The following is a 72,089-nucleotide window of genomic DNA, read 5'->3' as shown; positions in this document are numbered from 1 at the left end:
AAGGAATATACAGGTTGTGAGACTGAAGGCAGCTGAAGGTAATGGCATAGGCTGAACATCCAGAACAGACTCACTCATTGGAACTTAATGGATGCTCTGAGGAAACCAAGACAGACCTCATTCAACTCCACCCATTTGGATTGCCCAGACTCCGGAGCTATGTTTGTGAAGTTCTTTGGGAGCCTTTGGAATGAACAGTGCTACGTAACTATAAAGCCATTATCAGAGGAAGGACAGACTGAAACACTTTCTGCTGTAGTGAAAGGCACTGGAATTCTCAGGCTGGAAAATAAAATTTTTGTCCCATAGCATGGGGCACGTTGGTGCAAGCTTGCCCAGCGATAAGCCGCAATCTGGAATTTACCAATCTTTTAGAATTCTTTGAGGGTGTCAACAAGCATGTGGACAAGGGTGATCCAGTGGATATAGCATACTTGGACTTTCAGAAAGCCTTTGACAAGGTCCCTCACCAAAGGCTCTTAAGCCAAGTAAGCAGTCATGGGATAAGAGGGAAGATCCTCTCATGGATCAGTAACTGGTTAAAAGACAGGAAACAAAGGGTAAGAATAAATGGTCAGTTTTCACAACGGAGAGATGTAAATAGTGGAGTTCCCCAAGGATCTATACCAGCACCTGCGCTGTTCAACATAGTCATAAATGATCTGGAAAAGGGGGAGGGGAGAGGTGGAACAGTGAGGTGGCAAAATTTGCAAATGATACAAAATAACAAGATAGTTAAGGTAAAAAATGACTGTGGAGAGTTACAAAGGGATCTCACAAAACTGGGTGACTGGGCAACGAAATGGCAGATGAAATTCAATGTTGATAAATGAAAAGTCATACACATTAGAAAATATAGTCCCCACTATATATACAAAATGATGGAATGTAAAGTAGCTGTTACCACTCACTAAAAAGATCTTGGAAACATTGTGGATACATCTCAGAGAACATCTGCTCAATATAGCGTGGCAGTCATAAAAACTAACAGAATGTTAGGAACCATTAGGAAAAGGATAGCTAGCAAGACAGAAAATATAATGCCACTATATATATCTCCATGGTACACCCACCTCTTGAATACTGAGTGCAGTTCTGGTGGCATCAACTAAAAAAAAATTATATATATATATATACATATATATATATATATATATATATATATATATTAGAGTTGGAAAAGGAACAGAAAATTATTAGGGGTATGAATTCTGCATGAGGAAAGATTAAAAAGACTGGATCCGTTCAGCTTAGAAAAGAGCTAACTAAGGGGGGACATGATAGAGGTCTATAAAATCATGAGTGGTGTGGAGGAAGTGAATAAGGAAGTGTTATTTACTCCTTTACATAATACAAGAACCAGAGGTCACCCCATGAAATTAATAGGCATCAGGTGTAAAACACACACACTAGGAAGTACACCTCTTCAAACAACACACAGTCCACATGTGGAATTCATTGACAGAGAGTGCTGTGAAGGCCAAAAATATAACTCGGTTCAAAAAAGAATTGGGTAAGTTCATGGAGGACAGGTCCATCAACAGCTATTAGCCAAGGTGGTCATGAATGCAACCCCATGCTCTGGGTGTTCCTAAACCTCTGACTGCCAGAAGCTGGTACTGGATAAGAGGGGATGGATCACTCAATAAATTACCCTGTTCATTCCCTCTGAAGCATCTGGCACTGGCCACTGTCAGAAGACAGGACACGGGGCTAGATGAACCATTGATCTGACCCAGTATGGCCATTCTTAGATAGAGAGAGCATATCTAGGGATCTGAGGGTAGTTTGCTGTCCAGCCCCATTCGGTCCCACCATGAAGCCTAGTGAGAGTTCTGTGAAGTCCCTGATAACGTCTCATGAACACAGATGTTCAGTTCATCAGTATGAAAAGCTTCTGTAGAAAACAGTCATGAGATGGAAGTCAAGATGCCTCTGAAGCAATCAGATATAGGCAGGTGTATGAAGAGCTAAGCAGACAGATTTAAAAGTTATCTATTGCTTCTCCCATGGTTCACATTAACAAAGGGATGGTACTCATTTAGGTAACATGTTAGAGACCAGTACCTTACCATTGTCTGACAGTAGAGATTCCTTTAAAAGTAGGGTTGTTGCTACTTTGTCACTGGAAACTAATTACAGGTCCTTCTGTGCGGCACCTGATCATTACCAGCACATCAGCAGCTGCAAGCCCTAGGTTCATAACACAGACAAATCCTTATAGAACCATTGGCCTGGTGTCATATGTGACAGCAGGCAGCACTGGATGCTGCAGATACCCAAGGAAGGTGAAAAAAATCCATAATGTACATGCCTAACGGTAAATAATTCCTTCCTGAACCCCCCATCGTCTTTCACCCAGAAGCATGAGAGCTGATCACTAGATTTTGCTACATCACTTGCGACAGATGGTATAAATGGTCAAAGTTCTCCAGCCCTCAAACCAAGAGTTAAACACTTAAGTTACTCAAGAACACAAACCCAAGAAGTCTGCATTCTTGACACGAAACAGAAACCTGTTGGGAGCCAGGTATTCTATATCACTGTCATGCAAGGATAATAATAAAAGGTGATTAAAAAGGAGTTAAATGGAGAAGGGAACAAGACACAGTGACCAATCAGCAGGAGTCTAGTAATGGAAAGCCATATGGGCACTAAGTAAACTTATGAAAGGTTTTAATGGTGTCAATTACTGAGGACTCCGTCTAGAATTAGTATCACATTAGTTACAGTTCCCGCATTCTTTGCTTCCCCTGAAATGAAATTAAGGTAAACAAATAGTGATTTACTGGATAAATATCAGATTTATGTTATAGCTGCTCAGAGTTCAGTGAATCAATGTCAATTATACTGTAGTCTAAAGCTACCTCTGATAATCAATTTGTGCTTTGTCTCCACCAGCACAGAAATGCATTATATAAATACAGATGTTACAGCTTATCCTTTTTTTTTTTTTTTAAGAACCAGCCAGAACTCTGCTTGTCAAACTTCACTTCAGGAATTTTATAACTTTCAGCAAGTGGTTTTGAAACTAAGGTACTTTCTGACTAGGTGACCCGAGCACATTTAATCTTGTAAGGGTTCGTATTGTTTTTATTAAAGGAATACCTCAAATGTATTATTTGAGTTGGTTGATGCATTAAAAAGCAAGAAAACAGCCTCTTTTAGAAGTTTGACAATAAGAAGGTGAGCAGACCACCAAATTGGTATCATGAGTTAAAAATGAACTGCAAAAGGAAAAGAACATGGGGTTTGTGCCCTTTTTTTGGTTTGTTAGGAAGTATAGATAATATAGATAAGGTCTAGCAAGTTTTGTTTTACTATTTGTTTATTACCTTAGAAATACCAAGTCTTCTTATGGATTTATTTTTTGTTATTAAAGTAACCCCGACCGAGATCAGGACTGCAATCAGCACTGTACATACAAAGGGAGAGACGGACCTTACCCCAAAGGGCTAAAAATGTAAACAGATGAATTACAGAGTATCACTATTATTATTTTTCCTGATTTTGCTTGAGGGCCACAGAAGTGAAATGGGAGCTTTCTCTGTCTGTCCTTGTTGTAAGGCCTTGTCTAGCCAGGACAGTTTTACCAGCTATACCAGTATAGTTATACCGGTATAACCATGTCTGCATATGTGATTATTTCAGTATATGAGTGTCCAGAGGAGGGTTATACCTGTGTCACAGGTCGCTCTACTCACCACTAGGACAGCGCTGCCTCCTGACGGTTCTGGGGATTAGCTGGGTCAGGCCGACGCCCCTTGCAGCAGTTACACCCTGACAGTTTCTCCTCTGCAGCCCCTCTCTCGCTCTCAGGAGCTGCAGCTGTTCTCTTCATGACACAGCCTTCCGTCTATGCTGTTTAGCGTTTCCTCCCTTCTGGGGTTCAGTCCTTCAATTCTCTGACTCCCATAGTGACCCAGGCAGTCTACGGGTTCACTGCTCCGTCAGTTTATGCCACGCCCTTGGTGCTGGTAAGGGAATCTGGGCCCGCCCTCTACTCCAAGTTCCAATCCAGGGACCTCAACCCAGCAGTACTGGTCTTTACTCTCTCCGGACTCACTGCTCCTTCCCTGGCCTGCTTCCTCCCCTTTCTCTGGATATATCTGCTCCAACTCCTTCTTCCCAGGGAGTGACTGCAACCTTTCCTAGCAGCCTCTTCTATTGTAAGCATCCTGGTTTATATAGGCCCCTCTGTTCCTGCACAGGTGAGCTTCCCTCTAATTAGCTGCCTCCTAAGGCTCCCTTGTTTGCAGCCTAATTAGTTGATTGGGCCCACCTGGCCCAATTCAGCTCTTGCAGGGCCAGTGTGGGGAGCACACCCCATCACAACCTGTATTACTATCAGTTTAACTTCACATCTTAGTTTACATTGAAAAAATGTCCCTACGTGGACAAGACCTAAAAGGGGTGCTGGTGACAATCTTTAACAATGTTTGTCAGGTATCTGAGTTAAATAGGTGTTACTTAAATAACAAACCTACCAAAAAAACAGAAAACAAAAAACAAAAAAACAGTTTTGAACAGTCTGACTAAAAATCCTCTCTCTTCTCAGTTATTCAGATTTCACTTCTGTGCCACCTGTGATGTCATAATGCTACTAGTTCAGTCAGCCAGTCACAGTGTTCCAGCAAAAACAAGACGTCTATTCCAAGTGTAAAACAAGCAGACTAAGAAACTTCCATGAAAAACAAAACAAAACCCCAAACCTAGACAATATCAACATTTTCTCAGCCATCATAAATAATAATAAAAAAATAATTAAAACCTCCCAGGCCAATATCCATTCACAGATTGTTTTAAGGTCATGGGTGGCGCTTTTCTGCCACCTTGATTCTTTCCTCCTCCATTATTTCTGCAGTTGGTCCTTGTCAGAAAGTTGAAACACTACCAAAAGCTCAGAAATGAGTTGGAAACTCCCATTGACTTCATTATAGCCAGGATTTCACCCCAAGAATCTAAGCCAGCTTCACTTCTGGGGATAGGACTTTAGACCTGCAATTGGATCTGTGTGGGCAGAGCCTAGGACTCTGTGTGCAGGCCGCAAGGTCCGCAGGCATGGATCAGATTACAGAATCAGGCCCTTTTTTGGCATATATTGTCTGTCAGCTCACTGCTTTACTAAGTTGAAATAGAATTTAACAAGCAGGGTTCGTCACCTGGCTGATTTTTAACTGGCCTGGCTGGTTTTTCTACTGCCTGGCCAGTGAAAAGATTTAATATGCTGGGTTTTTTTCATTTGGGACCAACATTCCTCATAAGCTGCGTGCACACGCAGCCACACAGTGATCTTGTAACTACTGCGTGGCTCCTGCCAACACTGGGAAGCAGGACAGTTCTAAGGCTCATCAGGAGGGAGGGGACGATAGAAAAAACCCCTTACCTCAGCCCTCGAGGGAGCCCCTCCTGAGTCTTGGAGGTGCCAACCCTATTAAAAAGGCAAGGGAACAGGAAGGGTGTCTCAGAAGACAAAAAGATGAAAGTTAGAAAAGTTTCTCATCCTTTTACAGGAAGCTTACGGGGAAACTGAAGCTATGAAAACAAATACAATATTGATGGACATTCCTGCTAACAGTGAAAATGAAAGTCTTTGAAAACCCCAGGAAGTAAAAATTCATGACCTAGAAAATAAACTCAAATTAAGAAATACAAACTTGACAGGGGCTTCCTATGGATACGGAGATGAGGGAGGTAGCAATGGGTTTTCTCAAGAAAACGATAATGAAGTTTCAGGAGTTGGGTTATTTGTTTCTCTCCTGTAACGCATCACAGCATGAAGGACGTCTTGGCAAGGCTAATCAGGCAATAACCCACCCCGCTATCTGTGGAGGGTGCAACTTTTGGAATGAGGTTATTACTCACATGGCTCTCATCTACGGGACTAGAACATGCTTTACTCAGATTACAGAGAACTGTTTGGTTTACAAGAGATTTTTCAAGCAGAAGAATCCAGGCCACGCATTCTGGCAGAACCAATTTAAGTTATTCGGGAACCCATAATTAGCTTGGAATCTTGAGATGTAAGATTGGTTTAGTTCATTTCCCTGCCAATGCAGGCTGGATTTCTGTTGTACATTTAATAGTGCTTTGTCCAGTCTGATTTTAAAATATGTCAAGTGTTCGGATTTCTACCACTCTACTTGGGAGATTGTTCCACTAACACACCTCACTGTCAGGAAGTTTTCACTGATACTGAGTCTCAATTTTCATTAATGTCATCCCATTACTCTTTGTTAAATTCCTTTAAATTATGCTAGACAATTCTATTTTTGGTGTTTAACCCTTCAAATATTTGAAGATTTATATGCACCATGCACTGTAGTCATCATTTAGCCCGGTTAAATATATTTAACCCATCCTCTCCAATCAATCAATCAATCAATCCGGCCTCCTATTTTTTGTTGCTCTTCTCAGCCCTGTTCTATTTTGGCATAGACATTTATGAATTATCACGTATAAGGAAGACCTGAATGTTGTGCAGTTTCATTCTGGTGAACAGGGGATTGAGATACTGTAGGCTGCTGGCATCCACCCATATGAAACACTCCGATACAACACTCCATCTCTTCCTCACCCCCCAGAGATTTCCTGGAGTTTGCCTTTAATTATTAATGTAACAAATTTCTAAGTCTGTACTTACAAATATAAGCCTTAACTCCAAAGTGGGCTGATTTGGGGCTCTCTGAAGGACCTTCTTCCCTTTCTTCTAACTCTTTTATTCCTCAGAGCTGTTTAATGGTAATGAGATCCATCTCATCTGGCTACCAGGGTGAGTCAGCAGATTAGCTCTGTATTTTTCTACAGGGTCCTACAACCTGACACACTGTTACACAGTACTTTGTTAGGGGCCACAACTTGTTGTTTCCAGGAGTTCTAATATTTTTCACTTTGAAAGTGTATTACACCAGGGAAAAAAACCCCATATTTAATTATGATGCCATGGAGCAGAAAGGCAGAAGCAGCAAGATGAGACCACATGTTAACCAAGTTATGAGCCATTAAAAATACCCAATGTCAGAATTGTTGTTCTATAGCAGTATATTGAATTTTATACAGCCAGCAGCATTTCTTGTAAATAATGAACAACAATTCCATGAAACACAGCTCAAAAAAAAAGCATCAGTCACATAACACAAAAACCATCCTGCCAAGGGCAGTGGGAATGGGCCCTGCCACTTGGATAGATGGCAAGCTGTAAGATTTCAGTTAGCTGCACCTTTGTATCCTTACAGATCTCGGACTCCAAAGGCAGGGCCAGCCATCTGTCCAAACTTGTAACATTCAGCTTTTCACACTTTCCTTCCTTTTGAGACGCCCCAGACGCTTAGGACACCTGAAGGTTCTAATCCACCATATGCTTCACTTGAATTCTGAATTGCACTTCAGCTTTCCTGTTCCAAGTAGTCATCCTTCAAACAAAAAAGCTTCAGCAGAAAAAAGATTCATCAGCAGCACATGGTTCTAGCCCAAAGGACACATACAAATTATGTCAGACTCAGTGCTCTGAACTTTAATCTACCTTAACCCACTTGCTTCACATTTCAAATCAGCAAAACTCCTTGAGGCTTTGACACCACTAGCGCCGAATGTGTTAAAAGCTTAACAAATCCAATAGGTCCTGCATTAACTATACCTGCACTGAGTTTTCTTTCAGATTCCATGAAACAGGCTAATATCATTATAGTAGAGGCCGCACTTGGGTGGGCTACTGTGACTTAAATAAATAAATAAATAAATAAAAAAGAGTATGCAAAGTCTTGAAGCAGAAGACTAGTTCATAGTTTATCAAAACTAGAAAGCCTCAATACATCAGTTTAACACTGAAATGCAGGATTGCAATGGAATGTTTTGAGGATGTCAAAGCAACAGCCAATCATGGGAAAGAACTGAGGTTTAAGAAGACAGTTAGAAAAAGTTCCTAACTGTCAGGGTGGTTAAACACTGGAATAAGTTGCCTAGGGAGGTTGTGGAATCTCCATCTCTGGAGATATTTAAGAGTAGGTTAGATAAATGTCTATCAGGGATGGTGTAGACAGTATTTGGTCCTGCCATGAGGGCAGGGGACTGGACTCGATGACCTCTCGAGGTCCCTTCCAGTCCTAGAGTCTATGAATCTATGAAAGAGTGTTCTGAAGGAATTTCCTCATTGCTAGAGAAACCAACCATCCCTAAATCGTAAAATCTTTGAATGCCTCATGCACACAGAGAAATTGACAAACCTTCGGCACCTAGGATAAAAAGCCTGAGACTTCACGAGTCCATAAAGAGCTCTATCAAGATACTTCTATGGCAGGTGACGCAAGCATTGCCATCTAACCGCTAACCCTGTGAGCATTTACTATTTGTTTTACTGTCGTTCCAGGAGTCCTAGTCATGGAACAGGATCCCATTGTGCTAGGTACTGTACAAACACGGAACAAAGGCATTTCTCCATCTTGATTGAATAAAAAATAAAGATGGACCTCAAGAAATAAAAGATGTTTTACTAAGCTAATGAAAACTGCAATGCAACTAAAATTGAAAGAGTTTTCAAGGGAAAGTATCTGACAAAGAAATTAAAGCAAAGCAAGAGCCTCTTTCAAACACTGAATGCCACATACATGAGCGTGGAGATGTGTACCACAAACCAACTCGGGTTGTGATTTTGTTAGATCTGAGAAGCTAAACCTGGCCAGACAAGGTTAACAGCACAGTATTCAAGGCTAGAAGGGACCATCACATTATCTAGTTTGGCCTCCTGTATATTACAGCCATTAAACTCCACCCAGTTACCCCTGTATTGAGCCAGCAAATTGCATTATATTAAAGTATTACAGCCCTCAGGAGACCAAACTCTTGTGTGCCACAGGCCGAGAATAGAAGGGACTGAGGTGGACCAATGTTGGAGAAGACAAAATGGCAGGGAATTTATTTGGTGAGCTATACCCAGATGATCCTAGCAGGTGCCACGTGCCCCATACTGCAGAGGAAAGTGAAAAAAAACAAGGTCTCTGCCAAGATGCCCTAGGGAAAAATTCCTTCTTGACCCCCAAAATGCCAATCATTTTTACCGCTCTTGAGAACATCTTTCATTCTACCCACCAGCCAGGCATCTGAGAAAGATTACTATTCTCTGTACCACTTCAGAACATAAGCCCACCCCATTTGGTATCTCTTCTCCAGCCATAGCCTTCACTGAAACTTCAGAGGAAGGAAAAAACAAACACACCCCAGCATACATCGGGGAAGCCCGGAATCATAAGATTCAGGAAGTAATGGCAGTGATTCACGTAGGTGACATTTTTGTTTCAGAGTCAATAAACCTGTATTGTGATAGAGAGCATTGTACTCTTGGGGTGGCATGAGACCAGGGTCCAGACCACTTGCAATCTTTAAAGTTCCTAGTGGACTTTTCTCAAGGGTAGAGGGCACTAGCTTGTGTTCTGAGTGATTACATTTTGTCTTCTTATTTTACCTCCAGTTTGAGTGGGAGCGAGACTACTGCTTCACTTTGTATCCTAAACAGTAGTGTACTCTGTTCAACATCCAACGTGTTCTACCCCAGATGTGACTGCAGTGATTATTATATAGTTTGTAGCATGCTTGAAAATCCTTCAGGATGAAAGACAAGCAAGATCATCATCATCACTTCAATGATTTTGTGCCATTTTCTTCCTCTAAACACACATACAGAACTTATTTAGAATTCTGAAAAAATAAGTCACTTAATTTAAATTAATTTATTTTTAGAATATCCCTTTTAATCCTGCATGCATTTTTAGCACAAAAATTGAATTTTATCAGAGCCTCCTTTGTAAAAGTTAGTACTTTACGTATAGAAATGTGGCTGTTTCAACAGTTCCTTTGTTGCATATCCCATGTCTGCTAAACCTTGGCAACACTGTCAGTCAGTGACCGACATAAAGTTCAATAAAAAAAGTTTACTGAATATCCTCTGTTTAATGTAAACAAGGCAGGAGGCAAAATAAAAAGTGTATATATAGAGAGTAATTATTTTACAGGGCACAGAAAATATTATTAGTGATCATGGTTGGAAAGCCCTGTAGGATATGCATTATATATGTCTGGATTTATCATACAACCCAAAGTACCATGCAATCTGTAGATTTTACATAGTACTTAATTGTAACATTTCTCTAAGACAAATAATGATGTACTTCATAATTGAATGGTAACTGTGTATTCATACAGCAATGCATGGTAGGAAATTACCATGTATTTACAAAGCAATTCCATGATTACTTGTGCCCTGTAAAATCAAGTGTAACAATCTTTACACTAGCAATAGTGTAAGCAAGCTCAGGATTTCAGTCCTTATAGATACATAGGTGATGTACAACCAGACTGAAGCTGAGTATCAAATCACAGCTCCCATATTGCACTAATGAATACATTATACGAACATTACATAGACAAGATTTGAATACTAGGAAGATTACAATCATAATGGAAACAGACTAAGGACAGATGTAGCAGATGTAGCATGTTGCTTATTACAAAAGTTTCTACATCAGAATCTAAATCAAATACATACAATAAATGGCAGAAAAATAAAAACGTGTCCTTATTTACAAAAATGTGCATCAGGGTAAAAATGCAGTTCGAATTTGCTTACTTAACCAAAATTATCCCAGTATTTTCCCCTCAAATATTTCAAAATAATACTCTTAGCCATATTTTTCCAAAGGTGATCAACACCTGCAGTTCCCATTGACACTGGAAAGATTTGCGGGTACTCTGAACTTCTGAGTATCAGGCCATGTTTCTCAGGTGTCCACTTGTGGGTAATAAATAACCGCACACACACATACACACACACACACACAATGGTCAACTCAATGACATGCATAGATTCAATGAGTAAAAATATGGAGTTGAACTAATTTTTACTTTTAAAAATAAAAGTGCATAAAAACCAAGAAACAAAATTAAACTATTTCCATCTCTTAATTAAGAGTCAATCGCTTTTACAAAAATAAAAGTCACTGTCACAATTTATGGTAATTATTGTAAGCAGCACCTATACAAACCAGAAGGACTCAAGCTTTTCCTAGCCTTGCTTCACTTGCTATCAAGACGGATCAGCTTTTTATAATTTGTGGCCTGAATAATATTTGGTTTGTGAAATAATATCACCATGGCTACTAAACACACTGAAGACTGAATGCTAGACAATTACATCTTGAATTTAAGAATATTTATAGTGATATCTTATTGTTCAACTGCAAGCATTAAACAATTGGGCTTCTAGCTAGGTAAATCATTTTGCATTTAAAAACTACAGACTCAGCAGTTATCCTTGCATAAACTAACTGATGCAATCCCTTACTGTGTAATTAGCTCCAATAGCAGCAACGGATTAAAAAAAATTAAATGATGTTCATGTCTCCATCTGAGATCCTGCACCTCTGACATGGATTTATAACTATCATATTGTTTGGAATGCTCTAATGTGGATTTTGTTTTTTCTCACTCTCATTTTTCATAGCATTATGTCTGCTACAGTTTACATTGCAGATGGGACTTTAGGAGTATTCTAAATATCAGAGTTATTTTTTTAATAAATAATGAAAACAGGATTAAATTTTGCAGCAAGTGTAATTAAACTCAAGCTAAAACCTAAAACAACAAAGGCCTGATTCAGCAAAGCGTTTAAGAACATGCATAACTCCACTGTTGTTCAGCACAACACTTAAACACTAGCTTAACTTCAAGAGTTTTCCTAACTCATATTCATTTTAAATGGGTCTTAAGTAAATGCTTAACTTTAAGCTCATGCTTAAGTGCTTTGCAGAACCGGGGCCTAAATTATCAAAAATGTATGCATTACACATAAATCTACACACATACATACTTTTTTATACTGTGTGTACAGGCAGGTACATTATATTAATGAAGCTTCTCAAAATGGATCATTTGTAGGACACATTACACTGGGGGGGGGGGAAAAAATCACTTGCTACTTTCCAAATACCCATGTAAAGAATGGGAATGAAGAGAAAGTACCCTTTCTTAAATTCTATTTTACTAAGCTATTTTGGTATGAAAACATTGGGCCACATTCAGCAAAGCTGGTACATATGGCTGCTAAGTCCCAGGTTCCTGCTGCTACCCGCTCTTGAGAACATCTTTCATTCTAGCTGAAGTGCCAGAGTTCCGTTGATGGGAGGACCTGCAGGGAGCTACTGAACCATCTTCCTCCCTGGTCACAGCCACTTTTGGGCAATGCTTTTTCTCTTTTGGAGTGGTACTCCACATTTCTATCTGCCTGTAACCCTGTCATGTTCACCAGCAGGACCCTCAACTGGAGTTTATGCTGTGAATAAGTGGGGAATTTAGCCCATTAACTGTGAGAATGTTCAATTTTGTTGGACAAGCCACCTGGTAACTTCAGGAGTTGTTCAAAATCCAGATTCCATAAATGTAAAAAACAAACAGACATCAAAATCATGGAGGGCCAGATTCTGATCCCAGTTACGCTCATGGAAATCAGGAGGAATGCTACTGACTGATTAAATTAGTCCAGATTTACACTGAAATGAGATCAGAAACTGTCACTCACTGTCCAACCGGATATTAAAAAAGACAAAGAAATGGAATATGAACATTAAGGGCTCAATCCTGCTTGGTCTGTCTGTGCTACTGTGTCAATAGGAAGGTATTCTCCTGTGTAACCAGGCAGCCAGGTCTCTCTCCAGAGATCACCAAGAGTGATATGAAAGTTAAGGAGCACATCCTGCCCTTCCAGCCTGCTAGCGCTTCAATGCCGATGTCAGCAGCAAGTGCTAGCTGCAGTCATTCAGGAGGAACAGTAGCAAAGGATGCTAGAGTATCCTTGGCCTGCGATGGAAATTCCTGCTCTGGCCGGTAGAATTCATGTTGCAAAGAATGCACTGGGGAAACATCTTTGCATCCCAGTATTGTGAAAACCAGTGGAGAATTTTGGTCCTAAATATTGTATCATCCCTTTTACTGCTGCCCAAAACGGTATCAGTCACTCTTTCGTCTGGACACTACGGTTACGTTCAGACAAGCAATAAAACATTTTAAAAATAACAGAACATTTACACTGCCAATTTTCAAGGCACAAAATTTTCTTAAACCAATGTTAAATAACATTTTAAAAAATACTGGTTTTAGCAACTACTATTAATGACCTGTATAATAGCATCCTTGTAAAGATGACATGGATCAAACAAACTGGAGCTCACATACAAAAATCTAAGGCAAGTCTAGTTACACAGCTGAACTCAGGAGAAATCATTTGGAAAGACAAAGAGCACAGCACTAGAAACATGCATACTTAGGATATGATCGTTGTCTACATACAGGCCCTGATTCACCACGTATAATTTCATTAATATAAGGAATTACATCAGTCTAAAACTGGAATAACCCAGTGATGAATCAGAATTCACCAGCCCAGAATTCACTACAATATAAGAAGATTCACAAAAGTAGAATTCATCCCACATGGATCATATCATACTACATATGCATTAGCAGAACTTTTCATCCTCTCTCCAATGTTTTAGATGGTATCACTTGTATCTACACATGCTGCTTTACTCTTTTCCTTTCATATTTTCAACTGAAGAGAAAAAACTTATGACATGAAAACATTAGAGAAATAGTTTGATATTCTAAAAAGCAATAGCGATCACAAAAGAAAATTTAAGTATATGAGCCCCAGAGCATATAAAAAATCCTTACCACCTAAAATGTTGTTAAAACAATGGCCTGGTAACCAAAGTTCTGAAGTTTGTGGCTCTTCAGACATTTTTTTCAGCTCTTCAAACAGTGACTGGAAATGTTATGTTTTGTCTGCCCTGAAGTCCCTTTGATTGCATCCTGGGTTCAATGTCCATTTGATTACATCTCCATCAGAGTGCAGCGAGTGCCAAGAAATCATGAACAGTGGCCAAGAACTCACCCTCCACTGCCATCCATAACAACTGTCAAATTATATCAACCCTTTGTTAGGAGACTCTCTCTCTTCTTGTCTGGTCGAGTCAATAGTCTTTTTTAACTGAAACACACTCGATTTTGTAGCCCAGTCACTTCAAGTGGCTGCTTAGGGTGTAGATGAGGCATGGTATTTCACAAATGCAATCGCTGCTAGCTCTTTACAGAACTCTTCCAGTACAATCACGCCCTCCAGCAACGTCATGTGGTCAATACTGGGAAAGGAAAAAACAACAGGAGCTAAGAAGAAGCCGCACACAAAAACAGTTTGTGTGGAGGATTTGCAATTTATTTACTTACATGGGCCCTTCAGGCTCCAATCCAAGCAGACGCTTTCTGACCAGCAGAAGTTTGGGAGTGAAATCCGGTATGCGCTGTATTCTCACCATAAGATCTCCAACAACCTGCAAATCACACAGAGGCAAAGTAGTAGTATATGAAGTGAGAGCCAAATAAAGAGACAGCCAATGAGAGTTCAAATAATGATCAATTTACACGGTTGTTAACTCATCTTCACAATTGCCCAACATGGGTGAGGGATATTCAGAATCTTTCTGCCACTGAATCCTCACACTCAGCCTGATCTAGTTTGCCAGCCATCTACATCTCATGTTATTTTAGAGTGTCATGGCAACAGGGCAGCTTGCCCCTGGGCTGGAGAGCCTGGGGCTAAGCCAGTGCTCATTACAAGATGAGCCTCAGCTGAGAGGAATCAAATGCTTCCAATAAAAAAGGCAGCAGGAAGCTGCAGGCGGTTGTATAGTTCAGACTTCCCAAGGCAGGAAGCTTGGTTAGTAACCCGAGAAAGCTCAGGAAAGAGGAGACTGTGTGGACCTGGGACTGGTGAGGAGGAGGAGCAGCTACAAGGAGCAAGTTTGGCTCCTTCTAGCCAGATGAAGCCTGTGAGTGACAGCAAAGAGAGCTCAAAGGAAGAGCAGAGCTAGAAGGGGACTGCAGAGTGAAGCTGCAGGGAGAGAGGGTCTCCCGAAGTGGTCCCTGAGGAAGGGACAGCCCTTCTGGGAGGAAGGGCTATGCCCAGTTTAAGGGTGGGTGGAGATTTCTTATGTGTTAGTTTTGGGCAACTTTGTTAACTTAATTAAAAACCCAGACCCCAAGAAGGGCTCTGACTTTGTTTAGAGAGCCCTGAATAAGGGGAAAGAGGGGCAGGGCACTGCAGAGTCCATGAGGGAGAACTTGGGTGGCAGCCATCACACTACAGTCATCTTCACATAACACGATGCCTCTGCTGGGTGGAGGAACTGAACTTGGGGATCTCTGAATCTAAAATCATGTGCCTTTGGGTTGTACAGACTCAAACCAATTTGTAACCTAGTCACTAGACAGTGTTAGTGCATAAGAACTAAAAACATTAGTAGGACTTAGAGATGTGTGAACAGTTGATGAACAGAGACTTGAAGTCCCAATAACTGTAGGCCCAATTCACTGCTCTATGAATGGGAGGAACTCGGTTGAATCCACAGTTATATTAGTGGTGAATTTGGCTCCCTAAATATTGGTATAGAAAACTAGCCAATAGCTTATTGGCTTTAGCGACTGCAGAAGGGGTGATGGACACCATCTTGTGCAAAAACCCAGTTCGAGCAGCTTACGTTGGTGTTTGACCATGCAACAGTGGCTTAAATCAAATCAAATAAAAGAAGCCAGAGGCCATAAACGCAACATAAACAAGTCAAAAAGCCCTTGGCTCTCAGGGCTCCTATCTCCATCTACCTCCCTTGTGCTTCCAGGGGGTTCTAAATCTCTCAGCAGTAGCATGATGCTAGCTCCTCTGGCAGAGAGTCGTTGCTCCCTGGACGTCTCAAGCTCTTCTGCCCCAGCTCCTTTTCATCCTCTTCCTCTTTCTTTATATGTGGGCTTGCAGTGATTAGCTACAGCCATTGGGGACCAGGTCTCTTCATAATTGACATTTCTCAGAGGATCCCCGGTGGAGCTGGTTTTGCTGTTTGCAGGCAGGAAGGGTTCTTAACATGTCCCTGCCTGTATTTTGTGTGTGGTTTGCAGACCTCATCATACCCGGTATCAGAGGGAGAGATGAGATCAGAGGGAGATATGGGAGACTTGAGGTAAGTATAGCAATTTTATAGTGGACATGGATTGGCAGTAGGGTTACAGGTAGGACAGGATGAATGAATCAGGCTTGAAGGGGAGATGATGATATGCTGTAGCATTCCATCCAAAAGCACAGCATGTTCAGGAGTGTAATTGACTTGTGCCTCAATAAAACCAGCTCTTTCACAATCCAGTTCTAGTGCAGACATATGCCCGTACTTATGGCATTACAGGACACTGCCATGTCAATGATTCCAACAGGACCCATTCAGAATTAAAACAACTTTATTTCAGGATTAAGGGCAAAACCTTGAAAGAAATCATTTTACATCCACATCTTTGAAACTCAGCAAACATGACAAGTAAAAGAATTTCAGAGACCAATGGAGAGTAAATGGATTTACTGAAAAGTGTATTCTCCAGTGTTATTTGGTATGAAAATCCATATTCAGTGCTTTTTTTTTTTTTAAAAGTATTTTCCTTTCAACAGACCAGACAGTTGCCATACTAAAGCCAAAATTACCCTCCTTTAGCATTCATTACAAAGCTATTAAGTTTATCACCATTGTAGCCACATATAAATGTTAGTTGGTCGTTTACTCACCCTGACAATAACGGAAAAGAGAGATCGACAGCCTGAAGCCAGATTTACATAGGGATCCAAAAGGTATTCGTGGATGTGTGGATGGGGAAACAGGGAGAGTTTGGACAACACTGATGTAACTTGTAAATTTACATCGTATGGCTGCGAACAGACAAGAGGACATTATTTGTTATTTTAATTACGACTCCCTCTTCATCTACCCCATGCTTATGCAGCTACTTTCCTTTAAATCATGGGTATCAAGTCAGACCCAAATCCTCCCATCCTCACAACAGCCTCACAACTGAGGTGTATCAGCCCTGGACTTTCCCGCTCTTGCAAGCTGCATCATTACCTAATGTATCAGATGCAGGAGATGAGGCTGGCTACAGAAGTGTAATGGACTGAAAGTAGCTACGCCCTAGCTGCAGTGTATATATGCTCTCGAGATCTGATCACTAATAAATTGTCATAACAGAAGAAACTGAGCAACAGGTTACATGGTAATGGGAGCCATATAAAGACCTAAGATAGGTAGATAAATGACTAAACTAAAATTTTCCTCACAATAATAAACAAATGATCAGTGTCAAAAAGATTTCTAAATAAAAGAAACAATAGGGTAGGAATGTGACCAGTTAGCAATGGCTACTACTCAGGCTCTTTGCTATTGAACGGGAAGTCTATAATTGCCAACGTTTACACGTGTTTTCATTGTGTGACTTCACACTTGAAAATCCTTTTTTAATTGTTTTTATTTGCTATGGGGATCTTTATAGCTCTGCCAAGGCCTTCGCTGATATCTACGTTTCATATTTGGACAAAGCTCACAACACTTGCCAAGGTAGAATCATGCTGCAGTGGGAAAACCCCCCAGAATGAATGGCTGCGGAGTTACCACTTACAGAAGTACTGTTGGCATTAACTGTGTATCAGACCATCAAAGTGGTTGAGAAACCCACCAGAAAATCTCTGATCACAGCCAGAATGATACGGAGTGAGGGTGTTTGCCAGCTGCCCCCCAGTTAGTGAGAATTCTCCGGAAAGTCAGGAGACAACTAACAATAATCATGTGCTCAGGTAGCAATTACAGAGGGTGTTTATAGAAGCTGTTGCTGTCAAAACTAGAGGGAGTATTGTGATACTTGGGCCTGCAAATGTACCCTAATTGTGAGCTCAACTGTACAAAGTGAGTGACAGTTCATAAAATGCCACAATAACCTATAATAACAAATATTGATGGGAAAAGGTATAAAAACAAGACAAATTCAATTAGACCAAACAAAAAGGCTTTCTGATATAACTCAAGAACTGTATTAAGATCATAACTGGTAAACAAAAACAATGAGAGATCAGAAATCAATGAACCAAAATTGTTGTGTCAGAAATTAGGCCTAATATGTGGACAAAAGAATAAGGGGATGGGCTATTCTACTCTCATCACTCCCCTTCGCTGCTGTTCAAGAGAGAGACTTTAGGGATAAAAACTAGCTACTGGAGCAAGCTTTACCATCATGGCTGCCATCCCCACCATCTCCTGGGAGCATGGACCTTCACCCTAATCCTGACCAAACCCAGTCAGAGAGGGAGCCAGATGACATCACCACCTGCTCCAGCTCAATCCCGAATACTACTTGGGGCATGAGACCTTGTCACGCACCACCCTCCCCAGTGTCTTCTTTTCCTTCCCCACACTTCTCCTTTTGCCTTCTGTCTAATAAGACTGGCTCAGCCAGCCAAGACTGCATATTTTGCAACAGTGTTGTAAGCCTGTGAGCAGAAACAGGCAGCTAAAAGCAATGCCCTACCTAAACAGATCTATGCTGATACAAGTTTGCCTGGTCTCCCGGTGGCTGATAAGACCATGTGCTGGGCCTGTGTTTGTCCAGCAGTGAGACTGCAAGTGAGAGTCAACAGCAGAGACAGAAACTGCATTTTTTTTCTTTGCTGCATCATTAATAAAAGGTTAAAAGGATGTTTAATGGAGTGTTTTCCATGGTTCTAAGCAGGCTGAGGTCTCTGTATACCAAATCTTGTTGCACACCGTTTAATGTTGGACAGTTTTAGATCAGATTAACACCTTTGATTCTCTGGACCCATTTGTTCCATCAAAATGAATACGACTGTATGAAAAACAGGAAGAAGGAACCTAAAGGTGCAAAGAGGAGTTCTGTTACAGCAAAATTAATGGTGGTGTGTGGTTGTAGCTTAATACAAGACAGGACTGTTTAGTGGTGAATTAGGAGGCTTTTCCTAGCTCACTTTTAGGAGCCAACCTTGTTGAAGTATTGAGCACCCTCAGCTTCCACTGAAGCCAATGGCAGGTATGGGCACTTAGCACCTTGCAGAATTGATCTCTAATATTTTGGGTTAATTTACATCTTTAGTAACAGATTTAGATTCTGTTTCAGAGTGTGTGCGCGCGTGCCTACATATTGTGACAAAGCTCTGATCTTGTCTCCGTGGGTCCCGCGTTTCCTGGCGGATTTCGCTGGCCTCAGAGGCTCAGTGTGACCCTCCATGTAGCCCTTCTCTCGCTCTAGAGGCAAGGGTCACAGCCTACTGAGCCATTTTCATCATCAGCCAGCAAGGGAGGTGAGAAGCTATCCTCCCTTGTACAGTCTCTGTTATCTCCCAGTCTCTGTGATTAATTGGGTGGGTGGAGGGGGGAAGGGGGGAGCCCGGGCCCGCCCTCTACCCAGGGACCCTAATAGTATCAGCTATGGTAGCTGACTTTTTAGAAACAGGACACATACAATTCCCTAGGCCACTTCCCCACAGCAGCTTCACCCTTACCTCAGGGCCTCCTTCCTTGTGCCTGATATGGTTTACACTGCTCAGTCTCTCCAACAGCGTGGCCTCCTCCTACAGCTCCTGACACCCCACCCACCCTCGACTAACTGGGAGGCTTTTAACTAGTTTCAGCCAGCCCCCGATTGGCTTCAGGTGTCCCAATCAACCTAGCTGTCCTCCCTGCCTTCTGGAAAGTTCTTAATTGGCCCCAGATGTCTTAATTGACCTGGAGTAGCTGCCATTTGCTTATCTTGGTATCAGGGATTTGTTTAGCCTGTGGCTAATATATCTGTCTCCCACTACTTTACTATAGCCATCTGGCCTTGCCCCATCACAATATATAATTTAAATATCTGGATACCATTCAATGTTCGTGGATTTAAATACTCTTCTCTGGAAGGTGGTGTTTTTGGGTTGTTGTTTTTTTTTAAAACCACACATACGGTTTGAAGTCTCAGAATTCTCTCTAAAACTTGTTTAACGTATAGATGTGCATCTTAGACAGCATCCTCCAACAAATACACGCCATTATCAGCATTTTGCATTCTAGTGGGCATCTTTCAGCCTGAATTTTAGATAAACACTTTAAAATCACTGTCATCTGTTGAAATCACAAGTCAGCTATCATACCTATGGCCCCGTTTCTAATTTAAGGGAGAGATGATTTTATATGCAATGCAAACGATAAATAATAATAAGCGTGCAATGGGAATTATTTTTCTACCTCAGCCTCCATCTGTAAAATGTTGATGATGATACTTGGCCTACTTTGTAAACAGCTCTTGGTGCACAGTGCTATAAAAGAGCTAGGTCTTATGATTAATATTATTTGGAGGATTGCTGCACCTGCATGGAGCGCTGTTAATTTCAATGCCGGATCAGTGCCCAAAATCTTTGTAATTCAAGCTCAGCCTTGGGTTAAATCAGGTTGAGACTTTCAGGATCCCCAGGTGAGAACACAGTTTATGCCCCATTCTTTGTGAATAGCTGTTAAAGTATCTATTAAAGAAATAGCATAGAATCTCTCTAGAATAAGATTAAAGTGCTGTTGACTTTTCCACAATGATTACTAACTACATTGACACACACATTAGAAAGACAGGGACAGGAAAATGTGAAATACAAAACTATGTTTACGGCTTGTACTGTATTTATCTTCCTTCACTTTTATTCTGTAGTAGGAAGAACACCCACAGGTAGCCAGGCCATCTAGTGACAGTACCAAGTACTGCAAGGTGGAGTAGAAAGTTTGGATGTGGGGCTAGGAAACCTCCATGACCAGTCCCACGTGGAGGAAGTATTTTGTGCTGCTTTCTAGTGACCTTTTTACCCCAAACAAACCCTAACCAAATACAAAAGGCAGCACTGTCAAGTACTGAAGGAAGCTCCAGCCTTCCTTGATAAGAAAGATTTTCAGGGAAAAGGATGTAATCAATGGGTAGCTTTAAGAGGATTCCCTCAGCCCACAAAGTGAATCCATTTCCATGAAGCCTGATCTTCATCACAGCTTTTATTTGTTCCTGGTGCTTATTCCTCAGCTAGTGATTATCTCCACACAGGAATCCCATTGGGAGAGAGGTGATATTCTAACTCAGCACAAAATCTCAAAACAGTTGGATGATCTTTCTAAAATGATTGGCAGTGGAATACTTAATGCTGACATTTTAAATGTCATCATTATACTTCAGAGATAATACCCCACTGAAGTGTGAGGGAGCAGTTAACAGCTCTTTTCTATGTTTTTATCACATGCCATTCAAAGGGGGATTGAAGTACCTTACAGATTAGTTGAAATAAATATACAAACTTCTTTGTTCTCTCTCCAACCCTAGCCAGTGGGAATTATATTTGTCTATCAGCCTCCATCTGTACTGGTTGGTACTTGCCTTCCTTTGTAAACAGCTTTAGGAGACGCTGTGTAAGAGCTAGATATTAGGATGATTATAATCTGGAGGTGGTGTTCTTGTGGGACAGACAAGTCCAAGTGTGATTTACATGTCATTCTGAAGGCACAAATGTTCATGCTCTGTGTTCACCCTGATTTCTTGAAGAAGCAAATTCCACAGTGTGAGCCCAGCTACTGTCAAAGCTCACAAGTTTCCAGTGCCAGCATCTCCCTCTTGAGGTTGAGTTCCACTGCTGCAGAGGAATGGAGCTGCTGTGGGAAGTCCTTGGTCATCTGAGCCAATGAATCCCATGGACGGCTCTGAAGAAAAGAGGACTGAAACCTTGAATATAACCCAGTATTCAATGAGGAGACAGTGAAGCACAGGAGTGATGTGCTCTCAGCAGGCTGGGCTGCTCAGACAGAGACAGACGGCTGAGTTTTGAACTAGCTGAAACTCTAAGGGCTGTAGTTTCTGCTCACAGAGCTATTGTTTCTGTCTCCTTGTCAGCAGACTCAGTAAGACTGCTGCATCAAGTAAGAGCCTAAACGGTTTTTTTCACAACCACAAGAGCTACAAATGTAATATTTTAAATGAAATTTTAAGTGTGTCAGGAACAAATGGGCCTACCGGAGAACTGTTTCTATGATATACCTGCCAGAAGCCCCTCAATCCAACCCATTTCTACAGCAAACAAAGCTTTCTAACTGCAGGAAGGGAAGAAAACACAGGCCCAGATAAGCTTTTAAGAAACAAAGAGCCTAGCTTCATGCAAGCATACTGTATATTACTAAGAAGGGGCTGCAGAGTAGTCCAGTGGACAGACCCACTGGACTGGGACTGACGAGATCTGGATTCTGTTCTACTACCGGCTCTGCCACTGGCCTGCTTGGGGAACCTTGGGCAAGTCACTTCTCCTCTCTGTCCCACAACTGCCTCATCTGTTAATGAAGATCATGACACTTGTGACATATTGCAATGCCATGCGGTATCTCTGGGGACCACTGTATTAAATTTATAGATGGTTTACATATGATTGTGTTCTACTCCTTGGGGAAGAGTTACCACAGCTCTTCCAGGAACTAAAACCAGTAAGGGGTAATTACCCTTGGGACTGTTGACTCCAAAAAAGCAGCACCCCTTGGGGTAGTTTGCATATACTGGTTCAGGCTGGGTTTTCCAAGGTGTGTCTACACTGCATCTGGGAGTGAACACCCACGCAAACTTGTGCAAGCAGGGTTTGAGCTAGTGCACTAAAAACAGCAGTGTGGACATGGCAGTCTGAGTTGGAGCTCGGACTCGCAAGTCTAGGGGGTCAGGTGGGCTTGAGAGCCTGAGCTGCTACCCAAGATGCCATGTCCACATTGCTATTTTTAGTGTGCAAGCTCAAGCCTTGCTAGTGGCAAGTCTGTCTACCTGGGCTGGGAGGCTCGGTCCCAGCTGCAGCTTGGAAATACTCTAAGAGACTAGGAAACAACGAAAGGGCTTTTGATAGAAAATGATGATCTTGAACTGACTTGTGGTCTTCCTTTTGATGCAACAAACTCACAGGACCTTGGGGGATCCCAGCGCTTGCTGAAGGGTTGGAGAGACTGACACTTCCCAGAGCCCATTGCTGGAATGGAGGGTGACCGCTGGTAAACTTTTAGTAAGCATACAGGGACTTTTATTGCTTGTATCTTAAAAATAAATGCACTCTGATGAGAAAGAGTTGTGTGGTACACTGTTCATTGCCCTTGGAGAGAAAGCAATGCATAATGGTGCTGGCCATTAGGCAGAACCACTTGCTGGGGATATCAGAGTATAAGGCAGGGACTGTGCAGCCTGAAAAACCAGGGTGAGACGGGAATGGGACCATGGTCCCTGCCCAGAGACAGGTGACGGCTGGAGTTCTGAGACCTGCCAGGGCGCTATTGGAATGGACCATGGAGGGGGTATTCAGGTGCAGTTACTCCTGAAACTGCAACAATATTTACCTCCTTTGTAAAGCAATTTGATATCGACTCATGAAGAGTGCTATATAAAAGCTATGGATTAATTAATTTATTATGATAACAAAGCCTAAAGGAAGACTAACACAATCTGTAAGCAGAACTGAATGTTTTGCTAAACTTGTCATTTGATGTGGACCTTTAAATAACCATACACCATATCAAATCTGTCACTTTCATCTGACTTGATAGAACCAACATTTTATTTTTCTGGGTTACATTAGCACTTCACTATGAATTATCCCCAGGGCAAGTTTCAATTTGGCTTTAAGTGTGGGCTTTTTGGTAGGAAATAGCTTTAGCAATTCACTCTTGCTGGCGGACTGAGGCAGTTTGTTTTAATTCTTTTGGAGTCAAGTATTGTTTTTAACACCACAGACCGTGACATCTTGCCTGACTAACTCAGAAATTGTGCCATGCTGACAGGTACTATATCAAATTGACATTGTGCTTCAATAACAGATGCTATTTTTGTTTTAATAGTAGGTATCTGTTCCTCTGATATCCCTTAGGGGTATATTCTGGTCCCTTTATTCACTACAATTTATGTCTCATCACTGAGACAAGATTTTCATATGTATAAGATTAGCTTTTCCAAAAAGCAGATGACACTCAGATCTGTTATTTAAAACCAGTATTGCTTTAGTTAATAATGCACAGAATACATATTTACTAGAAGCAAGACCCTGGGAGTGCACACAATATTCTTTAACTTAATCCAGATAAAAGAGGTTGGACAGATACAAAATCCACATGCTAGAGGAACATTTCCCTGTTTCCTTCAAAATGTAAAATTTTCTCATAGCCCCCAAATTGCAGTGAGCTAGGTCAAAGGACTGGAATATTAAAGTTCAATAGCTCATGATATGTATATACACAGGTTTACTTGCTTTGAGATTCATACCAATCCTATTTAACATGGAAAACATTCAGTATTAAGTAATGCATTAAGCATCTAACCTGAGCTATAAAAAAACCAAAACAAGGAAAACCAATGTTAAGGCGAAAAACATGTCCTCGGCATGCTGTGCCTGGATAGAGCAGACAGAACTGAAAATGACACAACCCCTAGATAGAGTGGTGTAGCGATGAAAGGGTTTCAGCGTTATTTTTCAATCTCCTGGGTTTTACAAATTATCATCACACCGCATTTTTCTCAAAGCACTCCCATGGCAGATCTGCTGTGCACTGTTGCCCTTCTGCCATGATCCCTGATCTGTCTACTTCTGCCCCTGACCAAAAGTGGTACACTCTCACAGGAGATCTGGTACCAGCAGCATCTAGTTTTACGCTTGGAGCTAGCTGCAGAGGGAAACTGACTAGTATCACATGCTTAGAAGAATATTATCTGTGATATTACCTCACCCACCTTGCGTCTCTAATATCATACGCTTCGCCTGTAAATAGTTTCATTGCATCTACAGCAACACCTCCTGTAAAGCATCCCACATAGCACTACTGAGGGAATAATTTAGATTTCAGGCCTTGTCTTAACTAGGAAACAAAGGTGTGTTCCTAACTTGAGGCAGCTAACTGGAGTTAACTAACTCGTGATAAAATCCTAGTGAAGACAAGACCGCTTATAGTTTTACATGAATCGACCCACTAACTTGTGTGCAAACTATAAATGGCCTAGTTTTGACTAGGATTTTACCTCAAATTAGTTATTGCCAGTGATATGCTACTGCATATCAAGTGATCAACACAACTTGTTTTTTCTAGTGAAGATGCAGCCACAAAGAAGAGAGAAAAAGGCAGAAAGGAGAGGAGATGAATGGGGGGGGGGGGGGGGGGGAGAGAGCGATTGGTAGTGGAGGAAAGGTGTTAAGATAGAAAAAGTGAAATAGGGTTAACCAAAAAGGATTTCTCTTCTATCCAGAATTATATTCCGTAAATTCCACTATACTAATCTGGACCTCATGTATTAGACTCATGTTTTTTCAGCAAGAAGAGCCAGTCAAATACACAGCCAATTTGTTCACCCCTGATAACTACATTTTTAACATTGGTACATAGCGAAATGGTGGAGAGACCTATTTTTAAAGTGATCTGTTGGGGGCTTGGAAAAAGTACCCTCTAGAAATTTCCTTGCACCATTGGTCTGAGGAGAATAATTATTGCAACCCTGAAAAAGCCTGGGGGAAACACTGCGGATGATATAGTAATACAGTTTGGCTTTTAATTTGCTGCACCGTGCTTTGAGAACAATATTATACAGTAAAGTTTATTAAAATATAGGAGATCTAGACTGTAAAATACTCTATGTACTGAAGAATTTACAGGCTACCTGTATAGCCATGTATAAATGCTGGAAAAAATCAAAATAGAACAAATGAGACTGATACTCACAAAGACCATGTACCGTATATACTCGATCATAAGCCGGTTCGTTTATAAGTCGACCCCCCAAGATGGATAAGTAAAAATAGAAATTTTTTATAACCCGTTCATAAGCCGACCCTATAATTCAGGGGTCAGCAAACTTTGGCTCCCAGGCCATCAGGATAAGCCACTGGTGGGCGGAGATGGTTTGTTTACCTCGAGCGTCTGCAGGCACGGAGGTAAACCTAAGTAAACAAAGTGTCCCGGTGCGCCAGCTGCTTACCCTGATGGTCCAGGACAGCAACTGGTGAGGAAATTTTGTGGGGGGGGAGGGGGAAGAGAGAGAGAAGGGAGAAGCTGGGAGTCAGAGGAGTAAGCCCTGTGACTACCCCCCACATGATCCCACCCCTCGCCCGGGACCCCCACACTCTCCCCATCCCATCCCTTCCCACCTTATCTGGGGAGGGCCAGGGGAGGAGGTCTCTGGCCTGGCTGGAGCTGCTCGGGCCAGACCGGGTGGCACAGCCGTAGCATGTTCCAGCGGGCTGGGCCGGGCAGCACAGTGGCAGCCTGCTCCGGCGGGCCGGGCAGCACGGCCAAGCCTGCTCTGGGGGGCAGGGCCGAGCGGCACAGCTGCAGCCTGCCAGCCCCAGAGCTTCAGCTGCTTCAGAGGCTCGGGGGAGAGCAGCGTGGCCAGAAGCGGAGAGACTCTGGCCCCGCCTCTTCCCTTCTGGCTCTACTGGCTGTGCTGCCTCTCCTTGCTCCCTCTGTTGGGGGGAGGGGCTGTGTCCCACCTCTCCCTCTCCCCGTTCATAAGCCGACCCCTTTCTCTGGTGCTTCCCTTTTTTACTAAAAAAAAATTCGGCTTATGAACAAGTATATACGGTAGTTATAAAACAAAAAGGAATATTATAGGTAGTTAAAAAGTTCTTCTCCTATCCTTTACTCCTTCATAACACCCCACCTCCTCCTGGAAGGACAAACATGCAAAAAGGACTTGTGCTTTTGTTAATTTGACAACAGGAGATCCTATGTATCATGTTGCCCTCCTTATACTGTAGTGACATTTCTACTCTACGAATCATCTGTAGCTTTAAACGACATTCAATGTAGGGCATCATTCATGAAACCAGTTAGAACACAAACAGGCAGTTAACACAGATAATTATGGTGTTCAGTGTAAGTGAGAATGTCGTAATCTACACTTGCTATTGATAAAGTGCCAATCACTTCAGTATTTAGTCATCTAGAGAGCCCTAAAGCAAGGATAAGATAGATAATGCTCCCTCAGCATGTTGACAAGATTGCCAATATTAGTAAAAACCAACAACTTTACAGCTACTGGTTAGCGCAGTCAAGCTACACAGATTTTGGTGGGAATGTTGCACAGTAATGGAGATCAGTCATTTATCAGGGATGAAAGCATCAGAAACAAGTCATACAATGTGTTTTGTTACCTGATCGAGAATCCTGCCCATTCTGTCAAACAGAATTTTCAAGAAATGTCCTTCAAAAAACGATGCTTCTAAATTGCACTTTTCCAAAGATTTGGGAGACCCCGGCCATTCCCATCGTAAGCAGATTGCACAATAATCCCGGAACTAGGAAGAAAGAGTCAGCAATACGTACTCAAACAATTGAAGAGGGAAAAAAGCAAGAAGCTACAAACTTCTGTGGAAACCATTTCCTTTTAATAATCTACATTACTTGAGAGTATGAATGGCAGCTATCTGAGAACTCCGATTCTCAGAATATTCCCATTTTGAAAACATCCATGACAAAAATTATCAGCCTTCATTCAGGCACTTTATTTTCCTCTTGATGTGTGCAACATTATGGGGGACTTACACAGGCACACAGAGGGGAGAATGGAGACCTAAACTAGCCACTTGCTTGAGACACAAATTGGGCAGTCACAGTAACTTACCCACACTGGGTGTGATTCGCCTAACCTAAACCATCAGTAACTCCACTGAAGTCAATGGAGTTAAACTGGTACCAGGGAGGGAAGAATCAGACCCAGGAATTCTTCTTCAGTGCACACAGCATAGGTACTTGTGCATCTTCCACTGGTCTTCCAAGCACAGATGCACGGAGACAGAGCAGCTGTTTGTGTGTAACTGCACCAATATGGAGGGTTATGTTTTTGTGGGTGGAATAATTTGAGACCATGCATATCATTGAGAATATGAGGCAGAAACCAATCCTACTTTCAAATGGCTCCCAGAATCCTCCTTTCCCCAAGGCAAGAAAGAAATAAGAGAAGACAGTATGCCCTTTCCTGCATCCAAAATTAGAACATTATAAGAATTTTAGGCAACTGTTCCTGCTATTTTTTCCTTCACATTTTCCTCTTTTCAGGAAATGCTGTGGCTAAAACCATAAAGGAAGCATAGAAAGCAAGGCTTTCTATTTGAATGTGCGCTTATCAAAATTCAGAGTAGGAAATCCTTAGAGTACCACCGCATGTATTTTTGTTCCAGTTACTCTACCCCCACCCCCCATTTACCCTGTATGCCCAATTTTGTTCCATTACAGGAGAGTCACAGGACTTCATGAGGAAGGCTGCAAACGAATACTGATTGTCCTCTGACCAAGGAGACTTTAGATCATGTTTTTAGAAATAAAATCTATGTTTGTTATTTCAAAATATGCAACATTAAAGCTTTCCCTTTCCACCAATATTCTCAACGTCATACCTGCATGCCTTAGGCTGCACATTACTCTCACTGAACCGTTATTTTAAAGCACTGGGTTGTTTAACTCTTCTGCAGCATTTTAACATCCACTAAGTTCTATCAAAGATCTTTCCAGGCAGTTCTCTACTGGAGAAGAATGCAGATAAATGCAAAGGCAATTTATGAACGACTCTGTAGTGCAGGTTTGTTACAGGAATATTAATACATTTAAAGTCATCTATAATTCCCATTAGAGCTGTGTAAGGGGGATTCAGAACTCAATTAAAAATCTCTGAAGGTAAATTCCTGATTAGTCCAAGGCAATTGAATTTTCACCTTTCCCATTACTAGCTTATCTTCAGATATTTTTTAGTAGAACTGTACATGTCCCCAAATAATTTGTAAATTCTCACAAGCAATTTAAAACCCAGAGCATTGGCTAATGAAGGGGGAAAAAAGAAGAAACTAGAAAGAAAAAGACTATAGTTGTGTGACATACTTGTCTGTGGGCATCTCTGAGATAGGTATCATAACCTGTGCCCTCTACATGGTATGATGATTTGGCTTCTTCAGGTACTAGACAGAGAAAGCTAAAAAGGAACAAAAATACATTAATAAATAAATCTAGTCCTACAATGGCAGGACAGTATTTCTTCATTATCAATACATTAGAGGTAGATACAATAATGACCCATCTCTTCCAGTTGACAAAGGGGGTTACCCGTAACATTGTGTGAGGAAGAAGGGCAATGAAACGTACTGAAGCATGTCTATCAATGTAACTACTGTCTGTGCTAATGAATTGGGTGCATAAGAGTTTGCATATCTCGCACTGAATGTGAAGAAGCCAATAGAGGGCTAGTGACTTCTGAAAGCAGGGAGGCAAAAGTGAAGGGGAGAATCATAACCAATTCCAAGCATTTGCTAAAGATCAGACTACATCCATCTCAAAGCAGAGTTAGATGGAAAGTCTATTGGCAAATGAATCAAATAAAAGAAGGGATTTCATATGAAAAGTTATTGCTAATATTTTTTAGTTAATAAATCATTAGTTTGTCAGTTTGCTGTGATGAAAGAAGAGTTAAGAATTTACATGATTATTTGTAATAACGTGTTCCTGTTGCTGACATTTATTGTTATACAAAAACTACTACCTTGGTGGTCACAGAATTATCATGAATGTAGCACAAACAGGAAATGGTGGCTCTCACTACCCAGTTTCTGGACAGTTAGAGGAAAATGTGGCTTACAGATCTTAGAGTAGCAGCCGTGTTAGTCTGTATCCGCAAAAAGAACAGGAGTACTTGTGGCACCTTAGAGACTAACAAATTTATTAGAGCATAAGCTTTCGTGGGCTACAGCCCACTTCTTCGGATGCATATAGAGTGGAACATATATTGAGGAGATATATATACACACATACAGAGAGCATGAACAGGTGGGAGTTGTCTTACCAACTCTGAGAGGCCAATTAAGTAAGAGAAAAAAACTTTTGAAGTGATAATCAAGATAGCTCAGAACAGTTTGATAAGAAGTGTGAGAATACTTACAAGGGGAGATAGATTCAATGTTTGTAATGGCTCAGCCATTCCCAGTCTTTATTCAATCCTGAGTTGATTGTGTCTAGTTTGCATATCAATTCCAGCTCAGCAGTCTCTCGTTGGAGTCTGTTTTTGAAGTTTTTCTGTTGTAAGATAGCCACCCGCAGGTCTGTCATTGAATGGCCAGACAGGTTAAAGTGTTCTCCCACTGGTTTTTGAGTATTACGATTCCTGATGTCAGATTTGTGTCCATTAATTCTTTTGCGTAGAGACTGTCCGGTTTGGCCAATGTACATGACATCAGGAATCATAATACTCAAAAACCAGTGGGAGAACACTTTAACCTGTCTGGCCATTCAATGACAGACCTGCGGGTGGCTATCTTACAACAGAAAAACTTCAAAAACAGACTCCAACGAGAGACTGCTGAGCTGGAATTGATATGCAAACTAGACACAATCAACTCAGGATTGAATAAGGACTGGGAATGGCTGAGCCATTACAAACATTGAATCTATCTCCCCTTGTAAGTATTCTCACACTTCTTATCAAACTGTCTGTACTGAGCTATCTTGATTATCACTTCAAAAAAATTTTTCTCTTACTTAATTGGCCTCTCAGAGTTGGTAAGACAACTCCCACCTGTTCATGCTCTCTGTATGTGTGTATATATATCTCCTCAATATATGTTTCACTCTATATGCATCCGAAGAAGTGGGCTGTAGCCCACAAAGCTTATGCTCTAATAAATTTGTTAGTCTCTAAGGTGCCACAAGTACTCCTGTTCTTCTTACAGATCTTGTATCCAATGTTCAGCTTTCCCTACATGCATGGAACTACCACTGCCACCAATGGGAGTTCTGTATACCGAGGGAGAGAGGAATACCGGAGTCTGAAATCTGCCATGTGGACCTTATTATGTATGAAAAAAAAGTTCACTCTTCCATCGAAGCACTGCAAATACCTCGAACATTTCCATTCCACTGATGGAAATAAAAATGGGCAGTTTAGCAGATTGTTTTTTGTCTGTGCTCCAAACCATGTCCACCATAAGCTGGATGCAACAGTATATGGGGGAAAAAAGCAAGTATTCAATTCCATATCCACTGGCCTCAGTCTGTTTCTTGCCTCTCACATGACTGATTATTTTTGGGTACGTAGGTAGGTCAGCACCAAAATACCAGTGCTGCCTCGCTAACATGTATTAACTGACCAAATACCATCTAACTCCAATTTTCATCTTAATGGCTGAAAAAATTACAATCGCTAAATAGTTTAGATCAGAGAGTCTGTCCTCTTGGACACGTTGCTGTCCAGTGTGCACAGCCAAATGTTACAGGGGACAGAGGTGTGACATAGTCCCCAGTGAGCAATGGGTTAACTATAGCTCAGCTTCTCCCTCCCCTTCCCTCAGGGAAGGACTATGGTCAAGCCCTGTCAGAGAGGTTGCTTGAGAGATGATTTAGTTGGGGATTGGTCCCGCTTTGAGCAGGGGATTGGACTAGATGACCTCCTGAGTCCAACCCTAATATTCTATGATTCTATGAAGCCAAACAGAATGAATATCAATGAGAAGGGATAGCTTTACATCCAGATTCATAGATTCCAAGGCCAGAAGGGACCATTGTGATAATTTAGTTTGGCCTCCTGTATAACACAGGCCGTAGATCTTCCCCAAAGTAATTTCTTTTAAACTACTGCATATCTTTTTAAAAATGCAATTTTGATTTAAAAATTGGCAGTCACGAAGAATCCACCACCAACCTCGGTAAATTATTGCAATGGTTAATAATCCTTATTGTAATACATTTACATCTTATTTCCAGTCTGAATTTGTTTAGCTTCAACTTCCAGCCATCGGATCTTGTTATTCCTTTGTTTACTAGGCTGAAGAGCCAATTATTAAATAAAGTCAAGTCACCCCGTAACCTTTTCTTTGTTAAGCGACATAGATAGAGATCCTTAAATCTATCACTATAAGGCATGATTTCTAATCCTTTAATCATTCTTGCAGCTCTTCTCTGAACCCTCTCCAGAGACCAAAGACCTAGGATGGACCTCAGGCTGGAAAGATTTTCTGTTCTCTTTTGGTTGATGTTGAACTATTTTCTTTTCTTTCTATAAACACTAACCGTTACGGAATAGCCTACTGAATGAAACAGTTTATTTCTGGTGCATCATTCCTCCAAGTTACACAGAACATCAGCACTATGCTAACTACATCCCTGATTTAAATTACACACACAAAACAGCTTTTTAAAATTATTTTTTCAACTCACCTATTTACAATTTTATGAACTTCAGTCTTCCCATCGTTTTTTGGATGTTCTGGGCTGATGGGAGGAGAAGCACTTAGCCACTCTTGATTCGACAATGTGTTATCCGGAGAAAGATCAGCAAACAACGGATCTTCTTCCAGGTCTCTGTAAGTTTACATTAGACAGAGACACAAGATAATTCACAGAATGTTATGGAGGCAGGAAGCCTTCTGAATCAAAGGCACATTCTCTATTTTTCTTCTCTGACCAGCCAGCACACATTCTAGACTATCACAATTTACATACCACTTCACTGAATTATTATTATGCAATATCAACATTTATAAATTGATGACTAACTTAAAAAAAGAGAGAGAGGCATAGTCTAGTGGTATGAGTTGGAGCCAGGAATTTCTGGTTCTGACTCTGACACTGAATACCTCTGCATATCAAATCACTTAGTCCCAGATCCTCAAAAGGTATTTAGTTCTAATTTCCATTGATTTCAATGAAAGTTAGGAGCCTAAATACCTTTGAGGATCTGGGTCTTAATCTCTTTGACCCGATTTCCTGCCCCCTCGTCCCACCTGTAAAAAGAGGCTAATGCTTATATACCAAGCACAAAAGGGTGTTTGTAAGGATTACATATGAAACACTATGAAGTTTAAAGATACTGTGGCCCTGATTCAGCAAGATACTTAAGCATATGACTAACCTTAAGTATGTTAGCAACCCCACTGAAGTCAATGGAATTGACTATGTGCTTAAAGTTAAGCCTATGCAAATAGCTAAATCAGAACCTGTGCGTGTTATTATGTAAGAAAGACACTTTTGCTGTTCATCTATCACTGTTCTAATCACATACATAAGCTGTTCATGGAGTAAACTGTGCAACAACTAATCTTTACAATGCTGTTAACACCGAGGGCAAATGATGAAAACTAAACGTCATCCGGGTTCAATTTTATTTCAACTAGATAAAGAAAGAAAAACTGGTCTTAAAGCTTTTTTTTATTTATTTATTTTAAATAAAAAGTGAAAGGTGTACCCAGCCATCGTGAAGTCCCTCATCTATACAATAAAAACACTTACACTGCTCCTGCTATCTGTCCATTCTCTACCACATCTTTATCTTCCTGACAGGGTGGTTTATATTCTGTGTAGTTTCTTTCTTCTAAATTTCTTAGAACCAAGTTGTAAAGAATGTGCTCATTGGGTTTTTGTAAAAGATGCTCAAACATTCTTAAAGTCATTATGCTGATCTGCAACATAAAAAAAACAATAAAGGATTCAAATAAATGTAAGCAGTGTTTCCTTAAACCACTGTTCTTAGCTTACTAAGAGTAGCTGTGTTAATGCATGATGGGAGATTGTTCATATTAGTCTTTAATATTACAGCCAAATATCCATCAAGACTGGATCATCATCATATTGGGTGATCTATTAATGTAGATGAAGAGACCACACAAGAGTCAGAAAGAATATACACATTTATCCATGACAAACTTTATCTTTTATAAAGCATCAGATAGACACAGCCCTGTAAAAGGGGAGAACTGTGTCAAACTAACAGTAACCCTTCCCAAAGAACTTACAATCTAAGGCTTTAATTCTACAACCAGACCAACATGGGAAGGCCCCTGCACCTGTGTAGACCCAAATATAGGATCAAGGCCTAAAAACACTAGTGCATACAATACAGAACTGACAGAGAGTGCCATGGGGATTTTATGGCTGGAATGATAGGCTGAAAATTTCAAACCAGCATGCCTGAAGTTAGACACCTAAATAAAAGTGGCCTGATTTTCAGCAATACTGTGCACCTGTACCTCCCACTGACTTCAGTAGGATCTGAGTGGTGTTCAGTATGTCTGATATTCAGTTCATTCATTTAGATGCCTAAATACAAATTTAAGCACCTAACTTTTGGTGCCCTGATTTGTAAGCATTGGCTGCTGCATTTAAGTAGGTAGGTGAAATAGACATATAAAGGCACAAATTCTTAGCTCAGGCAGGTTTGGGAGGACTTTCTGAAGCAGAGGGCAGGGGCTTGGAGTATTTAAATTGAGAGACTGCTCTAAGCATAAGGGGTGGTGTAAAACAGAAAGCACAAAGCCAGGACTTTAACAAACACAAGCATTTGTGATGTGTGGCACTATTCTGAAAAGGCTGACTCATCAAGCTGTTCCAAGAGGGAGCCTCGCTGCAGTCAAGTGATTTCAAAATGGCTCTGCATGGAACAGCTTAAGGATCAGGGCGTAAAAAGAACGACAGCACCTTCTTAGTCAGCACATCTGCACTGTGTATAGTCTCGGTCCTATCTGCTGACTTTAGTGACAAGAATACATTTTTACTCCTTTTTATCTGACCACATTCCAGAACCAGCACAACTAAGGGAGAGAGGGGATGATGCATCATCAGTAGAACTATAAACTCAACTCCCCATGCAGGGCCAGAATCTATCCTCAGTAACACGTATACAAGCAACCCCAAATGGACATACACAGGTACAAATGATGGCAGAATATGGCTCAGAGAATCTGATGTGCTAGTCAGAGACAACACCGAGTTTCACCTCCCAAGGGAAGTTCTGTAGGGCTGGCAATTAGAATCCTCCCACCCACCATCTTTTTACCTGTAAAACTCAGCTAGAAGTGCCTGACACACAATAAACATGGGACCTCACAATGCCATTTTTGCAGTCACTTTTCACAGCAGAACAGCATTTTAGACACACTGACATGACGATTTCTCACCTCATCAGAAATATGATCACAGTGCTCGATTAACCTGTGTCGCAATGGATGTCTGTTGATGTCTGTCAGGGTTTCTGGCTCTCTGTGTCCTCCAAGTATAAAGCCAACCATTTCTTGCAGCAACACATCTGAAGTGACTTGACGGACAATACGATGCAACAGTGCAGTTGATGTAAGGATCCCAATCTCTGAACTGAACAAGAAGTTTAATGTTAGAAAGCTACTGGATTCCAACTGAAAATATCAACTTGACTTGTTTTCTATCCCGCTGTTCCACATGCGAAGAGACCACTCACGTTTGCATCAGCTGGGGTTCCATGACACCAACAAAAAATCGTTCCCGTACAGATCTTGCCATAGCAACAGCAGTAGTCTAAAACACAGGCCACAAAATGTTATCCTTACAAACTCAAGAGATGTGGAACAATATATTTGCCAAACTAGTTTTGGATTACTCATATTTATGCCAGCAAACATTTCAAACCTTTTGTGCTTCTTTAATGAGTTGATCACAGTAGTCAAACCAGGAGAGAAATGAAATCAAGGCTCTTTTCCCTGGAAAAGCAGATGCATCTTCTTTGTGGCTATATGAATCCAAACTGGAGGACACAAGAGAAAATATATATATTTAGTTTAGATTCCTTTAAAGAACACTGGTCCCAATACTACTCCCACTGAATTCAATGGCAACATTCTCCATCTGCTTTAATGGGAGCAGGAGTGCATTTAGAGAGAAAAGAAGGAATATTAATAGTTTTCCTGCTGGTCTTCCACAAATCCTGCAGTGCTACCATTACCAGTCTATTGATTTCAATGGCATGCTAAAGTATACTCGGTATGGCCAGCAGAAGAATTCTGCATGGATGGACCTAGAATGTTTTAACAGGTTTTTAAATCAGAAGGGTCACCTAATCTCACCTGCCACGTAACAGAGGCCATAGAAATTGACCTAGTCATTCCTGAGGTAGAGGGATTATTCTTCCCTACTACATAAGTGAACACTACCAAGCCCACTCCATAGTTTGGGGCTGAACTAGAGCATATCTTTTTGAAAAACAGTCAATCTCAATCTGAAGTCTCCAAGGGATGATGGATTCACCACATCTCTCGGTACGCTGTTCTAACAGTGGACTACCCTATTAAAAAATCGCATCTTATTTTCAATTTGATTTTTAGTTACTTCTATTTCCAGCCACTGGATCTTATATCACCTTTGGCTGCTAAAGAACTTTTTCAAATCAGATATATCATCCCTGTGTAGAAACTTACAGACCATGATCAAGTACTGAGGCCAAGACAGAGTACGGTGGGGCAGGGTGCAGGGAAGTGAATTCCAAAGTATTTTTAGAGTCTAACATACAAGTAGTTAGGACAACAGGCTTACTATCTTTTGCCCCATGTTGATGAGTTATACAATAATTGTATTTGCCCTCTTGACTTTTACTATCAAAATGTTACAACAGTCCTTCATCAAACAGATACTTCCTGCTTCTCTTGGATCCGTGTGCTCACTGTACACACCAAAAAGTCTGTATACTAATTTCCTATGTCCTTGACATTCAAACAGGAAAATAATCCAAGGCCTGATTCTGCAGTTATACCACAGACAGATCTCTAATCTAATTCAATGGGAGAGCTGCTCTCAAATGATTGACTGTGCATGGACTGGCAGCTGAATCTGCCCATAACTCAATAATCAGTGCAATGTATGTCTCAGGTCTTAAGAGTACTACTATATTGTATCTGGATTCTGTTAATGAAACTGCTTGCATGGTGTCTTATCTAATGGCAGAAATTTAGTTTCAGTATGTGGTACAAAGTTATCTAAAATATTAAAAAGAGAAACAATATTCTTACCCCCAGTTAATTGCCTCAACCGATTCAATATCTAATGGATCCACGGATGGAGGCAGGGCTTTGTAGAGTGTGGTGAGCCTGTCCGTCAGCAATTCACATAAGCAAGTGCTCTGAGTCAAGCACTTGGCTGCTGCTGGCTCTGGCAAACTTACTAAGAGCATGAGGCCTTCACATGCCTTTACTGCTACTCGACCATCCTGTCAAATAGACATGGAAGAGTTAAATAAATCAGGAATGATGTTCACTTGAAATCAAACACCAGAAACCAAAGGCTCTTCAAAACAGAATCAAAAAGGGACTGAATGGATTTCTTGATGTTCCGTGTTCAGAAATTAGAACAGTTATTTCTACTAAATTTGTTTTAGAATCTTTCTTTTGAAAAGGGTTATTGACATGGTAAGCATAACACTCAAGTTTATATAACCAGTGCTAAGGAGTATACACTGGCTTGGACCTAATCAAATGTAAAACATCACTTTACAACTATGGGGTATGTAAAGTTTTCTGCTCTCGACACTATTACAGTAAACACGGCCTTACTTATCCAGTTCCCCTTGAAGTTAATTCTAAATGATCCCTTTGAATTCAGCGGGACTTGAATCAGACCCATAGTGGTTGTTTTGACAAGAAATCAAGTTCACAGACAGAATCAGGTCTACTGAAGCTTTTACAAAAAGTGTGTTTGGTTTATTACTTTGATTTAATTGATGCTATATAAACTAGCCCTTTCTTCCATGTTACATATTCCTTTGTGATATAATTAACCCACTCAACTTGCTTTGGAAGCATACAACATCCTTAAACTTTTTGATCCCAATGAATATCAGATTGCGGTCAATTCACTTTCTAGAATTTTTTTGTTTTGTTTTCACCTGGAAATTTGCACAAGAAATGGTCTACCAAAAAAGCTACCTGATTTCTTAAGAATTAAATTTTTATATATAGAAATATATATATATATAGAAATATATATATATATATATATAGAAATATATATGTTGTTAATGACTCCCTTCCAGCAACATCCGAAACACTTTACTCATTTTACCACATTGAGTAGAATTGAAAATGACTCACTGGGCTTTTTGTGAGATTTAGCAAAGAATTCACTAAATTATAGTCTTGGTTTAGACGAACAGCTGAGGCCTCAGGTGATGAAGTGACATTTAGTTCATCTAGACTCGTGGATAGATCATCTTCCTTCTCTATGTGCTCCGCTCCAGCAGCATTAGATATTTCTTCAGGTTGAATGGACTGTCCTGTGTCTGTCATCAACGAATCTTGGCCTTTTAGCATGTCTTCTGTGATTACACTTGCTGATCCTTTGGAAGCCAATACTTTTAACTTGTTCTGAAAAGCATCACATTAGGACAGGAGATTATACTGATCAAAATGCTGTTTGACCTAAAGCGGAAATTTACTAAAATAAAGGTTTATGTAACACACACATCAAGTACAGTAGAACCTCAGAGTTACGAACACCTCGGGAATGGAGCCTGTTCATAATTCTGAAATGTTCATAACTGAACAAAACTTTACGATTGTTCTTTCAAAAGTTTACAGCTTTGAAACTTTACTGTTCAGAAGAAAATGCTGCTTTGAACCATCTTAATTTAAATGAAACAAGCACAGGAACAGTTTCCTTACCTCGTCAAATCTTTTTTTTTTAATCTTTCCCTTTATTGTTTTAGTACTTTACATTTAACTTAGTGCTGTACTTTATTTGGGTTTTTTTCTTTTTGTCTCTGCTGCTGCCTGATTGCATACTTCCAGTTCCAAATGAGTTGTGTGGTTGAGCAATCAGTTTGTAACTCTGGGGTTCGTAACTCTGAGGTTCTACTGTAGCTCTTTACAAGGTTGGATGTATTAATCGTGTACTATAGTATGGGTGCAGAACCATCTTAATATTTAAATTTAACACATTTTGTACTTTATCAAAATTGTCCCAAACTCTATACCAATCCGTTCTAAGGCTGCTTCTGTGCTAGTTTGTCCAAGACAAATGAAAAGAGATGGCCTTGTTCTTTATATCAAACAACTGAAATGGATACTATTTGATTTGTCCAATCTCTAATATGAATTTCATATTTACTTTATGCAGGTACCTTTTGACACTAGCACATGGCTTTTTAGGTCAAGACCTCAATACATTTTATTTCTGTGACTATGGAAACACCATTTCCGAATCCAATCATAAAATGAAATTGATTCTTCACTTCTAGAGATTTTGCCTTCAAAGTGAAAAAAAGCCTCTCTAAGACTTGTGAGCTACTCTCAAGTGATGTATTTTTTCTGTTTGTATTTTTTAAAAAAAATCTAGTACATTTCATAGAGGGGAAGGAGTGGGTGCCAAGTTATCACTGGACACCTAGTACTCATACAAAACTTTCTTGAGAGTTGTAGGACATAGAATCATCATAGAATCATCGAATATCAGGGTTGGAAGGGACCTCAGGAGGTCATCTAGTCCAACCCCCTGCTCAGAGCAGGACCAATCCCCAACTAAAGCATCCCAGCCAGGACTTTGTCAAGCCTGATCTTAAAAACCTCTAAGGAAGGAGATTCCACCACCTCCCTAGGTAACCCATTCCAGTGCTTCACCACCCTCCCAGTGAAAAAGCTTTTCCTAATATCCAACCTAAACCTCCCCCACTGCAACTTGAGACCATTACTCCTTGTTCTGTCATCCGGTACCACTGAGAACAGTCTAGATTCATCCTCTTTGGAACCCCCTTTCAGGTAGTTGAAAGCAGCTATCAAATCCCCCTCATTCTCTTCTGCAGACTAAATAATCTCAGTTCCCTCAGCCTCTCCTCATAAGTCATGTGCTCCAGCCCCCTAATCATTTTTGTTGCCCTCCGCTGGACTCTTTCCAATTTTTCCACATCCTTCTTGTAGTGTGGGGCCCAAAACTGGACACAGTACTCCAGATGAGGCCTCACCAATGTCGAATAGAGGGGAATGATCATGTCCCTCGATCTGCTGGCAGTGCTCCTACTTATGCAGCCCAAAATGCTGTTAGCCTTCTTGGCAACAAGGGCACACTGTTGACTCATATCCAGCTTCTCGTCCACTGTAAGCCCTAGGTCCTTTTCTGCAGAACTGCTGCCTAGCCACTCGGTCCCTAGTCTGTAGCAGTGCATGGGATTCGTCCATCCTAAGTGCAGGACTCTGCACTTTTCCTTGTTGAACCTCATCAGATTTCTTTTGGCCCAATCCTCTAATTTGTCTAGGTCCCTCTGTATCCTATTCCTACCCTTCAGCGTATCTACCATTCCTCCAACATCTGCTTTGTTACCTTGAAAGAATGTGACCAAGACTTCTTTCTATAAATCTGTTTTGTGCAAATAAAAGATATATTTACATTAGTGTTCTACAAGACCGAGTGAGAGATTGGTTGTGGGGTAAGGATTCTCTGTTTTTCTGGCACAGACATAGATGAGTAAATGTTGTATTAGACTCCTACACTAGACTTCATCTTAAGACCAATTTTTCAAGTGGTCACAATATAAGACTATAAATCCTATGACATCTATGATAAGGCCACAGTTATTTCAAATACTGCACAAACATTCAACATTTAAAAGAGTCACCAGTTGGGTTACCAGCTTTTAGTACATACAAACCAGGAGGGAATAAATACACGACAGTCAGACAGCAAACTACAATAATTCTCTGAACACTTGCCTAGCTGATGTGCATTCTTTGTGGAGACACTGTTCTGCATTGCTACTGTGCACTAATATACTGAAGTCCTAGGGGAGGTAACCCAGGGAACACAATTTATAGTCTACTCCATGGTACAACAGAAGTATGATTTTTGGGTATGTTGGAAAGATTATGGTTTCAAAGAACACAAAATTGCCTTTTCTACAGGTAGGTCTTTTTTTCTACACTGCGAAAGGCCTAAGGATGCAAAGCAATCACTATGTTACTGTTCATTATCCTTAAAACTAAAATTACTGAACCTCCTAGAGTCTATTTCTTGTTGTCTATAAATGGGAAGTGCCTGTATCAAGAACAATAACCCCTGTATGAGAAGGCTTGAATTCCACAGGTGAACCCTTAGAGTGATGTGCTAGGTTCAAACTCAGTTATTTCTGATAGGTGCAGGTAATGTCAGCCTCTGTACATCAGAACACATGTATTCAGAGTTTCTGTGTATATTTAAGTTTGCATGTGTCTAGTCATGCAATTCTGCAGTCTAGCTGCTTACCTGCCTCCTGCAAGAGTGCAGGACAGGATCCTGAATCACATAATACAAAAGGTTACATAAAATACATATTCAATGCTTTCTAGCAAAGCTCTCCTCTGAGTGACCATCTGATCAAAAAACCCAATAGAGAGTAGGCAATATAAAAATACATTGGTATATTTTCATGACATAGATAAACACTGGGGGGTCAAATGTTGCTGAGAGTGGTGCAACTTCACCTTATCATTAAGTGACTTCACAGCTTGTTAGGTTGCAGTAACCAAAGGGATAGGGAATACTGAAAATATAACGACACTCAGTTAATTGAAAGCAGCCAGTGCAGCACCAATCTGCTCCCACCATTTCCCAGGAAGTTTTTGTCTGTAATATACCAGTTTTGAAATGTACTTGTAAACATACCTCAAGAAAGAAGTTGACCAGGTATGGATCCTGTTTCAGCTTTGCACATACTATGCAGAGAAACTGAATTTCTTCATTTTCTGTTGGTGCTGTTAGAACTTCACCACAAAGTCTGATTAATTTCTGTGGGTGGGGAAAAAAAAAGAAAAGTAATTAAAAGTGGACAATTAAAAGTGGAAGAAACCCAATAGCCTATTGGTAGGCACTCTAGGCTGAATTCTCTTTTCAAAGCGGTTCTCTGATGACATAAGATACACTGACTTCAACAGAGTTACGCCAGATTTACACCGGTGTAAACAAGATATGATTATTTACTAGTTGCACTGCAGTAACACTCAGAGGTCCCAATCGGTAATTTGTTATTGCACAGGGGGATCAAAAACAAAACAAAAAACCCCAAACAGAAACCCCACACAAGAGAGAAACCATTACATTTGACATCCAAAAAGCCTGTCATACATAAATAAATGTTTATTTAAAACTTGAACCGTACCTGCACTGGTTTATATACATTTATATGTGGGAGAAGAGGTTGTCGTATTCTTCCTAGAAGTTTGGTATAGAAAGCCAAAACTTGCTGTTTCATTCCTGGAGGACACTAGACCACAACAGAAATATAACAAAGATTAAATAAACAACATACAAACTGATCAGCCAAAACATCTGAGATTAAATTGAAATAAGATTAACATCCTTTTGAACAGCTTTATCATAAACAAACAGATCAATTTAAATAGTTGATCCAAAACAACTGAAAATATTAGGTCTTGCTAACTATACTTTTTTTTTTTTTTTTTTTTAATAAAAAACCCACTCTCTTTAAATTTATTAATTGAATGCATGCTTTAAATTGTATTTATTTTCATAAAACTTGATACTTTTAACATCCCAGAGCATATGCCTAGCCAACTCAGTTAGATAACAGAACACAGAGAGTGGGTTGTGGGAAAGTTTATGCCACTACAGAAGCCCAACTTCATAATCAACAACTTAGGTACAGCTCTACCGCAAGTAAAACTATCACACTTAACACCCCACTAAGGGTTTGTCTACATTAGAGGGGTTCTTTTAAATTTGAGTTAACTGACTGCCAGTTAACTTGAACTACCTAGCACTCTTGTACATGCTAATCTGGACACTCCACAAATGTTTGTAATCTACCCAAGGGCTCAGCCTAAAGTAAATCACTACTATTTGAGGTGTATTCAGAGTAGCATGTCCAAACATGTTAACTTTAGTTAGTTAACGGACAATCAATTAGCTTGAGTTAAAAAAGTCTAGTGGAGACATACGGTGATGGTAGAATAATGTAACAAGCCTAAGGGTATGTCTATATAGCAGCTGGGAGGTGTGATTTGCAGCTTGGGTTTAGACATATATGCACTAGCTTTACTCAAGCTAGCGCCTAAAAACAGCAGTGTGGCCCCGGAGCTTAGATTAGCCGCCCCAGTACGTACACAGGAGGTCAGGTGGGTATTCAGATGGCTACTCTGAGCTGCCCTGGCCACACTGTTATTTGTAGGTGCTAGCTCAAACAGAGCTAGCATGTGTATGTCTACCTAAGCTGGGAATTACTCCTCCCAGCTGCTGTGTAGACATACCCGTAATCAGAACAAAGTGAGAGTATTCCCTAACTGCAGTTAACTGCAACACCCTGCACACATTGAACCACGTATTTATTTCAGGTGTACTGAATCACAGAATTGTAGGGGCTGGAAGAGACCTCAGAAGGTCAACTAGTCCACACATGGTAAAGCACGAATGGTAATTCACAAATGGTAAAGTATAAATGACATGCTGTCCAAGAATCACTTGTGCAGACATATTATTGTAAATGTAATGACTTCTCTTGACTCTTAGAAGCACTTCGCCAGTTTTGCATTTCACACAGCTCAAATGCATCATGTTTTCCTCACAGAATTTGTAGTTGTATCAAACCAACTATATTTCTAATAAATAAATTGCTAATGAAATACCCCAGCCATATTATGTATTATGGCACCTCAGTAACCAGGCTGCAAGACAGCTGCCACAATGATAGGAATATTGGGAGAAAGGTGGTCCCAGAAGGAAGAGATTGCTGTCCCCCAGGCTCAGAGAAACATAAGAACCAACCAGACAAGACAAGAAACATCAAGCGAATGCGTGAAAGGTGCAAGACTGACAACCCTGGAGAATGAAGTGTTCTGTTTATCCTCAGAACGGGCAGCAGGAGTGAAAGTTCTCTTACACTGCCCAACTGATGGACTTTCACCATAACATGAAAGTACTACCATGAGGGATGAAAGAGTAATTGAGTCTCCATGGTCCAGCCAATCCTTGGCCTTTCAGTAGATAAGGCTGCCAAGAAGGGCACTAGCAGTGACGGTGGCAGTTTTTGAGGACATTTCCTGTTACTGGGAAATGGACTGAGATCCCAAAACACACTTCACACCAGCCAAGAATAGCCATGAAAATTTAACACCAACTGGTCACTACTGACCTGGGCTAGATTTGTACCAGGGACATAGATGTGAAAGGCTCTAAAGTGACTAGTTTAATTAATACTTGTACAGTTTCATCTTTTGCATAAAGTACTAATTATGTGCTAACTATCCCCATCTAACTGCTAGTCCTGAGCCATTCAGTTCTCTACAGTTAAAAAAAAAATGTGGCCCCATGCTATTCAGAACTTTAGGAAGTTGAAAAGGCTTTTTAATACATAGGGCCAAGCTGCCAATTGCAGTATAGCATAACTCCGAATGGGGCATAGGGCACAGGTGACTTTACACACCTTTCGGCCCCCCCACGCCCTCCCAGTTGTGGAGGCTGTCAGCCATAAAACTAGCCTGGCACAAATCAGAGTAGACTCAGGGCTGGTTTATCTCATGCTACCTCCCCAAAGGGGCTGTTCCACCAGCCAGGACTGCTAGAGCTCCTTGCGCTCCGGTCCCACGCCCTGTGCCGGGGAGGAGACCGCAGAGGTGGGAATACAGTTTGGGAAATCCTGAGCTGGTGCCTTAAGGCAGTTTTAAATTCCCTTTGCACCACCGGAGCAGAGCAAAGAGGACTTGAGATGCCATACGGCAGTGGTTCTCAAAGCCAGTCCGCCGCTTGTTCAGGAAAAGCCCCTGGCGGGCCGGGCCGGTTTGTTTACCTGCCACGTCCGCAAGTTTGGCGGATCGCGGCTCCCACTGACCGCGGTTCACCGCTCCAGGCCAATGGGGGCGGCAGGAAGCAGTGGCCAGCACATCCCTCAGCCCGCGCTGCTTCCCGCAGCCCCCATTGGCCTGGAGCGGTGAACCGCGGCCAGTGGGAGCCGCGATCGGCCGAACCTGCGGATGTGGCAGGCAAACAAACTGGCCTGGCCCGCCAGGGGCTTTCCCTGAACAAGCGGCGGACCGGCTTTGAGAACCACTGCCGTATGGAATCTCACCCACTCTGCTTTATTAAGTTATCTAAAGAGCACAGTGCCTGAGAGACTGTTTATGGAGGGTAATTTGAATTTTTTTTGCAGCTCAGAGCACTAAATCAGGGACAGCATGCTTCTGTAATCTGCACAACTGTTTTCAGAAAAACAAACAAAACTTAATAAAACATCTGTCACCCAAGGATCTCAAAATGCTGTACAAAGGAAAGCGAGTATTATTATCCCCATATACAGGTGGGAAAACTCAGGCAGAGAGCCAAAGTGCCTTCTTGCTCAAGGTCACATAGTCAACAGCAGAGCCCAGGTTTCCCAACTCCCAGATCCTGTGCTCTAACCAATGGACCATACTATTTCACTTTGGCCGACTTGAATGACCACTCATTTGCTCATGTTACTTTGGAACTCCAGCAACATTCTTGGATAGTGTGAAACAAATGATCATCAGCAAGATGTCATAGAACTAATGGGTCCTATCCTGCCAGGTGCTGACCATCCTCAATCCCATTAGAATTATGTCAGTTGAAGGTCCTAAGTACCTCAAAGGATGAGGCTCTTGCCCACCGCCTGAGATGTACTTACATCAGCTTTCCCTAGTGTGTACAATGTCTCCAAGATCTTGTGATGAAGCAAATATTCCATACAAGGCCCTGTCTCTCCCGATTCCCTCTCATTTTCTTCTTGAACTAGAATATCCAACATCTGCTCCAGGTGAGAAGGAATGTTGGTATCAGTCACAGGAGCTTTGTCATCTAAATAAAAAATATTCAGTTAAAATGATAAAAATAAAAACCACAATTTTCATTTTCCTTCGAGTTCAATTATAAACTTTTGGTTTAAAACATGGCCATTATGTTTATTATTCAAAATAACTATTAAAAGATCCCTCTGAAAAAATTGTTACAACATAGTCAGTGAGCTGTAAACAGAGTATTAAATGGATTTTTCACATCTACATAAATATGCTGGCCCAAATTTTCAGAAGGGAAACAGAAATTTTGGATGCCTAACCTAAGACACCTTAAAGGGGCCTGATTTTTCCAGAGGGTTGAGCACATACCTTAAAGAGACCTGGTTTTCAGAGGCATCTCAAAATAGATACAAAGAATTACTGGTCACTTTTGAAAATGTGGACTACTACACACATTATGGAGAAGTTTTACCTTAATGTGAAAAATAAAAGTGTGGAATACTAAATTTCTGACACTGTACTAGTCAGATGGCCCAAAAACAATCCAAGACTGGAATCTGTGGACAGCATCCAGAATCTATTTCATTTCCACCTGATCAATTCCTTCAAGAGTGAGAAAGAAAGAGAAGCCGATTTTTTTGTTTTAATCTCACAAATAATTTATATCCAAACTTCAGGCTCAATTCAATTTAAAAAAAAAATTCTTAAGTATGACTATTACATCATCTTTGTTAAGACTGTGTCTTGTTTTATTCAAATTTCAGAGTACAATTCAGCTCATAGATCTCTATAAAGGAAAAGAGCCAGATTTTGATCTCAGTTACACTGAAGGCCATGGAGTTACTTTGAATTTGCACCAGTGTAACTGAGAACAGGCATTAATCCAAGGTGTTGTATGGCACTGGTGTGTTTCTAGGAATTTAGAAACAAATTTTTATTTTGCCATATTTTAATTGGACAACTAACCCAGTGTGGAATTAGTCATTACTTCTTATGCAACAACCTAAAAATAATGGCCATCTGAATGCAAAAGGAAACAAGGTCACAGAAGAGAATTGCCACCTCAGAGCAATTTCAGTTCTCTCTCTGTCACCAGTTAGCTTAGACTGACTTGTTGAAGTGAGGCTTCTAAGACCTAATCCCTGCTCCCACTGAAGTCAAAGGTAAAATTTCCATTGATTTCAAAGGTAGCATATCCAAATGCATAGTTTTCAAGATCTTTTTGCAGATTTTCATTTGGGGGAAGGTGGTGGTGAGGGAGAGGTAGCAGCAAGAATGGAAGCTTGGGTTTTTTGCAAATAAATATTTAGTACAGAAGCCAAAGCTGAATTTATTTTTATTTTGCACCACACATGCTTATATGTCAGTTTCCACATATCATCTCGTCAGTTTCATCCTAGGAAGCACTACAAAGCATGTCCAAGGCAGGCAGTCTCAAGTTTCAGCTCTTAAGAGTACATATTGATTTAAACAAGAAATCAGAAGTCCTGAGGATGTGAACACAACATTCAATAGCCACTCTAATAGGCATGCAGAGATAAGAGTACATAGGGCATGGTGATATTTGTTTTTAAAGACAACAGATTAGAACAAGTGATTAGGAGGACAATTATTTATGTATTTGTTGGAATGGTGGAAATGAGATTTACATTAAGCAAATACAGCCATAATTCAGCTGAACAGCCAGCTTTTAAATTAAATGAAGAAGAGCAGAAGGCAGACGCTACAGCTTTAATTAACTTTGGTTTGATTCTGTCACACATGGATGAAATCTGTAAGAACTTTCACAGTTGCAGTCTCAAAATACCTTAAGGAGAGAGACAATCTGAGAAAAAAATTAAAAAAGATAAAATACAGAAAGATGCCCAGTACTGAGCATTGTATGAAAGTCTGACTGGCTTCAGAAATGATTGCTCAAGTGTACATGACTGAAAAGTTATTTTGTGAAGACTTGTGTTAAACCTTGGAAAGAAAAGAAAAATAGGCAATGCAACAGAAATGAGAAGGGTTATCAGAAGGATTACATTTCTGCAGATGTCTGTTTAGAGTGAACTGAACAGGTGAAGCCAGAAATTAGGTCTGACCTTAAAAGGTACAATTCTCAACATGGTGCACAGGGAATGCGGTATTACATCCGCTGTTGTTCACCCTCTATCAAGGTGCTTTGTCAAGGGTAAATCAAAGATAAAGGATATTTTAAAACAAATGTTTTTTGTTACTTTGGAAAAAGAAAGAGGAACTTGCTTAATGAAAACAGTTTCGCTATTTCCCAAACTTCACTTTTAAACAGCACTGAGGTAGTTCCAGTTTGCTTCTTTCCATAGTGAAGATGCAGGAAAAAAAAAAAAAAAAAGAAAAAGAAAAAGGTTCTCTTACCGGAGGTCTCTATGTAATAATGAGTAATTGCTTTCCAGTGGTAAACAAAATCTTCTTGTAACGGAAGGGATGGCGCAAGCTATGGAAACAAAATGAAACAAATAACCTAAGTGGTTAGAAATGATCAAAATGTTATCAAATTCAAAATTTTATCAAAATCAGTATTTCCTGTAGGACTGAAGCCTAAGCAGTGGCTCTAAAATTGTTCATACATGGACCACATTTTAATAATGAGATTGCCTCATGGACACCTGTACACCCATTTGTGATTATACAATGTACTTTGGCAACTAAAGGAATTGCTCACATAGGAAAGGAATATTAGGAAAGTACTTTCAAACTGTTTATATTGAAGTATTTTGTCCTTTAAGAAGAAAGTTAATCACACTCCTTTGCTTCTGCTCTTCATGTCATCTCCTCTTCCCACTTGCTTCCTCTACTCCCCTGCCTACGCTGGCCAGCTGCTTCCCTCGTTTCTCCTCAGGACATTCCTCTCTCATTGGCTGCTAGGAGCTCCAGTCCCTGAAAGAGGTCCCCCTTTCATTTAGAGGTTGACTCCTCTTTCTGGTTTCCAGCTGTTTTTATAGCCTTCCTGGCTCTTCTTTGCAATTAAGAGACTGGGCACTTCAAAGAGCAGCTGGAGACAAGGGGAGCCAGTATCATGGCCACCCAGCTCTCCATAGATTGCCAATAATTGCTCCATGGCGCACAGCTGGTGGGCCCAAACATAAGACATGGCATTCACAGCCATTCACAACCGGAATAGAACCTCCTATAACAAAAATCTCAAGACCTTCAACCTATCAACCTTAGGCTCTATTTCATTATATTATATTTCATTATACAGATTTTTTCTTAGGAAGGAGCCCTAAACTGCTAAAATGAAATGCAGCTACTCCAGAGGAAAGGATGCAGCAGCCAGGTGGATAATCACTGGGTAGAATGCTGCACCATAATGGGAGGGAAGGTCATCCTTACTTGAAAGAACTAAACTGCATGGAGCTCATTATATTCCCCTTAGAAGACTCAATGGGATTTGGAATCTGTGATTCTTCACGTCTAGATATTTCAAATTTGAGGCTTCTAACCATAAATCATTTCTTCCAATTTCCCCTTTTAGGGGCTATTTCCATGAAGTGCTGAGTTGCCTCAAATCCCAAGAAGCCAATGGAAATGGAGGGCTCTCAGACCTTTGCATACCCTTGAAAATTTTATACAGCCAATGTTTTTCTCTAGTTAATGAAGTTTACATTTATCTTGGCTAAAAACGCAAAATCTAATATATGAACAGCACATCATGTGCTGAAGGAAAGAGGAGTTCTTAATATTACTGACCTTTTGTACACAGGACTTTGAAATGAAAGACATTCAAAAGTAACTGTGCATAGTGGCTAAATATGCCCATATCAGCGTTAGGACACTCACTCCCAAATGTCAACTAAGCAATCAAATTTACACACTGTTTATCCATTCCCTGCTATCTGACTGCTCTTCTGTTCCCCCAAGGCTATCCTGGGCACTGACATTACATTTTACCTCATAACATTTTAGTGCACCAAATGTCATGAGGTAAAAAAAAAAAAAAAAGGCATCTGAAAGTCTTTCATTGAGCAGAATATTTATTTTACTATACATCTTGTTTAGTTACTGAAGAACAGAGAAGTAACTAAAAATACAGGACAGATCTTTACATATCAGGTTTTGTTTTCCTTGATGGGTGGCTGAAGCCATTATTACCATAATTTGTACTGGTTTCTATAATAAAATATAGTCAGAACTAAATTTTGCTTCATAAATGGCTGCAGAGAGCACTTCTTAGGATAAAGGGCTTTTCCCCGTGGCTTCTCAGCGAATATTATTTTCAAAAGTAACGCTAAAATAGATTCTATTAAAAATTCACCCTTGACTGATGCGATTTTCCTCTCCGCTTCTATTCTAGCCTCATCTGTTTCTAGGTGAATTCAGTGTTTCTGAAAGCCAGTGCCAGACTGAGGATTTCAATTTCCATCACTTACAATTTATCCACAGAGAGAGCAGCAGCAGCCACAAGCTTCCCAGACATTGTCCCTCCCCCAACAAATTGCCTCAACACAGCCCTCAAGGGACTGCTCTTAAAGGTGAAAAGGTAATTCAGGGCTAGATCCTGCTGTTCTTACTCAATTAAAATTCTTATTGGCCTCACTGAGTTTTGCTGATTGAGGATTGCAGGATTGGTCCCTCAGCCTACATGCTCCTGAAATCCCTACCTTTTGCTTGAGGTGCTCAGCACTTTGTTTTCAGACACTCTCCTGTCTCTTCTTATTTAAGATGTTTTCTTTGCTTTCACAAATGGTTTAATCTTATAAAATATAAGAGACGGAGGAAGAAAAATAACAGGCTGAGTAGGAAGGGAGGGCGTTTGACGGAGTGAAACTCCTCTACTAACTAATCACTCCTTCAGAGGGAGACAGCAAACTGAAGGAAAAAAATTTTTTTTTAAGTTTTAGATTTTTCTTTTCTTAGGCTAGAAAGGATTTAGTGCTGGTGAAAGCCATGGACAGCCCTAGACTAAGGGCTCGTCTACATAATTTTTTTTTATCCCTGGTATAACCTAGGGCCTGGTATACACATACATTTTGTATTGGTATAAAGTAACTCCTCACTTAACAATGTAGTTATGTTCCTGAAAAATGCAACTTTAAGTGAAACAATGTTAAACGAATCCAATTTTCCCATAAGATTTAATATAAATGCGGGGTTAGGGTCCAAGGAAATTTTTGGGGGGCAGACAAAAGACATTATATACTGTACAGTACTGTACTGTGGTTGGGAAGTGCCCCTGGCTTACCCCACACAGGCACAGCCCGCTGCAGGCAAGGACGCTAGGAAGCACCTTTCCCAGAGAAGAACAGGCTTGGGCTTTGCCAGGAATGCTCCAGGCCCGCCTCTTCCTGTCCCCGCTCCACTCCAGGCCCACCTCTTCCCATCCCCACTCCACCTCCTCTCTGGAGCATGCCACATCCCTCCCCCCCAGAGTCCTAAGCGCTGGGAGGGAGGGGGAGGAGTGGAGTCGCGGCGCTTCTCCGCTCTGCCCCCTCCCTCCCAGCACTTCGCGCTTAGGACTTTCTGGGAGGGAGGGGCAGGAGCAGGGAAGCGCTGCATCTCCGCTCCTCCCCCTCCCTCCCAGAAAGTCCTAAGCGCCGCCAAACAGCTGGAGGGAGGGGGAGGAGGCGGAGAAGCGGAACTTGTGCAATGCTCCCTTGTAAAGTCGCTGCTCTTCCACAGAATCTTACAAGCAGGCAGCCAAACGACGTTATAAGGGAGCATTGCACAACTTTAAACAAGCATGTTCCCTAATTGAGCAGGGACGTAACATTGAAACAATATTAATCGGGACGACATTAAATGAGGAGTTACTGTATTGATTTTATTAAAAACAAACAAACAAACAAACAAACAGACACACACACCTGAAATAGTTACACTGGTATAAATTGTGTTCATCTACAGAACAAGTACAGAACCAGCAGAAGTGCTTTAACCCTGATAGGGAGGGATCACCCATAAGGGTGAAAAGATAGTTCAATCTCCACAGCCAATGATCATCTACCCACTGAAACTAACAGGGCATTACTATTGACAATTTGAATAATGATTTCTTTTCTATAAGCATGGATACTTGTCTTCTAGGATCTGGACCAAGACCAAACACAATTCAAAGTTTACTAATGAACTACCGCATAGGAAAGAGCCACCTTAAAGTTATAGGCGAAAAAGGGATATATGCATTTACTCATCTGTTATATTTAACCCACGGAAATAATCTTATTGTAAGTTTACTATATTCAGCCATTTAATTAAAGTTTAATTAAGTTTCCATGAGTCATGACCAATTCTCAGTCCTCAATTACACAAAGAAAAGCTTTTGGCCTTTGGGGGGAAATTTTAAATCCCAATTATTTAAAAAATGATGTGCGTGTTCCTAGTTCAGATGGCCGGAACACAATAAGCAGAACCGCAAAAGCCGCCCACTATAGTCGGCAGTGATTGGCTATTGCCTCTGGTCACCCGCACCAGTAGCCAATGCTTCGCTGAACGAGGGTGTGCTCTAGTTTGCTCTATGAGCTTTGAAACACACCACCGACCAGCTCCTTTCTGGATACTTGTCATGACCCAATCCCACCCAGATATCCCCCCAAAACTAGTACTTTCGATCTAATGGGAATTAAAGATCCTTGGGGCGACTGCTAACTATAAAATTTGCCCAACTGTAGCGGGGTGGTCACCACGCTCCTGCCTGGAGGGGTTAAAAACAGCCCTGGAGAGGGCTGTGGCTGGGAAAAGGTTGATTGGGGAAGCAGCCTCAACTGGGGCCATGCCCCAATCAGGCCACAGCTGGCCCTAGAAAGGGGCTGCTAGTCTAGAGCTAGGCAGTCTCTCTCTGGCCATAGAGAGAAGGACCTGGCTGCCTGGGAGCTGAGCAGGGTACCGAGAGTGGAGCAGGGCTGGGGGAAGGCTAGAGGAGCTGGGGAGCTCCAGCCTGGTAAACCCCTAGGCTGCAGGCCTAGCTAAAGGTCTACGAAAGGTACTGGGGCTACAGGTATAGCCTGGGCAGAGGCAGCAGGTCCAAACCCACCTTGCCAATGATGAGTGGCCATTACAGACTGCAGTCTGCCCCAGTGAGCGGGGGCTAGATGGTGACTGGCAGTAGCCACTGAGGCGAAGTGGGGATACGGGGTTGGGGATTCCCCTGAGTGGGGAGACCCAGATTGGGGGTTGCTGCAGTGGGCAGAACCCCTGGGTAAAGGGCACCGGGGTCCACGAGGGACACGGAGGCCAGCGGCAAGCGGGACATCGGCCGGTAGAGGGCGCTCCAAGGCTGGGAGAACTAATTCCCTAGATAACCAGCAGGAGGCACCGCGCCGGTGAGTTGTCACCTCGCTACACCAAAATACAAATCTTAACAAATAAAAAAAATTTACTTGTTGGAAAAAAACCCATGTAAAGTCTTAGGAAACCAGACATTCATATGGATTTTCTTCACAGATTTTATAAACATTTGCTATAACATTTTTCAGACACTCAGAACCTTGGAAGGCTACCTCCCAGCTCTCTTACAACCTGACTAGGGGTGGGCTACAAAGACTGAGGTCAGGGTTTTCCCTTCAGTGCCACTCGGCCAGGTCTATGTACAAGGTAGAAGTTAACCTTTTGAAGGGTTAATAGATTCTGGGAAGTCACATGGGTGCTCAGCACAGAGTGAAAAGGAAGGGGAAGTGACATCAAAGGGGCATTAATGGCATGCGAAGGGTGTGTCCTCTTCCTTCCCAGATGGCTGAAACAGGGAAAGTCTCTGGGGATTATTGTCCAGTGTTTTTCATTTGATTTGCTTTTGATCTGTGACTGCTTGGTGGATAATAAAACTTGCACTGAGGAAAGAGCCTTAAAAAGTGCTTGTAGCTTTATTTCCCTTCTCTGGTTAGTGAAACCACACAGTAGTTTATAGGAGGCCATTGACTTCATATGTAAAGTTGAGCACGTGTGTAAGTATTTGCAGGATCAGAACTTTAGCTTGTAGCTGTTACCATTAGAAATAGTAATAAGCTTTTCTACTTTCTTATTTTATTCATAAATTATAAGAATGGAAGGGACTATTGAGATCATATAGATTCTAACCTGACCTAAATAACACAGGTCATAGGACTTCTCTGCATGTTTCTTGTGAGAACTAGAGTGTACCTTTAAAAAAATCCAACCCTGATTTAAAAATTACCAGCAATAGAGACTCCACCACAGTCCTTGGTAAATTATTAGGAAATTATAAAGGGAGGGTTTAGTCTAATCTGCCCTCAAAAACACATGAGTTATTACATTATATCTAATCAAGTGGACAACACCTCGCTCTGTGTACTTGTACAGATGAAGGTAAGGATTTGGGGCAGTATAAGCAAGTTTAAGTGATTCTTTACAAGAAAAGCCTAGTCATTCGTTAAAGTCAGTTTGGACTGGAAGGAACCTGTCATGACAATAACAGAAAGGAAACGAGTTAAAACAAATTAGGTACCTTTGTAATAAGGTACAACTGAGGGCTTGTCTACACTGGCAATTAACAGCGCTGCAACTTTCTCGCTCAGGGGTGTGAAAAAACACCCCCCTGAACACAGCAAGTTGCAGTGCTGTAAAGCGCCAGTGTAAACAGTGCCCCAGCGTTGGGAGCTACGCACCTCGTGGAGGTGTTTTTTTTAAGAGCGCTGGGAGAGCTCTCTCTCAGCGCTGCGCCACGACCACATAAGGGGCGTTAAAGCGCTGACGCAGCAGCGCTGTAGCGTAGTCAGTGTAGACTAGCTCTGAGAGATAAGCATCTAGAGAGATTTAGTAAGAATTTACAGACTCTAGCAGCAGCAAACACCTATTGTTACTGCCAATGAGCTATATAATGATACAGAATTATCCTGCTTTGAAGTGAAATTGACAGCTGTTCCAAATGCTCAACGTTTATGATTTTCTTGCTAGATGTAAATATCTCTAAAAAGCCCCAAAGGTTAGTATTAAAAAGACTTAAGCCTGATCTACATGAGAAAATTAGTGTCGCTCAGTGGTGTGAAGAATCAACCTAACCCTCAGTGTAGACAGCACTGGAGAATTCTACCATCGACCTAGCTACTACCTCTCAAGGACCTTGTTTCTTTCTATGAAAACAGAAGTGAGGAGTATAGGGGGAAAAAGAGAGCTACAAAACAACAACTCGAAACCCCATTTGCTGTGCATTGTCATTCACTTCTTGGCAGCCCTGAAGATTCGACACTCTTTGGATTAGTCAAACACAAATACACTGGTTGGGAGCACATCTGTCTAACAGCAGGGTAAAAACATCTGTTTGTAACAAACCTGTGACAGATTCTCGGGAACATACCAATCAACCCTATCAAATACCTGTAGTACCACTAAGAATTTGGACCTAAAATAACACAGAACAACAGGAAAACAAACACACAAAATCATATTCAAGGATGCCTCTGTCTTGAGATGGCACTACTGTACTTGGCTATTATAGTTATTATGATCATGCTATCAGGGTAATACATCACACAATGAAACTTCACTCTCACAGACCTTGGGAGGCAGGCCAGTCCTCGCTTACAGACAACCCCCCAACCTGAAGCAAATACTCACCAGCAACTACACACCACACCACAGAAACACCAACCCAGGAACCAATCCCTGTAGCAAACCTCGTTGCCTACTCTGTCCCCATATCTACTCTGGCGACACCATCAGAGGACCCAACCACATCAGCCACACCATCAAGGGCTCATTCACCTGCACATCCACTAATGTTATATATGCCATCATGTGCCAGCAATGCCCCTCTGCCATGTACATTGGCCAAACCGGACAGTCCCTCCGCAAAAGAATAAATGGACACAAATCGGACATCAGGAATGGTAACATACATAAGCCAGTAAGTGAACACTTCAATCTCCCTGGTCATTCTATTACAGATTTAAAAGTCACTATCATTGAACAAAAAAAACTTCAGAAACAGACTTCAAAGAGAAACAGCAGAACTAAAATTCATTTGCAAATTTAACACCATTAATCTGGGCTTGAATAGGGACTGGGAGTGGCTGACTCATTACAGAAGCAGCTTTGCCTCTCCTGGAATTGACACCTCCTCATCTATTATTGGGAGTGGACTACATCCACCCTGATTGAATTGGCCCTGTCAACACTGGTTCTCCACTTGCGAAGTAACTCCCTGCTCTCCATGTGTCAGTATATAATGCCTGCATCTGTAACTTTCACTCTATGCATCCGAAGAAGTGAGGTTTTTACCCATGAAAGCTTATGCCCAAATAAATCTGCTAGTCTTTAAGGTGCTACCAGACTCCTTGTTGTTTTTGTAGATACAGACTAACACGGATACCCCCTGATACTTGACATCACACAATGGTGAATCCTCATCTGGATTCCTGTCTTCATCTTTGCAGGGATTGAGAAGGGCAGCAAAGATAGCTGAGATGGGGTAGGATTTACAGGTGATAAGACTGCAAAAAATTAGGATTTTTAAAAGATTGTATTATAAAGAACTTCAGCAGATACAGAAGAGATGTGTTTAGAAAGCATCCACAAACTAGGATTATTTAGGCAGCAAAGGAGAAAGACTAGAGGATATTTTGATTGAGATATTCAAAATTAAGAAAGCAAAATGAAAAATGACTGGCCCCTTACTTTTCCCCCCATCACAATGTTGGAACAAGATGATAATCAATGAATTAAAGGGCAGTACAGTTGGAACAAATGATTACACACTGTACTGTCAACCTTTGGAATTCCTTGCCATAGGTCGCAGAGTCAGTCACTGTGGCTGGATTATTATTTCATATGTGAAAGCTAAGCTAATAAGGGTAATCAACTGTCACCTTGCAAATTGGAAACTCAGACTATAGGAATGTGTTTCTAAAGTTAATTGTTCCTCTACTTAGAGGGCGGGACAGGAGCATTACAAAAGTGAATAAAATTGCATGCCTGAAGAGATCAGGAAAGCATCATCCCTCTCCACCGCACTGTAGAATGTACCCTATGAACTTTACTGGTAAAGTAGAGAACATTTGCCTCTGTAGCATCAGGCCTGGATCACTTTCAGAGGCAGGATACGGCCCCAGTGCTCCAACCTGTTCTGAAAATCCTGTTTCTATAGACGTTACAAATAGAAGGTGATTCTAAACTGATCTGGAGCCAGCGAACCTCCTTTCCCACCTGCTTGATCTGAAATAGTCCAGGGTTTACTGACTTCCAGGACACACTGCACTAAAACCCACAAAGGAATAAGAACTGGGATTAGAAATTAGGAGTTTCTGGGTCTCAGTCCTGTGGTTAGAATACTGTACCGCACCCTTCTCAGAGAGAAAGTTGTAGCCATGCTCAATATCCTCTCACTTTTGTGAGTTCATGTTTCATTCTTGCTATTTATATCCTAATGCTGCAAATACTACTGCACATAGTACTTACTACTGTGAGTAGCCCCACAACACTTGTTGAGCTTACGCATAGGAATAAGAGACACAGGATGAGGACTTCAACTTGTAAACGGGATGCCAAGAGGTGAGCGTTTCGGTTCATAGCAGTCACAAAATTACATGCTTCCCATTTTTTTTAAATTTAATTTTATTTTGTTTTATCCTCTAATTGCATTTAATATCTTTACTGATAGGCATATTGATTTTTCTTAGTATTTCTTGTGGCCCTAAAATGAACACAGGTACTTTTGAGTATACTGGCACACAAATAAGTAAACAATCATGTAAGCCCAGTTCTGGGAATAATATTTATTAGTTAACTTTCATTGCAGAGCCAGCAAGAATAGAAGTCTTTCACCCAATCCTGCCACCCTTACTCACTTAAGCAGTTCCATTGAAGACAATGAAACTGCTCACATGAATACCGTTTCCAGACTCACGCATCCAGTATTTGTTGGCAGGAGCGCAGCCAGCTTTTTTGCTGCCCTAGGCAGCGGAAGGTCCCACCCCCGAAATGCCACCCCCGACAGAGGCAGCGGAAGGTCCTGCCCCCAAAATGCCGCCCCCGACAGAGGGGGCAGAAGATCCGGCCGCCGCAGTCACCGCCCCCCAATGTTAGTGCCCTAGGCGACCGCCTAGGTCGCCTAATGGGTTGCACCGGCCCTGTTTGTTGGTCCTACATACATCTTCTATTTATTATTGTATTTGTACAGGTCACCAACACAGTGTTTTCATGGAAATAGCTATCTTTTTTAAGAACTTCACTCATTGGTGGTTTTACAGTTTTAAAAACGATAACCTCAGTAAGAAGATGATCTTGAAAACAAACATGAGCCTAATTTTACACGTGACCAGTCTTATTGAAATCAATGTGACTACTCACATGCATAAAGCTAAAAGATCACAGCCTAAATTAACATCTGAACGTGCATCTCCCATCAGGTATTAACAACTTTAAGGCAGACCAATTTTCATCTCTAAGAACATTTTAAGGGTTACTTTAATAAATTTTATGATTATTCCTATTATTTCACTGCTAATCTTTAACATCTAAACGAAGGCTGTATTGTTTCAAGCTCCAATCTTGCAAATACTTATGCCCACTGAAGTCATGGGGCTAATCAGGTGCTTAAATCTGAGTATGTGCATAAGGGTACGTCTACACTTACCGGAGGGTCCGGCGGCAGGCAATCGATGTTCTGGGATCGATTTATCGCGTCTGGTTTAGACGCGATAAATCGATCCCGGATCGATCCCGGAAGTGCTTGCCGTCGACACCTGTACTCCAGCTCGGCGAGAGGAGTACGCGGCATCGACGGGGGAGCCTGCCTGCCGCGTCTGGACCCGCGGTAAGTTCGGACTAAGGTACTTCGAATTCAGCTACGTTATTAACGTAGCTGAATTTGCGTACCTTAGTCCGAAGTGGGGGCTTAGTGGGGACCAGGCCTAAGTGTTTGCAGGATCAGGGCCTTACAGGTTTCATAGTTGCCAATACAGTCACTTATCTCAAAACACTTTTCAGAGATAAATAAAAAATAACAGTAAAAAAGACAAATTAAGACTTACAGGTCAGTGAGAAAAGGTACGTAATTCATAAACTATTTTAAAAATCTGGATCTTGTGAAAAACAAATACAACATGCAAATAGTGAAAATAAAATAAACCCATCTTGATAAACAAATCATAGCTACATAGTTTGCAAAAGCAACAGGTTGAGAAATGGGCCCTGCTACTTAACTTCCCCAAATGCAGCCTTTTTGGAGGCTATGCAACTGACTTTGCCTGGTATAAATCCAGTTTGATTTTTCAGTCAATATATTTAAAACAAAAAATGTTTATGTATTAAAAAGCAGAATTTCTGGAGGCTGTTAACTGCGCAGGGAACCAAAGAGAGACCCTGGTGTAGGGAAAGCCTGACACTGCTACACCACACTGACCGAGAAAATCCTGGGCAGCTCCCCTAACCCAACTGTATTCTTACTTGGGTCTGCAAAGCACCCAGCACGTTTTTAGGCACTCAGAAACAATAACTAACCACCACCCCTCCTGAAGGCATCCTCAGCTCTGCCTTGGGGCAAAGGGGAGCTATTAATGTGAATACTGATCAGTGACTGCTCCACGCTGGCTCTAAAACCCTGGGGGGGGGGGGGGAGATGCACCTCTACCTCTCTGCCCTTGGGGCAGCGGGTGGCGAAGACTGGGCTAATGGGGGGTTTATTAACGACGATGTTACCGGTGGCTGGGCCTGTAGGGGATTTCTCAGCCCGTCTCAAAGGCCCGAGAGAGAGATCTTCGCCTCTCCCCGCTGGCTACCGGGGACAAGGGGGTTATGCCAGTGACCCCGGGGTGATTGCTCTCAACGGGCCTCGGGGGTCCTGGCTGCCCTCAGCTGCCCCTTGTGGCCCCCCGCGATGGGGAGGGTAAATTCACCCCTTCCCCAGTGCGGATAACATCGGTCACCACGCAACCGCCCAGCCCCCCACCCAGGCAGCTTCGCCGCCCTGCCCTGCCCTGGGGGCAGCCAACCAGGGACGGCTCCCCGGGCTGCAGGGGGGTGGCGGGGAGGGGCCGTAACAGCCGCCCCCAGCAGGCACAGGAAGGGGGACAATGGGGATCTCGCCCCCACCTCTGTCGCCTCCCTCCCCGGCAGCGGGATCCAGGGGGAGGCGGAGGGGCAAGCGGGGGCACGGAGCAGGAGCGACGTGGAAGGGGAGCGACGGGGCTATCAGCGGGCGCGTTCCCCCCGGGCGGCCCCGCTCCCCGACTAGGCCCCAGCTGGATCCCCGGTGTGGCGTGGCCGGGCCGGCCGGCGGCCTTACCGCCTCCACGGCGTGCTGCAGGATGGAGGTGAGCTTGGAGAACATCCTGTCCCTGGACTGGAGCAGCCGCTGCCGGGAGGATCGTGAGAGCTCCTCGATCCGCCGCCTCCGCTCCAGGGTGAGGGCTGCATGCGGGGGGCCTGGCCGCGGGGATCGGGCTAGGGGCGCAGCCAGGCAGCCTCTTGCTCTCCCTCCCCGACAGACACCGTGGCACTGACACCCGCCCGCTCTGCGGCGCCGGCTGCTGAGGAGACGCCTTTCCCCGCTCGGCCTGCAGGGGCCGCTGCCCCCACAGCCCAGAGCGGGTCTGTGGGGGGAATCCCCGCCGCTGGGCCTGGGAGCCCCGTCATGGAGCCCCCTCCTCTAGCCCCAATGGCACCAGCCCCTTTGTTTAGTCCCACAGGAGCCCCCTCCTCTAGCCCCAATGGCACCAGCCCCTTTGTTTAGTCCCACGGGAACCCCCTCCTCTAGCCCCAATGGCACCAGCCCCTTTGTTTAGTCCCACGGGAGCCCCCTCCTCTAGCCCCAATGGCACCAGCCCCTTTGTTTAGTCCCACGGGAGCCCCCTCCTCTAGCCCCAATGGCACCAGCCCCTTTGTTTAGTCCCACGGGAGCCCCCTCCTCTAGCCCCAATGGCACCAGCCCCTTTGTTTAGTCCCACGGGAGCCCCCTCCTCTAGCCCCAATGGCACCAGCCCCTTTGTTTAGTCCCACGGGAACCCCCACCTCTAGCCCCAATGGCACCAGCCCCTTTGTTTAGTCCCACGGGAACCCCCTCCTCTAGCCCCAATGGCACCAGCCCCTTTGTTTAGTCCCACGGGAGCCCCCTCCTCTAGCCCCAATGGCACCAGCCCCTTTGTTTAGTCCCACGGGAACCCCCTCCTCTAGCCCCAATGGCACCAGCCCCTTTGTTTAGTCCCACGGGAGCCCCCTCCTCTAGCCCCAATGGCACCAGCCCCTTTGTTTAGTCCCACGGGAGCCCCCTCCTCTAGCCCCAATGGCACCAGCCCCTTTGTTTAGTCCCACGGGAGCCCCCTCCTCTAGCCCCAATGGCACCAGCCCCTTTGTTTAGTCCCACGGGAACCCCCTCCTCTAGCCCCAATGGCACCAGCCCCTTTGTTTAGTCCCACGGGAACCCCCTCCTCTAGCCCCAATGGCACCAGCCCCTTTGTTTAGTCCCACGGGAGCCCCCTCCTCTAGCCCCAATGGCACCAGCCCCTTTGTTTAGTCCCACGGGAGCCCCCTCCTCTAGCCCCAATGGCACCAGCCCCTTTGTTTAGTCCCACGGGAACCCCCTCCTCTAGCCCCAATGGCACCAGCCCCTTTGTTTAGTCCCACGGGAACCCCCTCCTCTAGCCCCAATGGCACCAGCCCCTTTGTTTAGTCCCACGGGAACCCCCTCCTCTAGCCCCAATGGCACCAGCCCCTTTGTTTAGCCCCATAGGAATCTCCTTGTCAACCCCCATATTTTGGGGGGGGAAATCCCTTTTATTCAGCCTATAGAGACAACGGATCCCATATTTGGAGGAGAAAGGGGGGAAATCTCCTCTAACCAGCTCCACAGGGACTAAGGATTCCATTATTTTTTCTGAGGTGGGTGGGCCTGCGGTGGGGAGGAATCTTCTCACCCAGCTGCATAGACACCAAGGATCCCATACTGGGAGGAAGGGTGGTGGAGTCCCTTTCATCCTGCCTACAGAGATCTGGGATTCCCATATGAAGGAGAACTGGGTAAAAGGAAACATGTTAAGTAAAAGCATTAGCAAAGTGTAGAAATGATGGCGATTTCAGGTCTCTGTCAGACAATGGGACCATAGGTCTGTCACTCCGATCTTGTGTTTTGTTTGGAAGTACCCACAGGGCGCTCCAGTCACTTCATGGGGCTCCTCATGGATGGAGTAGCTTGCAGAATCAGGCCACTGCAAGCTCTTATGCACATGCTTAATTGCACACAGCTGAGAAGCCCTGGTGTAAGGCTCTGATCCTGCCGATATTTACCCATTTGCTTAACTTTACTGCTGTGAGGTTTGAAGGACTGGGGTCTAAGTGCCTGTGTGATTGGGACCTAAATTTAACGTGACATAACAAGTGAGAGTTAAAACCAAACAAAACTGGTTTTTGCAAGTGAATAATTGTACATAGGTACTTGAGGAACAGTGGCTGCCGCGGAGCACAACTCAGACATTTCTTTTTCATAATCAACAACAAAAGAAAGCGTAGTAAAAATGTTTTGTTTTTATTGAGGCTTTTATTTTCAGATTACTAAATTTATCTTTTCTAGGTTGCCCAAGTAGCTATATTTTACACTATGTTCTTAGTAGATGTAGGTTTTGTATATGAGCAATAGTAAAGAAGTTGAGAGTATCTCTGCATTTATGTATTGAGGTAATTAATCCATTTGATCATATGTCTGGAAAGTGTCCATAATGTGAGATTAAGATAAAAAGTTTTAACCACCTTTTTCGGTGTGTTTGGACCTGTTTTACCAGTAAGCTTTTTGGGGCAAGGGTCATCATTTTATTATTTGTTTGTACAGAGCCTAGCATGATGTGGTCCTGGTCCAGACGGGGGCTCCTATGTGCTTCCAAAAGACAAATAATAATAATAATAATAATAATATTTAATATAGTATTCAGGCCAGGGGTGGGACATAGTCTCAGCTTTCATTTAAAAACAGTAAATTTCTAGCCCTCATGGTTTTGAAGAAAACTTTCCAAATTGGATGGAATGTAACGGATGCCGTGATGTCTGCCTGCATCTTCAGAAAGCTTCAGACAATAACTCTGAAGTGTTAATTCCCTAAAGCCCAGTGATGATACTTCTGTGTCAACATCAGCTATTTAATTGCTGATCCTTTTAGCAGATGGACTTGGAAATGTAGTAGGAGTGAAACAAATTGGGAGGTGGGAAATGGGAGTAGCTGCAGGGAAGAGGAAATGCAAAGGGAAGAACAAAGGAGACAGGGAAAAGGGAGAAAAACATAGACAGCAGAGCGGGAAGGAAGAGAAATAAAAGGCAGATATGGTGGTAGTCCTACAGAAGAATAGATTTTCTCACTGAACGATGCTGAATGTGTAAGGTTCTGAACAAACACCACCTAAAAGTTTAGTTATTAAAAGGCCAGGTTCTCTGCTAACCTCTCAATGACATCAGTGGAGATTTCTGTAGATAGAGGGAAGTATGGAATCCTGAATGTATACCCTGCTCAGAGATCATAACTGAATGTGGTATTTGGCCCCTGCACAGAATGACACCTCTGATCTAGAGACACAAGGTGAGTGAGGTAATATCTTTTATTGGACCATCTTCTGATGGTGAAAGAGACATGCTTTCAAGCTACACAGAGCTCTTCTTCAGGTCACCAACAAAAGGTGGTCCAATAAAAGATATTACCTCACCCACCTTGTCTCTCTAGTATCCTGGGACCAATACGGCTACAATACTGCAAACCCCTCATCTAGGGCACATGATTTCTTCAGTGTGAATTTCGGGGGACTTTCTTTGATTTCCTATATTTTTACTGGGGTGTTTAGGAGAGTGTGGGAGTTTTAAATGATATTTACAAGTGCAAAAATATTTTTTTTCTGGGTGAAGCTTACCAATCAATATGGGTAGCAGAACAAACAAAGAAACAGTTCATCATTTTAGGCACCTTGAAGATATACAAGGAGACAGTTTTATAACAGTGAAAGTATTTCTAAGCATACTTCATAATTTATGAAGTCATAAATCACGTAAAGACAGATGGTAAAGTAGAACAGAGCTTTTCCAAGTACTTGAGGACCTCTTCTAAGAATGCCTTTGCACATAAAACAGTTTTAAAAACATCTAGAACATTTAGATGTGCTTAGAATTAGTTTTATGGTCATAAAAATGAGTCCCTGCAAGGACTGCTCGACTCTGAATTTCTCACTTTAAGAAAAGAAAAGAGAATCTTACCATTTTATGATTACTCCTAAGCATCCCCTTAAGCCTATTACACATAACAAATTGAGTTAGCGAGAATAATACTGAATATAATCTCCAATACATAGGGCTTGCATCTGTAGCCACTCTCTGTGCAGAACTGCAATTGATGCTATAGAATCTGGTCCATAGTACATATATTATATATTGTAGCTGTGCATTTTTGTGGACTCCTGAAATAGTTCAGACTATCAGACAAAAATATGTAGGTATCTCAGGCCTTGCACTACTGGATATTTTTTTTCAACCAGTGCAGGTTTTTGCTACACCAGTGCAAAGCACTATCATAGAAATAATGCAAAAAGTGACTTATCTATGACAACATGCATCCGACGAAGTGGGTATTCACCCACAATAGCTCATGCTCCAATACGTCTGTTAGTCTATAACAGGGGTCGGCAACGTTTGGCACGCGACTCGCCAGGGTAAGCACCCTGGCGGGCCGGGCCAGTTTATTTACCTGCTGACGCGGCAGGTTCGGACGATCGTGGCCCCCACTGGCCGCGGTTCGCCGTCCCGGGCCAATGGGGGCGGCGAGAAGCGGCGCGGGCGAGGGATGTGCTGGCCGCGGCTTCCCACCGCCCCCATTGGCCCGGGACGGTGAACCGCGGCGAGTGGGGGCCGCGATCGGCCAAACCTGCCGCGTCAGCAGGTAAATAAACTGGCCCGGCCCGCCAGGGTGCTTACCCTGGCGAGCCGCGTGCCAAATGTTGCCGACCCCTGGTCTATAAGGTGCCACAGGACTCTTTGCTGCTTTTACAGATCCAGACTAACACGGCTACCCCTCTGATACTTACCTATGACAAGTATCAGAGGGGTAGCCATGTTAGTCTGTATCTGTAAAAAGAGACAGAGTCCTGTGGCACCTTATAGACTAACAGACGTATTGTGCTCCAATACGTCTGTTAGTCTATAAGGTGCCACAGGACTCTTTGTTGCTTTTTACCTATGAAAGTGCAGAAAAACTCAGTATAGACATGCTTAAGCTATACCCTTGGGCTCCTGGGGATGATTCAGTTATGGACATAGAACCAGTGTCACACCATATAATAATCCCATTTTTATCTGCTGATTTAGGACTGGTTCTGTTTCCACTGAAATCAATGGAAACTTTTCCATCAATTTTAATAGACGTAGGAGCAGAGCTTTGCTGTGCTGTGTTTTGTGGGACATGCAATTATTTTGCAGGGTGGGACATGCTTCATTGTTGTTGTGAGGTACTGAGGTCTGTAATAGAAATGCTGCGCATTAGAGTTTAGCCTCCTGCTTTAAAATGGATTAAGAAGTAGCTGAGAGTCAAACATTTGAATCGAGAATGAGATTGTTTTTGGAACAATAGCTGTTTTTTATCTCCTAAATATTCAGGAAATTGTTCAGATTAAATTAATTTAAATGGAATAGACAGTGACGTAATGCACTAGCCTTTTATATCTGAAGATGTAGCTTCATATCCTATAAAGCTTGATGGCACCACTCCAGTCTGTAATGGATATACTTGCCAGCATCACAGAAGAACATCCCTCAATTTGACTTTTTGTTCAGGAGACGCTCAAGATTTGTCTGGCAAAATTTTGTAAGCCAGAATGAAAGTACATTAGTATACCTGTGAACTTTCTACGCTCTGCACCATAATTTCTTATTTTCATGATGACGAAATTCACACCCAGACTTTCAATGAATGATTAGAAGGATATTTTGAAGATAAAATTAAGAATGGGATTGTGTGTTGTACCTTTTAGAGGTTTACCACAAAATTTACTGTGTTTGGGGAGGGCTAAAGTGACCTTAAGCCATCTTTGTGCCCTCCTGATTCCAACCTGCTCTAGGTGTTGAAATGGCCCCGTGGGGATTTCGTAATTTATAGCAGCCTGCCCTCTGCTGTCTACGGGTGGCAATGATGTCCAGAATCCTGTAGAGCAGGGGTTGGCAAACTTTTTGACCTGAGGGCCACATTGGGGTTGCGAAACTGTATGGAGGGCCGGATAGGGAAGGCTGTGCCTCCCCAAACAGCCTGGCCCCCGCCCCCATCCGTCCCCTCCCACTTTCCGCCCCCTGACTGACCCCCTCAGAACCGCCGACCCATTCAACCACCCCGCTCCTTGTCCTCTAACCGCCCCCTCCCGGGACCCCACCCCCTATCCAACCCTCCCTGCTCCCTGTCCCCTGACTACCCCACCCCTATCCACACCCCTGCCCCCTGGCAGGCCCCCCAGGATTCCCACAACTATCCAACCCCCCCCTTCCCTGTCCCCTGACAGCCCCCCCAGAATCCCTGACCCATCCAACCCCATCTGCTCCTTGTCCCCGGCCGCCCCCTCCCGGAACCCTCCGCCCCAACCACCCTCGAGACCTCACCCCCTATCCAACCCTCCCTGCTCCTTGTCCCCTGACTGCCCTAACCCCTATCCACCCACCCCGCCTGACAGGCCCCCCAGGACTCCCATGCCTATCCACCCCCCCCATTCCCCATCCCTTGACTGCCCCCAGGACCCCCTGACCGTTATCCAACCCCCCGCTCCCTGCCCCCTTACCATGCCGCTCAGAGCAGCAGGAGCTTGCAGCCCTGCTGCCCGGCCGGAGCCAGCCACGCCCCCACGCTACCTGGCAGGAGTGGCGCGCCAGAGCGATGGCGGTGCGGCGAGCTGAGGCTGTGGGGGAGTGGGGACAGCAGGGGAGGGGCCGGGGGCTAGCCTCCCCGGCTGGGAGCTCAAGGGCTGGGCAGGACGGTTCCGCTGGCCGGATGTGGCCCGCAGGCCGTAGTTTGCCCACCTCTGCTGTAGAGCTACACACTGTGGCCCATGCTCTTTCTCCCATGAAACATTCCCTCCTGCCCCACTCCAGCATGTCCCCCATGCCAGTGCTTGCAGTGTGGATGGACCTTGTAGGACAGTTACTGTCCTGTATCCTGCCTGTGGTGGAGAATTCTCCATTGTTCATCTCAGGAGTTACCGCAGGAGGGAAAATCCTTCCCAATATATATTTTTAAAATCCTTATCTGCGTCACAGATATCTCAGATTATTAAACCTGCAGTAATTTAAAAATCAAATTGATTTTCACTGTATATGCTGTTTGTTTAGTTTTTGTACTTTGGTCAAGTTTCTTGTCAGTTTCACTTTTACTTTATTTCACTTTCTGGGTCTTAGGCATTACCGTGGTGCTGTTGTGTTTGGGAAATGTTTACATCCCCCATAATCAAACAAACCTGTTTTCCTTGCTATTTTTGAAAAATCCTAAAAGCATTTCTGTTCTTAATAAATTTGGTAAAATATCTATGAGAACCCAAATTTGGGGACCAAACTGCATGTCAGTGTCCCTTTAATCCTACTGTTTTAGAAGATCAGTGTGTGCGTTTTCTTTCTCTGAAACACTGTAGCTGAACAGGTAAGATTGAAAACAATGCCTTTGTATCTTCAGCAGGGAGTATTTTGTGAATGTTTTTCTTGGGTGAAGGAGGGGAGGTTGGAGTTGACAGGAAGGGCAGAGAATTTAATTTGCATAAAATTAAAAATTTTAAGAAATAGTCACAGTTGAACAAATAAGTGTCATTAACATTAATAGAGTCCATGATTGATCCAGGTTTTGTTTGGAAGTGGGGCAGGCAGAATAAGCTAGATCCCTAAAATAGCTTTAATTTAAATTACTAGAATCTGTGTGTCACAGGGTGTGGATTCGCCAGTTTAGAAGGGGTTAACTTCAGCATCCACCCCTTTCCTGTCTTCCTTCACAGGTATTCAGTGGAAGGAGTTCGCAATGGGTTCCTGGAAAGGTGAAATGCCTCTGGGAAGATAGGGTTCCCTACCCAGGCCCAGATGGCTGGATTGATCCCCAGGTTGAAGGAATTTTTAGGCCTGGTCTACACTACACCTTTAATTCGGATTTAGTGGCTTTAATTCGAATTAACTCTGGAACCGTCCACACAACGAAGCCATTTAATTCGAATTAAAGGGCCCTTTAATTCGATTTCTGTACTCCACCCCGACGAGCGGAGTAGCGCCAAAATCGAATTTGTCAATTCGAATTAGCGTTAGTGTGGCCGCAATTCGATGTTATTGGCCTCCAGGAGCTATCCCACAGTGCACCATTGTGACCGCTCTGGCCAGCAATCTGAACTCGCATGCACTGGCCAGGTGGACAGGAAAAGCCCCGGGAACATTTGAATTTCATTTCCTGTTTGCACAGCGTGGAGAGCACAGGTGACCACAGAGAGCTCATCAGCACAGGTAACCATGCAGGCTGATAATCGAAAAAGAGCACCAGCATGGACCGTACAGGAGGTACTGGATTTGATCTCTATATGGGGAGAGGATTCAGTGCTAGCTGAACTGCGTTCGAAAAGACGAAATGCCAAAACTTATGAAAAAATTTCCAAGGGCATGATGGAGAGAGGCCACAATAGGGACACAGATCAGTGCCGCGTGAAAGTCAAGGAGCTCAGACAAGCCTATCAAAAAGCAAAGGAGGCAAACGGTCGCTCCGGGTCAGAGCCGCGGACATGCCGCTTCTACGCTGAGCTAAATGCATTTCTAGGGGGGGCCGCCACCACTACCCCACCTCTGACTGTGGATTCCGAGCTGGGGATAATCTCATCAGGGACACCTGATGATTCCGCGGAAGGGGAAGAGGAGGAGGAGGAGGACGAGCTGGCAGAGAGCACCCAGCTCTCCGTTCTCCCCAACAGCCAGGAACTGTTTCTCACCCTGACTGAAGTACCCTCCCAAGCCTCCCAAGCCAGCACCCAAGACCATGACCCCATGGAAGGGACCTCAGGTGAGTTTACCTTTTAAAATATAAAACATGGTTTAAAAGCAAGCATTTTTAATGATTAATTTGCCCTGAGCACTTGGGATGCATTCGCAGCCAGTACAGCTACTGGAAAAGTCTGTTAACATGTCTGGGGATGGAGCGGAAATCCTCCAGGGACATCTCCATGAAGCTCTCCTGGAGGTACTCCAAAAGCCTTGCCACAAGGTTTCTGGGCAGTGCAGCCTTATTCCGTCCTCCATGGTAGGACACTTGACCACGCCATGCTAGTAGCAAGTAATCTGGTATCATTGCCTGACAGAGCCTGGCAGCGTATGGTCCCGGTGTTTGCTGGCATTCAAGCAACATCCGTTCTTTATCTTGCTGTGTAATCCTCAGGAGAGTGATATCGCTTAGGGTAACCTGGTTGAAATAAGGGAATTTAATTAAGGGGACTGAGGTGGCCGTTCCTACTGGGCTGTTTGCCTGTGGCTGAAAAGAAATCCTTCCCTGCATTTAGCCAAGTGCAAGGGGGGGGGGGAGGATTGGCCCAGAGCTTTTCGCGTTTTGCTAGCAGGGATCTTCCCTGATACCAGCCAGGCGGTGGGGGGAGGGATAAAGCACTCATCCCAGAGAATTCATGGCGGGTGGGGGGGGGGTGTTAGTTTGGTTCCTGCAGGGATCTTCCCTGATACCAGCCACGCGGTGGGGGGAGGGAGAAAGCACTCATCCCAGAGAATTCATGGCGGGTGGGGGGGGGGGTGTTAGTTTGGTTCCTGCAGGGATGTTCCCTGATACCAGCCACGCGGTGGGGGGAGGGATAAAGCACTCATCCCAGAGAATTCATGGCGGGTGGGGGGGGGGGTGTTAGTTTGGTTCCTGCAGGGATCTTCCCTGATACCAGCCACGCGGTGGGGGGAGGGATAAAGCACTCATCCCAGAGAATTCATGGCGGGTGGGGGGGGGGTGTTAGTTTGGTTCCTGCAGGGATCTTCCCTGATACCAGCCACGCGGTGGGGGGAGGGATAAAGCACTCATCCCAGAGAATTCATGGCGGGTGGGGGGGGGGTGTTAGTTTGGTTCCTGCTGGGATCTTCCCTGATACCAGCCAGGCGGTGGGGGGAGGGATAAAGCACTCATCCCAGAGAATTGGATGGGGGGGGGGGGGGTGTTAACCTTCAGCAGCAGAAAACAAGCTAACAGGAAAACTGCAGCACAACGGGCTTTGCTTGGTATGTGGGAAAGCAGGGCGCAGAAGCCTAAAGACAGTGGCTTACCATGGCAGCATGCAAGGTGAATTCTGTTGCCCCGACCTGCGTCTGTGATCTCTAGCAGCAAAGCCACAGGCACTCAATATTAAGAGGCAAAATGCGACCTTGCACAGAAATCACATGTGCTATGTAATGTGAATAGTATACACCGTGAAAGAGTATAAGCATTGTTCTGAAAAATGTATCTTTTAAAAAAATTCTCTCCTTTTTTCACTCCCTCCAGCAGGTGCAAATGTTTCAAGCCTCCCTCCTCCTTCCCGAAGGCTATCCCAGATAAGGCGTCGTAAAAAAAAAACGAGAGAAGAGATGTTTTCCGAAATCATGCAATCCACCAGGAATGAAAGAGCTCATCTGAATGAGTGGAAGGAGACGGTTTGCAAGTATAGGAAAGAAGCCAGTGACCGTGAGGACAGGAGGGACCAACGTGAGGACATGAGGGACCAACGTGAGGACATGAGGGACCAACGTGAGGACAGAAGGGACCAACGTGAGGAGAGGAGAGACGCTCGAGATGAGAGGTGGCGGCAGGAAGATCAGAGGAGTCGGGAAGCAACGCTGGGGCTGCTGCGTGAGCAAACAGACATGCTCCGGCGTCTGGTGGAGCTTCAGGAACGGCTGCTGGAGAACCGAGTGCCGCTACAGCCCCTGTATAACCCCCCTACCTCCTCACCATGTTCCATAGCCTCCACACCCAGACGTGTAAGAACACGGGGGGGGAGGCTCCATACACCCTCCCATTCCACCCCAGTGGACAGCCCAAGCAAAAGGCTGCCATTTTTTTAACCTTTTTTTACTGGGCTTTTCCTTCCCGCTGATCCTCCTCCCAAACCCCACTCAGGTTCTGTGCCGCTACAGCCCCTGTATAACCCCCCTACCTCCTCACCATTTTCCATAGCCTCCCCACCCAGATGTGTAAGAACACGGGGGGGGAGGCTCCGTACACCCTCCCATTCCACCCCAGTGGACAGCCCAAGCAAAAGGCTGCCATTTTCTTAACCTTTTTTTACTGGGCTTTTCCTTCCCGCTGATCCTCCTCCCAAACCCCACTCAGGTTCTCTCCCTCTTTTTATAATCAATTCATAAAGAATAAATGATTTTTAAACAATGGTGACTTTATTTCCTTTGAAAGCAAGCTGGGGGAAGGGGGAGGGTGGGTTCCTTACAGAGAATGAGTCAATAAAGGGGGCGGGTTTTCAGGAAGGATAAACAAACATAAATTTCACACTGTAGCCTGGCCAGTCATGAAACTGGTTTTCAAAGCTTCCCTAATGCGCAGCGCTTCATCGTGTGCTCTTCTAATCGCCCTGGTGTCTGGCTGCGAGTAATCAGCAGCCAGGCGATTTGCCTCAGCCTCCCACCCTGCCATAAAGGTCTCCCCCTTGCTCTCACAGAGATTGTGAAGCACACAGCAAGCAGTAATAACAATGGGGATATTGGTTTGGCTGAGGTCTGAGCGAGTCAATAAGGATCGCCAGCGACCTTTTAAACGGCCAAATGCACATTCTACCACCATTCTGCACTTGCTCAGCCTGTAGTTGAACAACTCCTGACTCCTGTCCAGGCTGCCTGTGTATGGCTTCATGAGCCATGGCATTAAGGGGTAGGCTGGGTCCCCAAGAATAACAATTGGCATTTCAACATCCCCCACGGTTATTTTCTGGTCCGGAAAGTAAGTCCCTTGCTGCAGCCGTTTAAACAGATTGGTGTTCCTGAAGACGCGAGCGTCATGAACCCTTCCCGGCCAGCCCACATGGATGTTGGTGAAACGTCCCTTGTGATCCACAAGTGCTTGCAGCACCATTGAGAAGTACCCCTTGCGGTTTATGTACTGGGTACCCTGGTGCTCCGGTGCCAAGATAGGAATATGGGTTCCATCTATTGCCCCACCACAGTTAGGGAATCCCATTGCAGCAAAGCCATCCACTATGACCTGCACATTTCCCAGAGTCACTACCTTTCGTAGCAGCACCTCCGTGATTGCTTTGGCTACTTGCATCACAGCAGCCCCCACAGTAGATTTGCCCACTCCAAATTGATTCCCGACTGACCGGTAGCTGTCTGGCGTTGCAAGCTTCCACAGGGCTATCGCCACTCGCTTCTCAACTGTGAGGGCTGCTCTCATCTTGGTATTCTGGCGCTTCAGGGCAGGGGAAAGCAAGTCACAAAGTTCCATGAAAGTGCCCTTACGCATGCGAAAGTTTCTCAGCCACTGGGAATCGTCCCACACCTGCAACACTATGCGGTCCCACCAGTCTGTGCTTGTTTCCCGGGCCCAGAATCGGCGTTCAAAGCCTATAACCTGGCCCATTAACATCATAATCTCCAAAGCACCGGGGCCCGCGGTCTCAGAGAATTCTGTGTCCGTGTCCATGTCCTCATCACGCTGGTCGCTGCGCTGCAATCGCCGCCTCCTCCTCCTCCTCGCCTCTTTTTTCTGGTCCTGTGTAAGCATAAACTCCACGAGAAAGCGCGAGGTGTTTATAATGTTCAAGACTGCGTTCTG

At 43.0% G+C, this 72,089-nt stretch overlaps 1 protein-coding gene across 1 annotated transcript; it reads right to left on the bottom strand.

Moving 5' to 3' along the window:
- Nucleotides 1-14,077: 14,077 nt before the first annotated feature.
- FHIP2A (FHF complex subunit HOOK interacting protein 2A) lies at nucleotides 14,078-49,426 on the bottom strand. Its single transcript, XM_065407813.1, has 17 exons — nucleotides 49,382-49,426; nucleotides 47,792-47,870; nucleotides 45,307-45,476; nucleotides 41,812-41,916; nucleotides 41,319-41,441; nucleotides 37,781-38,053; nucleotides 36,704-36,900; nucleotides 35,331-35,445; nucleotides 35,143-35,219; nucleotides 34,847-35,039; nucleotides 33,183-33,352; nucleotides 32,112-32,255; nucleotides 28,791-28,881; nucleotides 27,071-27,214; nucleotides 16,643-16,783; nucleotides 14,269-14,372; nucleotides 14,078-14,183 (listed from the first exon to the last, which is right to left on the bottom strand). The coding sequence occupies exons 1-17, from the start codon at nucleotides 49,424-49,426 to the stop codon at nucleotides 14,078-14,080; spliced, it is 2,277 nt and encodes a 758-aa protein (XP_065263885.1).
- Nucleotides 49,427-72,089: the final 22,663 nt, after the last annotated feature.

Source organism: Emys orbicularis, chromosome 7, assembly GCF_028017835.1.
Source record: "Emys orbicularis isolate rEmyOrb1 chromosome 7, rEmyOrb1.hap1, whole genome shotgun sequence".
NCBI lineage: Eukaryota > Metazoa > Chordata > Testudines > Emydidae > Emys > Emys orbicularis.
This window is presented reverse-complemented; position numbering and strand designations above follow the sequence as displayed.

Excerpts from the sequence above, each read along its gene's own strand:
- FHIP2A (XM_065407813.1), bottom strand. The coding sequence starts at position 49,426 with ATGTATAGTAAAATAAATATTCTGCTCAATGAAAGACTTTCAGAT. Across the intron at positions 28,882-32,111 it reads GTTCATAAAATTGTAAATAG|CTTTCTCTGTCTAGTACCTG; the intron begins GTGAGTTGAAAA and ends GTTCCTTTTTAG. Across the intron at positions 14,184-14,268 it reads TTGGAGCCTGAAGGGCCCAT|TATTGACCACATGACGTTGC; the intron begins GTAAGTAAATAA and ends TTCCTTTCCCAG.